Genomic DNA, 72,089 nt, shown 5'->3' with positions numbered 1-72,089 from the left:
ATTCAGAACTGAATGCCTAATTCATTTTTCATCCTACCACCCCCTCCCCCCTACACACACACCTAGCTTCCACCAACCTAGTGAAGCCATTCATTGTACCTGTGTTCTCCATTTCAATGTCTTAATTCATCTGACAAGTTGATTCTTCCTAAAAACTGAAGATTGTCTTTCTTTTTTTTTCTCATCTGAGGACATTTTTCCATATTTTGTTCAGATAGAGTGGGAGGGAGAGAGAGAGAAACATCGACGTGAAAGGGACACATTGAGTGGTTGTCACCCACACAACCCAACCGGGGCAGGGACAAACTGCATCCTAGGTATGTGCCCTTAGCAGGAACCGAACCCGGGTCTCTCTGGACCTCAGGCTGACGCTCTAACTGCTGAGCCAAACCGGCCTGGGTCTGAAGATTATCTTTGACAGTGCTATCTGTCCTTTTTCACTCAACTTGGATCTTTAAAATATCATCTGATTGTCCACATCTAACATCTAAGATACATTTACATACATTCACTGTTATCCATAACACCATTATCCTAGTACAGTTGCCATTGTCTTGCACGTGCCTCTAACATGCCTCCCCCATCCCACTTTCAGATCCAAAACCCACCTTCTACTTATTCTCCATAGAGTGATTTTTCCATGCACATATTATTCCAACCTTTCTATAATTTGTGCAATCAATCATTCTCCTAGTAACTAGGCAAACCCACAAAACCTCAATGTTTGTCCCCTGCTTCTGTGCCATTTTTTATTCATGTCTAGTTCACCAATCTTGTCTCTCTCGCTGTTGTTTTCCTCTTCAAGTATCAGTTCTACTTTGTGGACTTTATTTTCCTCAGGTTTTTAAAATAATGAAGTATTCATCACATCAAAGCGAACATTCTTTCCTTTCTATGGACAGTCCTACCCCCTTATTCTATACTTGGCTACCTCCTGTAGCATTCAAATAGATCTAATCTGACTCTGAAATCCCTATTAGGTATTTCTGTGATACTCACTTAAATTTATCCTTAGTTTATTAATTAATCTATTTAACATCCATCTGTCTATCCATCTATCCATTCATCCATGTTGGTGGCTTTGATCTTTGTAGTCATTTGTTTAGATACTTCATTAATTTAAACATCATGACAGGGTGTTTTGTCTGTATTTGTTTTGTTTATCATATATTCCCAAAATATTTCCATGAAGCAGGATAGTCAGTAAATATTAACTATTTTTGTTAGGTGAGTGAAAAATTGAATAAAAGATTGATGAATGAACAAATGAGAAAATGTATTATATACACGTAAACAAATTGTCAAATTTCCTAATTTTTTACACATGTACACTTTCTAATAATTATATTCATTAAGTTTTCAAAAACTGAATCAATAGCAAAGATTTAATATATTCATCAACATAATATTTGATGTCAAAATACAATAGAAAATAACATTATTGAAGTTCAAACAACAATAAAAATGGTGTATAAAAGCATAAGATTATCTTTAATAAATTTTTGGTTTACCTTAAATTTGTGAACATGATAGTCTCATGTATTGCTAATGAAAACTATCATATTCAGCCAATTTTGCATTATTTTCTGAAAAATTATTATTACCTGGAGGAAATAATTGGGAGTTTTCCAAATAACTGGAAGTGAAACTTTCAGCTTTCTTCTTCATATAACTACTGGGTAAACATTTTGCAATAGAACAGAGTCAGAGAAAAATGTACACATGAGTATTTATGTACAATCATAGAGTTTTTAAGTATTTAAAAAATATATTAAAAACATCATACATTTGGAGTTAGCAAAATTTATTGTCACTGCAAGTGGCAGTGATCCTTCACACTTACAGTATGATTTTATTATCCTTTTAAAATGTAAATTTATCCACATTTTATTTCTTTTTTAAAAAAAGAAAACCAGTCTTGTATTGGGCCTTTGCATATTAAATAGTAAAGAATCGCTCTCTCTTTTTTTTTCCTTTCTTGATTTTTGGAGAGAGAGGGAGAGGGAGAGAGAAATAGAAACATCGATGAGAGCGAACATCAATTGGCCACCTCCTGCATGCCCCCCCACATTGGGGTTTAGGCCCACAACCAGGGCATATGTCCTGACCGGGAATCTAACTAGCAACCTCTTGGTGCATGAGTTGACACTCAACTACTGAGCCACACCAGCCGGGCAGTTTATCCACATTTTAATACATGCTTATTGATTTAATCATCATTGATAACAAACAAGTTATAAGTACCCACTAACCTATTCAAAAGTATTTTCAGTGTTCACTGAGCCAGCAGGAGACTTTGAAGATGTTTTGCCTCTCTGCTTGGAGCAGCACTTCTGAAGAGTTGATAGCAGAGAAGTATTAAATATGCCTTATTAAACATCAATGCAAATAGGACCACTTGAGTAACCTCTTTATGACATAGATTTCTTTAAAAAAGTGAAAAAAATTATCATTTAATAATAAAGTATGATTTATTCTCATTTCATGTTATCATAAACATGTGTATTAATTCAAATTCAAAAAAGACCTAAGGAAAAAATAAAGGGATTAGAGGTATGAATCGATAGTTACAAAATAGCCATGAGGTTGTAAAGCAAAGCGCAGGGGACATAACCAACAATGTTGTAATATCTGTGTGCCAGGTGGGTGCCTGAAATATCAGGGGGAACACTCTGTCCAGTATCTGATTGTCTAACTGCTATGTTTACACCTGAAACTAACACAAAATAAGGTTGAATGTAAAGTGTAATTTTAAATTTTTTTAAAGATAATAAAATTCTAAAAGTTAATTTACGAAAACTACATAACCAAGTTGCTCTCCCACTCGATAGGGTCTGTTTCCTAAACGAAGGGTTGCTTCAGGCTGATGTCCATCCTACTGACAGCATTGACCAAGGAGAGGAGATGAATGTGTTCCATCACACTACTAAACTATCAACTGATTGAAAGAGATTTTGCTTTTTCCTCTACAATCTTAGCAGTTTGGGAGGTCCTAGTGATAGAAGGATGAATCCTCTTCTGAGAGAAGTCACATTTCTGATCCATTAGAAACTGAGACTATCATCTGGATATTTTAGAATCTTTTTCCACTAAGTATACGGCAGAGAAGGTTGTGTATTATCTCTACTTAGAAAAAATGGCTCATTGCTTCACAATAGGGACAATGAAGATTTTTTTCTAATTAATATGACTCACTGTGGTGTTTTTAAATTCTTCCTGCCCAATAATTCTAATAGTAACTCAATTAAAATGACACCCTCACTCCCCCACCCCCAGGGATTCAAATGATGTTGGAGTGAAGGTTTGGGTTGCTCCACTAGGCAGACTTTATCCAGCTGAAGTTAAGCAAAATATGGAGGAGGAAGAAAGTAATTACAATACTAAGTTTTATAACGAAATATAAAAAAAAGACTATAGCGACCTAACTCGTTTGGCTCAGTGGATTGAGCATCTTGCCATGGACTGAGATGGCCCAATTTGATCCCCAGTCAGGGCACATGCCTGGGTTGTGGGCTCGACCCCCAGCAGGGGGCGTGCAGGAGACAGTCAATTGATGTTTCTCCCTCACATCACCTCCCTAAAAATACAAAATCAATAAAAACATAAAAAAAGAATGCTAGCAAAATGCTTTATGCTAATAAATTATGTAATTTTATCAATCCCCTCCCACTACCTTATATGAAAAACCTGAAAAGAATATTTTAGGTTTTAGGTAAAAGTATGATAAAATTAACATCACCTATGATTATACACTAGAGGGTGAGAAACTGTACTGGGAACACAATACTTCCTCTGAACAAATAAAAGGAGGAGATGCTGATTATAGAAAGGGTGAGGGTGTGAGCTCATTCGCTTGCCTATCCAGATCCTCTCCCCACTTAGGTATATTGCTCAGTGCCCGGGATCTTGGCCTGTTTAGTATATTTAATTTGGTTCCGTTGCTTTCTTGCTCCTGAATGGTTTAAGTTAACAGTAACACAGAAAGTCAAGCAGGAGATCAGAGGGAGGGAGGAATGGGAGGTTGTGTTACTGTTTTTTCCAATTCCCTTTCTTTGGATTCACAGTGGTCCAACAGAGTCCCTTGCCAAAAGGCCGTAATAACTTTCCCCAGCTTTCTTTCTTTCTTGGTTTCATCAACCACACCCTCTCCTTGTCCTGTCAGGTCTCATCATGGCGTTAGCTCTTCCTCCATGCAGTATCTCCCCACACGGTTACTGTCCCCAGTGGCTTCCCTATAACCTGTCTGTAAACTTTGTTTTCTTTGTAAACTTGGTGCACTCTGTGTGTTTGTTCAAGGCTAATCTTGCAGGATTGTGTTGGTCTCTTTAGAAAATGAAAAAATGGATTATTGTTATTAAATGGACAAAATTAGAGTTATTAGATTTTATTTTGTCTATTTTTGTTGCCAGCAGTTAACGAAGGGTGAACAAATCTGTAGGAGCTCAATATATATCAAATATATATATTTTACCGTTGTATAGTTTCATCCTCTTGTAAAATTTTAGAGTGTGACAAACGCATCTATGAGTTTCATCCTATAATACATGAATCAGTACTAAAAATATAGTTTATTCAAATGAGCAAATTATTTTTGTATTTATTATAATGCTAATGAATTTAAACTGATTATTTTATCATAAGTTGCATGCAGAAAGTGTTTATGATTTGTCAGTATTTCCAATGTAGACATCATTGTTATTAAATTACTATAGGTCCCCAGATTTAGTTGTATCTGTGCTTTCATTTTTGCTTTCAACCGTACACTGTATTATTAATATACCAGACCTAATTGCATGTGTCATTTTATTAAAGATCACTAAAGAAAATCCTTAAAGGAAATAAAAACACAATAGAAGTACATACAATTTGTAGGATCAACAAACATTTTTTAAATAAAGCCCATCCAATATCAGAACATTTAGTTATAAATATTGTCTATATTTAAGAAGCCTTAATAATCTATTAAATACTTATTTGCTGAGTTGAGTCAATTTCTAAAGAGAAACAGAGAGACAGAAAGATGCTGATACATGCTAAAATAATATTTTAAAGCATAGATTTTTTTTTGCCTTCAGTTAAAGCAGAACTCATTTTGTTGAATAGTAACTGCCCAATCATAAATTCTCTTTTAATCTTAAATTTATTTCAACATTATTCTTTACAAGTTTAACATTTAATTTTAAACAATTGATTACTAGTGTGTACTCATTATAGCATTTTATATACTTATATTCTAAATTCAATACATATAAAGCATGCATTTTTAAGACAATATCTTTAATTTCTCATAAATATGTTATTATTTATATACATATATTTTTTATGTTTGTTATTTTTGTTTATGCCAAATTTCACGACATCCTTCAGTATCTATGATTGAATACATTTTGTAGGCTAGAAATACTTAAACAGTCTAAAAATCCACTCTTTTCCTCTGAGACATACATGGGAGAAACAATCTACTCGAGGTCCTAGTAACTAGAACTATCACAAACTTATTTTTCATTTTTCTCTATTATTTCCCCAATGGGTAGTGTATGAAATGGGCTGATCTCACCTGAGAAATAAACAAATCTGGCTTGATATAATAAAGACATCTGGCGAAAATATAAATTATTTTATTATTAGGTAAGGATACAAAATATACATAAAACATTGTATTATTTTATTTGAAAATCACTTTTTATTGGCATATATTGTGTATTCTTTATTACCTCAAAGGCATTTACTTAAAAACAAATTCCAAGAATGCCATTTTGGCATATGCAACTGTGAAAACTAATTTTCAGAACAACAGTCTAGCAAAAGCCCCCTCAGAAATATCTCTGAATAAAAGCAAACTGATGAATATATACTTTCCATGCCATTCAAAATCAAATGAGTTTGTCTCCGAAAATGGAAGAAACTTGGCTGTAGTTACTTTTTCTGTTTATATTATCCTACATAGGTACATTTTTGTTTGTTTGTCTTTTCTCTTTCCTGGCTGTCAGATTCTTAAATTATAGAACTGGTTTTCTTATTTTTTCATTATGCACATTATGTGAAAGTGAAATTAGGTAACTTTTTTATTTTTCATATTTTGGTTTTCAGCCATTTCATTCAACTTTTTAAAAATATAACTTTATTGATTTTTAGAGAGAGAAGAAGGGAGAGGGAGAGGTAGAAACATCAGTGTGAGGGAGAAACAGATCAGCTGCCTTCTGCGCACCCCCTATTGGGGATTGAGCCCACAACCCCGGCATGTGTCCTGACCGGGAATCGAACCAGCAACTTCTTGACTTCTTGGTCCATGGGACAATGCTCAACCACTGAGCCATGCTGGCTGGGCTCATTCAACTTTTAATTCATGCTACAGTGTTGCTGTACATGGCTAATTATTGATAGGAAAAGAGCAAAGCGCTGCAGACATGTTGCGCATGGTCAGCTAGGGAGCAGAGGCCTGTCTGCTTCTCCGGGAAGCTCTAGCTTCCCCACCCCGGGGAACTTTAGCATTGTCCTTCCAGGGGAATTGGCTGCTCTCCTTCCCGCAGGTGCTGGATTGTCTGGGGAGATCAGGACTGTGACAATGGTGCAGGGGGAGGTCTTTAACCATAAAAGACAGTCAGTCTAACCTAGGAAAAAGATTGTTGGCTAGGGGGTGGAATCCAGTGCAAGCCCCGAAATCTTGGGAAGTTAACTGGTTATTTTGAAAAAGCTCCCAGTTAAAATCCTTGGAGAACTAAGCTAGTTTGCTCACTCTCTCCCCCCATCCTTTCACACTCACCTCATTTGTTCAAGTTCTCTCTTACCCTGGAGAATGTGACCCTGTCTGGCTGGCAGCTTTGGCCTTGTTGAGACATGGTTGGACTTTTTCCATGGTGGTGGGAATGGGGATGGGACATCAGAAGCCCGGGTGCAGCTATCACAAATAAATCATCTCGCCATATCGCAGTCATGAATCCTTGGAATTCTTTCCACTCACCCCTGTGAAAGAGTCTCATTTTCACCCACAACAAAATAGGTCATATTTTTTAATTTTTATATGGATGCTTGCTAGCTTACAATGTACCCTTGAAATTTCAACAGTGTCTGGCACACAGTAGACAGCCAATGCATTTAAGGCATGAATAGTTATGCGTAAAGCTAATTTTCATATCTCTTACGTTACAAACTTACTTTTGTTTCTATCAAAAACTTTGAAGTTCTAATGTCAACACTCTGCTCTTTTAGAAACATATATCAAGCTCTCATAAAATTTTTTATTATATACCAGAAGGTCATTTTTAATGATTTGGTTTCCCAGTGAAATTGTTTTGAATTCCTTAAAAATTTAAACATTCTATTTTTCAGATGACGAAGATTCTTAAAAACAAAGATTATGTCATGTTTTATAGATAAATTATCAATCTGCAACTTATTTACTTTGGGATTTAATTTTACTGTACAATAACATTAGCAAGATTTTACCATATCCAGAAAAAAAATCTCTTAAATTCCATTATTATGGATATATGTTTTTTAAATTAATTAATTTATTTATCTATTTATTTTTGTTCTTGTTTGCTTTTTTCTCCAAGTACAGAATGCAATACTAAGTTACTCATTTCAAACCCCTTTATTTATGGCCCCCATAACTCATCCAAGATTGAATGTAATTTTGAAGTCAACAGAAAATACACAGGGACTGAACATAGATGTATGAACAAAACTATACAGGTGTATAGCAAATGTGACCTTATTCTTTAAGAATAAACTCTGAGAACAAATATAATAGAAATGCGATATTGTCTTTTTATTAGAATTAAACCTCCAAGTGACCTACAATCATAGGTTTAGAAATAGAAATCTCGAAACAAAAGACGACGTTATGAACAAAATAAGCAAAATTTTGTACCATTTTTGTCTTAAAAAGCACGTTGCACATTCAAAGAAAAATAACAACGACCTCAAATAGACTTTGGACACATGTACAAATGAGCACCAACCATCTCAGTTTTCACGCTAATTGCAACGCACACCAGCATCACTGCGGAGTCTGAAGAGCAGAGTTACAATTCTCCCTTTCTTAAATGCTTTTTTTCAGTTGCTTGTTAAAAAAACAAAACAAAACAAAACAAAACAAAAAAAAACTCCTTCCTCTATGCCAGTCACATGTACATCTTTACAGCCATAACTCTGCCTCGGGCACTTGGTGGTGTCAGAGGCTACCATCTGGAAGGTGGTTGTGTATAGTAAATGAGCTTTAACAGAACCAATTGTATTTGTTTCCTCCACAGGGAAGAATGACTAACTGCAAAGAGTCTTAGACCAGCCCTGCCTTTTGCAGAAGGAGAGTCTGCCCTACCTCTTTGCTATATACACACTTGCCACCAGCTGTTTTATGCACTCCGGCTCCCCAGCTGAGACAATTAAGGGAACGGGATTTGGCATTCCGTATAAGTATGAGATAAGACTCTGGAGCTGTTTCCAGGTTGGCAGAGCATGGGGTAAAAATCAAGGCTTTGCTCCCAAATAAAGACTTTTCAATCTTCTAGGCCATGATCGAGAATTGAAAAGGCAGATGCTAAGAGGATAATGTGGGGAAATATGGAATCCCGGCCATCAGCAAAATATTGTAAATTAAATTAAGTACAGAAGAGTAGCTGCATGCTGTAAAACAGGAAAGCAGAGAAAATGCTAACTATCTGGGTAGAGGTAGCAGATTGGGATAGTTTGCTCTGTAGTATGCTTCTCCTGCACACTGCACCTAGTAAACTTTATCAGTTGTAGGTACATTTCACTCCAGCTTCTATCATCTACTGGGCTGCTGAGGCTGAAGTCCTGTAAAGAAACCTGACACCTGCAATAATGACAACGTTAAACATTTTTAATAATAAAGAAAAAGAGCCCAGCTGGTGTGGCTCAGTGGTTGGGCATTGACTCATGCACCAAGAGGTTGCCAATTTGATTCCTGGTCAGGGCACATGCCCAGGCTGTGGGCCAAATCCCCAGTGGGGCACAAGCAGGAGGCAGCCAATCAGCGTTCTCTCTCATTGAAGTTTCTATCTCTCTCTCCCTCTCGGTTCCTCTCTCTCAAGGATTAATAAAAGAAAAAATATACTTTAAAAAATAAATAAATAAAAATAAAAAATGAAAGAAAAGAAAAGAACACGGGGAACTGGGATTTGGGAAATGATACATGGGGTTTAGATGTGCTGTTTAGCAGCACTATGGTTTAAATTAAAGAAAAAATAAATTAAACAAAATATGTTTGGTGATATTTTAGCTTCAACAATGCTATCCAGTGAACCTTCTCAACTTTATAATTTGTTTTCTACACAGAAAGTCTAAAACTAGAAACATCAAAATGCTAATAGTTATGTTCATATGTATTGAAACTCCTGCTTTTTTCTTCACTTTACTTTAAAACTTTTATGTGCTATTTTTATCAACATGATATTTTTTAATAGAAAAAATTTTAAACAGGATATTTTTCTTTCTCATACCATATAAAAACAGTGACTGAACCTATGTTAAGTAGGCTTATACATTTGCTTATAAGAAAAATAATTTTACGTGTAGAGGATTCCAAAAGCTATATTTTCCATTCTAGCATCTAGTTCAAATTCTAGACTGATATTAATAAGTATTTGCTTGATGCCTCAATAAGATAAACATTTCAAAATGAGAAAGTCTAAACAGAAACCTTGCCCAGTCTCTTAATTTTGCAAAAGGCAACATTAGCATCAAATTGTACAAGGAAACACTAGCATAAAGTGTTCAAGCTTAATATAATCATGTTTTTCTTTATAGTTCTCTTTTCCCAGCCACAGTTTCCAAAATTTACTTTATCAGAAAACCCCGTTTACACTAACTCCGAATGTATGTGGACTCTGCCCGTATCTTTACCTATGTCTTACCACCAACCTGATGAAATCCATTGGCAACTTTCCCTGGGGTTTCTATAACAAAAAACGAAGAGAAAGAGGAAAGAGGAGGAGAAGAAGAAAAGGACAGATGGAAAGAAGAAAGGCAGGGAGGGATGAAGGGAGAAAGGGAGGAAGGAAGGAAGGAAGGAAGGAAGGAAGGAAGGAAGGAAGGAAGGAAGGAAGGAAGGGAGGGAGGGAGGGAGGGAGGGAGGGAGGGAGGGAGGGAGGGAGGGAGGGAGGGAGGGAGGAAGGAAGGGAAGGTGGAGGGAAGGAAGGAAGGAAAGGACGACGGAGGGAGGAAGGAAGGGAGGAAGGGAGGAAGGAAGGGAGGGAGGAAGGAAGAGAGGGAGGAAGGAAGGAAGGGAAGGTGGAGGGAAGAAAGGAAGGAAGGGACGACGGAGGGAGGAAGGAAGGAAGGAAGGAAGGAAGGAAGGAAGGAAGGAAGGAAGGAAGGAAGGAAGGAAGGAAGGAAGGAAGGAAGGGAGGGAGGGAGGAAGGGAGGAAGGGAGGAAGGAAGGGAAGGTGGAGGGAAGAAAGGAAGGAAGGGACGACGGAGGGAGGAAGGAAGGGAGGAAGGGAGGAAGGAAGGGAGGGAGGAAGGAAGGAAGGAAGGAAGGATGAAACTCATCTTCCTAGCTATGGAAAGTCTTGTGTGGTCTGGTTTCAGTCACTATTTCATCTTACCTACATGTTAAACCTACACTATACTTTTAGTTTTTCAAACATAATAAGCACTTAGCCACTTAAACATTTTTGAAAAAGACATTCTGATTTTCTGGAATATTTTTTCTTCTCCCCCCTCTGTGCTTTATTTCTTAACTTACAAATTTCTTCTTAAATACTATCCTTTTATCCATCCAAGTAAGAAAAAAAGGGCACTATCACCTCACTTGCTTAAATTCCCTAAACAGCACTTAGCACCATTTCACATGTCACACACACACACACACACACACACACACACACACACAGTTGTATCTCCGAATTAGCACAGGCGATCTTTAAGTCAAAAACATTAACTGCATTGAGTATCAATGAATTTTGGTCATTTAATTGGTGAATGGCAAATAATGTTTATTTGATAAATATGTGTTGGATAAGTAAATGAGTGAATACATTTGGAAATTAATTATTTTAATACCTATATCATTTTGATAACCAGATTAATGTCATTATATTTTATTCTAAGTTTCAAATCAAGTCAATCATACCTGCAATAATTTTTTTTTCATTTTTTATTTCATTTTTAGTTTTTCCAACTGGAAACGTTTTCATTTTAACAAAATATCATACTACTTTTAATATCGATGGACTATTCTTTAAAACATTTTATTGCATTTATATAAATAAGGTAACAAATTATATGCTTATAAATATAGTATATAAAACATTTTAACATTTTTGACTATTCATATTATTAGCATTTTAAACCATTAATTTTAAAATTCCAATCATTTTTATATTTTTCTTTGTTAACATTCAATGGATGTTCTTATACATTACATTACATTCCACTGGTGCATATCTTGTATTTATCAGAATTCTATGCTTTCTCCTAAACAGATTTGCTGGGCTGGAAACAGGCGTGAAATAGACATTAACATGCAGCTATTGCAAAATAAAATGAAGAGTGGCAACCTCAAGCAGAATAGATACATTTAAATAGTGACACAGAAATGCAAAAGAGTGGGAAATATCAGAATAATGTAGTGTACTACACTCAGGAAATGATCAAAATATTTTCTTCTAGAAGATATTTATTTGGTAAACATTAAATGTTATTTTCATATGATTAACGGTGCTTAGCATCTAATAGTTAGCATATTAAGTTTTGTTTCCCTAATCTCTACATACCTTAGCTGTTTCTATCAGAGCAATGTTAATAACCTGTATTTCATTATATAAAGATAATGGGCATCTAGTAAATCATTTTTACAAAGTGCTCTCAATCTTTGTTGATTAAAAATACATTAGTTCTAAAGCTTATCAGCAACTGAAGAGCAATTAAGTGGAATGTTCTAACTGTTTTAAATGAAGCATTTCTGGTAATTAGCACAAAGAAAATAATTTCTTAAGACATGATGAAAGTACTGAAACACCAATCTGTTAATGCTGTGAAAAAGCAAGTGTGCTTATAGTAATTTTTTAAATATCACATTAATACTTTTAGTCACTTTTGACTTATCTTCATAGACCTTAACAGCTATACTATCTAAAAGTGTTATTGTCCAGTTGTTATAAAGATAGATTTTATTGCTGTGAATTGCTCAAAAAGTAAGCTAGATGGTGCTAAAGAACACACTTCTATTTATTATGTGATCATATTTACAACATATTGGTTGTTGGTAAGAATTAATGAAAAGGTTGAGGCCCCTTACATTGACCTGCAATTTGGTATTGCACTTTGAATTAAACACAAAAGTTTACAAGGGAGTCAGACTCAATAATGTGGTGATATTAAAAAGTAGTAGATATTCATTCAGAAGCTTGTATTGAAGTCTAACATACCACAATCACAAAATAACTGCCCCTATATATAGCAAGGGTATGCCAAATATCTACAACAGCCATGTTACTATTCTTTTGATACATCTGTGTTAAATAGATATTTTTATTTTATTTTAGAAACTGTTTTTTCTTGCATTTAAAATTGTATTCTGGCCAGGCCAGCGTGGCTCAGTGGTTGAGCATCAACCCATGCACCGAGAGGTCGCCAGTTCGATTCCTGGTCAGGGCACATACCCAGGTTGTGGGCCTCATCCACAGTGTGTGTGTGTGTGTGTGGGGGGGGGGGGGGGGCTGCAGGAGGCAGTCATTCAATGTTCTCTCTCATCAATCTCTCTCTCTCTCTCTGTAACATTAATAAAGAAAAAGAAATGTAAAAAAAAAATTGTGTTCTGTGTTTAAATTGATAAACTATAACAGGGATATGCCAAATATTTACTTAGATAGTATCCATAACACATTTTAATATTGGTACTAACCCCACCTGTACTGATTTCTAAAGAAAAACTTATATTTCAATTAAAAATAAGTCATTTTTTTCTCAAACTGAAGGAGTTGGTTTAGATTAAGTCAGCCTATCTGAGGCTGCCTCAGAAGCACCACTTACTGATGTGAATGATTTGCTCCAGTCTGAGCAAAGTCCTAGGGCATCTCGCTGCTTGGGCTTCAACATTAACTTTCTGGGGCTTGGAGCCTTTATGCCCCAAAACAGTTGTATGATAGCACAACATTTTTAAATTTTAGCCATTTTGATAGGCACCTAGTGATATCTCATTGTGGTCTTAATTTTCATGTCCATAATGGTTAATGATACTAAATATATTTTCAATGGACATCATTTTTTAACTTGAGACATTAGCATGGTGCCTTCCACACTGTATATGTTGCATACATATCTATGAAAATGAATAACAAATATCAATCTACGAATCGGTATATTATCTTACACTCACAAGATCATCCGTGGTTACCTTATATACAAACTTGAAGATGTCCTTGTCTCAGGAAAAAAACAAAATCTTTTTAATGGATGCCATAAAAGTAAGAGTTGATCACCAGCATCAGGAGTTATAAGACTTTTTGCCTGTCCGGCTGGTGTGGCTCAGTGCTTGGGCATCAACCCATGCACCAAGAGGTCGCTGGTTTGATTCCCAGTCAGGGCACATGCCCAGGTTGTGGGACAAATCCCCAGTGGGAGGCATGCAGGAGGCAGCCAATCGATGTCCTCTCTCATCGATGTTTCTATCTCTCTCTCCCTCTCACTTCCTCTCTCTCTCTCAAATCAATAAAGAAAAAAAATTAAAAATAAAAATCTTTGTGCCATTTTTCAAGTTAATGATAGGTTTTTATGTGTATTTTGTAAGGACATAGGCTGTGCTAATGAAGAAAATTACATGAGTATTGCTAAGAGTCATGTAAAATAGAGTCAGGAGGCTTCTATTTTATTTTTATAAAGGGAAAATTTTTTAAATATGTTTTTATTGATTTTTTTAGAGAGAGAGAGAAACATCGATGGCTGCTTCCTGCATGTCCCCTACTGGGGATTGAGCCTACAACCTGGGCAGGTGCCCTGACTGGGAATCAAACCACAATCTCTCAGTCAATGGGAAGACACTCAATCCACTGAGCCACACCACCCTGGCGAGTCAGGAGGCTCTTAGGAAGAGAGGCCCACTCAGGCTCTGCACATATTGTCCCTCAGTTCCCAGAGCTGCTATTAAGTTGCTAACCTCAGCTCAAAACACCCTGCAGCCAGAAATATCCTGAAACAACAGCTATATGAACTTCCTTCCTTGTAGTTTTTGTCCACTTTATTCGCATATTGGAATTAACCAATGGCTCTTAGCCTAACCAGCCATGCCTCATGCGCATGAAAGGATTACCTTTTGTGGTTTGGGCCTCTATAAACCCTGCCTTTCTTTGTTCTTTCCAAACTGCAGTTGGCATTGCTTCCTGAATCTACATATCTGATTCTCAGATGGCAATTCTTTTGCTCAATAAAGGGTTTTTCTTTATTACTGCCTAAACTTTTTTAATGTTTTGTTTTGTTAGCAGTTGATAGTGTATACCATATTCTCAACGGGAGTAGCAGCTGTGTGTGGGAAGGAGGGACTGATACAGGGAACCAGGAGCTACAATATTTCTCTAGGAGGAGCCCACATGTTACCAAAGCAAATGTGGACTCTACTCATGATTTTTGTGGTGAAAGATATTTAAAACTAAATTAAAACTCTGGTTACTTAGAGTAACAGTTGCTTAAAAATTGCGGAGAACATTTTTGACAACTGGTACACAATGATAGCGTACAGCAATTAAAAATTAAGAGAAAAAGAATAGTCCTGGTCGGTTTGGCTCAGCGGTTAGAGCATCTGCCTGCTGTCCAGAGAGACCGGGGTTCCGTTCCCGCTAAGAGCAAGTACCTCCGTTGCAGTTTGTCCCTGGCCCTGGTTGGTTGTGCAGGTGGCAGGCACTAGATGTGTCCCTTTCAGTAGTCAATCGCTCGCTCTCTCTCTCTCTCTCTCTCTCTCTCTCTCTCACTCTCTCTCTCTCTTTCTCTTCCTCTCTCTCCTTCCCTTTCCCTCCCACTCTATCTGAACAAAAAATGGAAAAATGTCCTCCGGTAAGGATAAAAAAAAAAAAGAGAGAGAGAAAGAATACATTCAAGGACACACAGAGTTTGGAGCTTTGTTGAAATTTTAACATGATAAAACAAACTCTTATGTAACATGTAGTATGGTTATTAAATACCCTCCACGCCCCAAATACCACGCTTGAACCTGTGTTTTTGCTTAGTTTGATTTTGTTTCATTTAATACAGTTGTAGGAAGTTTTCAGAAATAGACATGTGCGGTTGCTTTCTCCAGTTTCCTGCTCAGTCCTACATGAAGGAACAGATGAATCAACTGACAGCATTTCTTATTCTGTTTGAAAGGTAACCAAAGTTTTTGCAGAAGCCAAAATGTGAATGAAACACACACAGGCACATATAAAGTGAATTGTAAAGTGCAAGAAATTGAGAGCAGATGGATCAGTTCTGCTAGCAAGACCATGACAAAATTGTCTCCTCTGAGTTGAGGCTGTTGTTTGCTCATTCGAAGCATGCGTCGCAGACTATCCCAGAAGTTTAAAATCAAATATACAGATTAAGCTGGGTGAAATGTTAATCATGTAAAGCAAAATGGAAGGATTTAAGTTTCACACAGCAGTATGCACCATATGCATGTTAAATATTAGAATACAAAATCCATCTCGCTAATTGAAAAATAGATATTGAATACATTTTACATTAAGAAACATATAATTAGCATGATGCCCCTAAATGCTTGATTTACTTAATGAGAAGCTGTTTAGCAAGATGAACTCTTACAATGGAGTGAATATTATTAGAGATCAGTTCCATGTCGTAACTTTCCTTTATATCCTCCACCTATGAAGACATCTTTAAGAAGCACTAACAACAGTGACAGAATTGATCTGCTTTAATCTTTCTAAAGTTTAAGAATATTATTCTTAATTCTGAAAAAAAATCTACACTCCTCATATAAAATTTTAATAATATAATTCCTTCTAAGATACCGAATGCTGTGACTAGAAACATAACCATGTTCTAAAGTGCCATCAAACAGATCCAAATAACCTTAAGCAATGAAAATCTAATTTGGTAATGGCAATCATAAATCAGAAAACTACAGACCATATTCATTACTTGCTATGTAGTTTAGGACCAAGTAGTGAAAAGCAGAAATGATAGAGCTCCCTACATATTGTTTAAATAGGCTGAGACTAGCAAGTGTTCTTAGTGTAACAGAAAAGTTAATTCAGGAATCCTCCTCCAACTTCAGGGCATTTTCTTACTAGAGAATGGAAGAGAATTTGGTAACATTATAAATAAGAGCTCACCTAATTGCATTTCATTCCAACTGCATTCAATACCTTTTCCTCATGTACCAGCTTTGAAATTCCTTAGCAATTGTTAACATATTGAAACATGTGAGATTTTGATTTAGCTTTGTTCACTGTCTCTATGCCTGCAATTTATTTATGTATTAGAGGGACTCCATATCATTGCACATGAAAACTAGTACATGTTTAATTGGCCACTAGACTTACAAACACACAGGGTATTGTTCACGAAGTGAACACTTTTGTTTGATTTGCACACTTACCTTCCTGAAACAATTATCTTAAACATATTGTTTTAAATTGGCCTTAAAAATCAACTGCAACAAGAACATGCAAAGACATTTCAACACATGGAGGCTAAATAGCATGTTATTAAACAATGAATGGGTCACCGAGGAGATCAAGGAAGAAATCAAAAACTTCCTGGAAACCAATGAAAATGAACACACAACAACACAAAATCTATGGGATGCAGCGAAAGCAGTTCTGAGAGGGAAGTTCATAGCACTACAGGCCTACCTCAAAAAACAAGAAAAATTTCTAATTGACTGTCTAACCTCACAACTTAAAGAATTAGAAAGCAAACAAAAAGAAAACCCCAGAGCAAGTAGAAGGAAGGAAATAGTAAAGATCAGAGCAGAAATAAATGACATAGAGACCAAAAAAACAATTCAAAGGATCAATGAAACAAAGAGCTGGTTTTTCGAAAAGATAAACAAGATTGATGGACCCTTAGCTAGACTCACCAAGAAACAAAGAGAGAGAACCCAAATACACAAAATCAGAAATGAAAGAGGAGAAGTAACAACCAACACCACGGAAATACAAAAGATCGTTAACAACTACTATGAACAACTATATGGCAACAAATTCGACAATCTCAGCGAAATGGACAAATTTCTAGAAACACACAGTCTCCCAAAACTATTCCCGGAAGAGATAGAAAACTTGAACAGACCAATAACAACTAAGGAAATTGAAGAGGTAATCAAGACTCTCCCAGCAAACAAAAGCCCAGGCCCAGATGGTTTCACGGGGGAGTTTTACCGAACATTCAAAAAAGAACTAACACCCATTCTCCTCAAACTATTTCAAAAAATTCAAGAAGAAGGAAGACTTCCAAACACGTTCTATGAGGCCAGCATAATTCTAATTCCAAAACCAGAAAAAGACACTACGAAGAAAGAAAACTACAGGCCAATATCCCTGATGAACATAGATGCCAAAATCCTGAACAAAATACTAGCAAATCGGATCCAGAAATACATCAAAAAAATTATTCACCATGACCAAGTGGGATTCATTCTAGGGATGCAAGGCTGGTACAATATTCGCAAATCAATAAACGTGATACACCACATAAACAAAATGAAGAATAAAAACCACATGATCATATCAATAGATGCTGAAAAAGCATTCGACAAAATCCAGCATCCATTTCTGATAAAAACGCTCAGCAATGTAGGAATAGAGGGATCATATCTCGACATAATAAAGGCCATATATGAAAGACCTACAGCCAACATCATACTCAATGGACAGAAACTAAAAACATTTCCATTAAGAACAGGAACAAGACAGGGATGTCCACTTTCGCCACTCTTGTTTAACATTGTACTGGAAGTCTTAGCCACAGCAATCAGACATGAAGAAAAAATAAAAGGGATCCAAATTGGAAAGGAGGAAGTGAAACTGTCATTATTTGCAGATGACATGATATTGTACATAGAAAACCCTAAAGACTCCATCAAAATCTATTAGACTTAATAAATGAATTTGGCAAAGTAGCAGGATACAAAATTAACGTCAAGAAATCGACGGCATTCTTGTACATCAATGATGAACTCACAGAAAGAGAAACTGAAAAAACAATCCCATTTACCATCGCTCCAAAAAAATTACGATACCTAGGAATAAACTTAACCAAAGAAGTAAAGGACCTATTTGCAGAAAACTACAGGTCATTGAAAAAAGAAATAGAGGAAGATATAAAAAAGTGGAAGAACATACCCTGTTCATGGATTGGAAGAATTAACATAATTAAAATGTCCATACTACCCAAAGCAATCTATAGATTCAATGCAATCCCCATCAAAATACCAACGACATATTTCATAGAACTAGAACAAATACTTCAAAAGTTCATATGGAACCAAAAAAGACCCCGAATAGCCACAGCAATCTTGAAAAAGAAGAACAAAGTTGGAGGGATCACATTACCAGATATCAGGTTATACTACAAAGCGACTGTAACCAAAACAGCCTGGTACTGGCACAAGAACAGGCATATAGACCAGTGGAACAGAACTGAAAACCCAGAAATGGACCCAAGGCAATACGCTCAATTAATATTTGACAAAGGTGGCAAGAGCATACAGTGGAGTAAAGACAGCCTCTTTAATAAATGGTGTTGGGAAAATTGGACAGCTACATGCAAAAAAATGAAACTCGACCATCAACTTACACCATACACAAAAATAAACTCAAAATGGATAAAAGACTTAAATGTGACCCGTGAATCCATAAAAATTCTAGAAGAAAATGTAGGCAACAAAATTTCGGACATCATACGGAGCAGAATTTTCACTGATACATCACCTAAGGCAACAGAAATAAAGGAGAAAATGAACACATGGGACTACATCAAACTAAAAAGCTTCTGCACAGCAAAAGAAACGATCATCAAAATGGAAAGGCAACCCACTGTATGGGAGAACATCATTGCCAATGATGTATCAGATAAGGGGTTAATTTCCAATATATACAGAGAGCTCACACAACTCCACAAAAGGAAGACAAAGAACCCAATTAAAAAATGGGCAGAGGAGCTGAATAGACACCTCTCCAAACAGGACATACAAATGGCCAAGAGACATATGAAGAAATGCTCAACATCACTAATCATCAGAGAGATGCAAATTAAAACAACAATGAGGTATCACCTCACACTTGTCAGAATGGCCGCCATCAACAAATCATCAAACAACAAGTGTTGGCGAGGGTGTGGAGAAAAGGGAACTCTAATACACTGCTGGTGGGAATGCAGACTGGTGCAGCCGCTATGGAAAACAATATGGTGCTACCTCAAAAAATTAAAAATTGAACTTCCATTTGACCCAGTGATCCCACTGCTGGGAATATACCCTAAGAAGCCTGAAACACCAATCAGGAAGAATATATGTACCCCCATGTTCATAGCAGCACTATTTACAATAGCTAAGATCTGGAAACAGCCCAAGTGTCCACCAGTAGACGAATGGATCAAAAAGCTGTGGTACATATACACAATGGAGTACTATGCAGCGGTAAGAAAGAAAGATCTCTTATCCTTTGAGACGACATGGAGGGACCTGGAAAGTATTATCCTAAGTGAAAGAAGCCAAGCAGAAAAAGACAAATACCACATGATCTCACTTATATACGGAATATAATGAACATAACAGTCTGAGGAATACAGTAGACCCAGACACATGGAAGTAGGGCACAGACTGACATCCCTCAGAAGAGGGGATGGGGGGTGGGGGGGTGGGAAGAGATAAACCACAGAACTTATATGCATGTATGCATGACCAATGGACATGGACAACTAAGCCGGGGACAGGGTGGAGGGGGTGGGGTGGGGGGTGCCAATGGGGTAAAAAGGTAAAATATCTGTAACAAAAAAATAAATAAAAATTCATAAAAAAAAATAAAATAAAATAAAATAAATTGGCCTTAAAACACACAGTATGCAGAATTGTAATATGACCACATGATTTCTTACCCGTGGTGTACATGTCCTGTACATTTCCCTCCTATGGAGTATAGCTGGGACCTGTGAGTGAGAGATTTTGTTTTGTCCAAAATGTCAACGGAGACATTTGGTCCACATCGACCCAATTACATAACCCCATGTGCCATTATCAGCAAGGCTACTGAGGCAAGAAGGGTTATTATTAGCACTACAGCCACAATGCAATAATTGGACCAATAAAACATGATAGCATTTTGCCCTGGCAGATTTGGCTGAGAGGTTAGAGTATCAGCTTACAGACCAGAGAATCTGGGGTTTGGTTCCCGCTAAGGGCACATACACTGGTTGCAGTTTGTCCCTGGTCCCAGTTGGGGTCGTGTGAGTGGCAGCCAGTCGATGTGTCTCTCTCACATCGATGTTTCTCTCTCTCTCTTTCTCTCTTCCTCACGCTCTATCTGAAAATCAATGCAAAAAAAAAAAAAAAAAAAAGAAAAGAAAAACATGATAGCGTTTTTGTATATATTAATGTTATAAGCCAGAGGTATAATAAACATATGGGATGTGTTGTCCCAGGAATTTTTTTTTTCCAACAGTCCTCACCTGAGGATATTTTCCCATTGATTTCCAGATAGAATGGAAGAGAGGGAAGGGAGGGTAGAGAGACACACATCAATCAGTTGTCTCCTGAGCAGCCCAGGGATTAAACATGCAACCCCTAGATCTGATAAGGGCAGATGCTCTAACATCTGAGCCAAACCAGCCACGGTTCCAGGGATGTTTTCTAAGTGTGGATGTTTGGGACAGAACAAAATATCACAAACCTTTGACAAAGACAAATATGCTCATGGACATTTTAGACAGGACAAGATTTCAAAGACATTTTGGCATAGGCCAGATGTCTTCATGGACATTTTGGAGAGGACCAAACATCCTACAGGACTTATAAATACAATGGGATAACCCCCCTTTGCTTAAATTACAGTACATGGCAAAGGTAAGTGGATTTGTAGATGTAATTAAGATCTCCGATCTCTCTTTTTTTTTGTGACCATATTGACCAAAGATGGCGGCGGACAGGACCGGAGGGAGGGTGAGTGTGTGAGAGAGTGTGAGTAACGTGAAGGTGGACGACCAAACCCAAGAATGCAGAGACGCAGAGCAGAAGGTTCCTGTGCTGTGGACAGGAGCAGCCGGCTACCCCGGTGAGCGGCTCTTTGGGGCGCTTCTCCCTGCGCTGCGGGGAGGTCCCACCATTTTGGAAGGTCCTGGGTCTTCCCTGGGAGGAGGCAGTGGGAGTGGCTAGGGCCCAGCAACCTGACCCCACCAGTACACCTGGCACCATCGAACCAGTGGACACTCTGTGTCAACACAGACCAGTGCACAGTAGTGGAGCTCCCAAGGTGCCGGTTGCGCAAGCCACAGACAGCTGGAGCCCAGCACCATCCCGCAGAGTAGCAGCCCAATCAGAGTCGAGATATACCCCCAGCAACAGAGGCTGGGGAGCAGACATCCACCCCCAGGCAACAGAACCACAGACCAGCAGCTGAGACCCATCCCCAAAAACTACAGCAAAAGCTGAGCAGGAGTTGAGCCCCACAGGGCAGCAGCACTCCCCAGACACCAGCAGCGGAACCTGGGGCTCCACAGAAGCCTGTGCGGTCCAGCAGTTCACAAGAGTAGTGGGAAGCCAGAGCCCGAGAAAGACTGGTGCGATCCAGCTGCCTGCCCATGGGAGCTGCAGGGTGTGGGGGCACCAGAGAGGCCAGTCAACCCAGCAGGTACTGTGCCATCCAGGTACCTGTGGGAACTGTGGGGTGCTGAAGCACCAGAGAGGCATGTGCAACCCAACAGCCCATAACATAAGCATAGAACCGGGTCCCCAAAGGGACTGAGCAATCCAGTTACCCACGGGACCTGCAGGGTGCAGAATCACCGGAGAGGCGTGTGTGACCCAGCTGCACACAAGATAGGCAAAGAAAATGCGAAAATGGAGGCAGAGTGAATGAAAGCTACGCAGACAATCTCCCACGACCAAATGGGAATTACAACTAAAATAAAGACGAATCCTTGGAAAAAAAGCAACAGAAAAGCAGTAGGACAGGATCATATAACCAGGGACACTGGTAGGATCTGCAGAGGCATGAGAGGGTGGTGGCTGGGAGCCCACGAACAGCAGCAGTCTTAGCTGTGAGCAGCGCCCTTGGGGAATAAAGACCAAGCCTGCTTGACAGCACAGAGGGCCAGGACAGAGCTCTAAAATAGCCACAGCCACTCACCTTGGGGCTACTGCAGAGGGAGGGCAGAATGCGGGGTGCTGAAGCACCAGAGAGGCCTGCAAGACCCAGCAGGGACTGTGCCATCCAGTTACCCTGTAGGCACACCGAGGCTTTGGAGGGCACTCAGAGTTTTTGCTGAGTTGCGGCCACCAAGGATGGTGGCCAGTGTGCTCCTTCCCAGATCTGTGGGGAAAAGCAGCAGCCCCTACCTCAGAGATTCAGCCTTTCCCAGGTGAGGCAATGAAATGCAAATTGAGGCTCATTAACAACTAGCATCTATCCCACCCTCTGGAAATCCTTTTTGCAGAACATCAGGTCTACTTTCCAAGGCACTGAATAACAACTGAGACTACTAGCCCCCAGGAAAAAGCTAGAGGATAACTGAACCTTTCCTGGGCTTGCAAATCTACCCAGGAAAGTAAGACTTGACAGTGGTGTTTAAAGCGGTCCCACCCAGGCTCATCCAAACCCAGTAGAGGGAGCCACAAACAGCAGAACAGCAACACCAATAGAGAAAATTTAGCAGGCTCCAAAACCAACTGAGATAGCCAAAATGGTGAAACAAAGAAACAAATCCCAAATGAAAGAACAAGAGAATTCTACCAAAAATGAGATCAATGAAATGCAGTTAAGCAAATTATCAGAGGTAGAGTTCAGAGCCATGATCTTGAGGAAGCTCAACAGCATGAGTAAGGACATAAGCACCATGAGTAAAGATATAGAAACATTGAAAACCAACCAAGTGGAAATGAAGAATAATATAGCAGAAATAAGAACACATTAGAAGGACTGAGAACCTGATTAGTGAATTAGAAAACAGGGTAGAAAAAAATCAACCAACCAGAAAACCAAAAGGAAAAAACAAATAAAAAACACAAAGATAGCTTAAGAGAACTATGGGACAACTGAAAATGTAATAATATTCGCATCATAGGAGTCCTTGAAGAAGAAGAAAATGGGCAAGGGTTAGAGAATATATTTAAAGAAATAGTGACAGAAAACTTTCTAATTTGGTGAAGGAAGAAGGCATTCAAGTTCAAGAAGCACAGAGAGCCCCAAGTAAGAAGAACCCAAACAGGCCCACACCGTGACACATAGTAATTAAAATGCCAAAAATTAAAGACAAAGAGAGAATTTTAAAGGCAGAAAGGGATAAGCAACAGGTTACCTACAAAGGAAAACCCATAAGGCTCTCAGCTGACTTCTCAACACTATAGGCCAGAAGAGAGTGGCATGAAGTAATAAAGGTTTTGAAAAACAAGGATATGAATCCAAGACTACTCTATCCAGCAAGGCTCTCATAAAAAATAGAAGGTCAAATAAAGAGCTCCCAAACAAACAAACAAAAAAGACTCAGGGAATATATTAGCACCAAACCAGCACTGCAAGATATGTTAAATGATCTGCTGTAATTAGTAGAAGAAATAGGAAGAAAAATATAACCACACTAAACAAAAATGGAAATAAATAAGTACATATCAATTATCATCTTAAATCTGAATGGTTTGAATGTTCCTATAAAAAGACAGAGTAGCTGACTGAATAAGAAAGCATGACTCACATATATGTTCTTTGCAAGAGACCCACCTCACAATAAAAGACTCACATAGGTTGAAAGTGAAGGGATGTAAAAAATCTTTCAAGCAAACGAAAAGCAAAAAAAAGTAGGGTAGCAAAACTCATATTTAATAAAGTAGATTTCAAAATGAAGGCCATAACCAGAGACAAAGAAGGCCACTACATAATATTGAAAGGATCTGTCCAACAGGAAGATATAACCTTGGTAAACATATATGCACTCAATATAGGAGCACCAACATATATTAAAAATCTTTTGGAGGACTTCAAAGGAGAAATCAACAGCAATACAATCACAGCAGGGGACTTTAATACCTTGCAGTCTTCTAGACCAAAAATTAACAAGGAAACAGAGACTCTAAATGAAGCGCTAGATCAAATGGATATCAAAGACATCTACAGAGAATTAAACCCCAAAACTACAAAATTCACATTCTTCTCAAGTGCACATGGGACATTCTCACAGACAGACCACATGTTAGGGCACAAACTAACTCTCTACAAGTCCAAGAAGATTGAAGTCATATCAAGCATCTTCTCAGATCACAATGGCATGAAACCAGAAATCAATTGCAATAAGAACATGCAAAGACATTTGAAAACATGGAGGCTAAATAGCATGTTATTGAATAATGAATGGGTTACCATGGAAATCAAGGAAAAAATTAAAAACTTCCTGGAAACCAATGAAAATAAACACACAACAACACAAACTTTGGGATGCAGCGAAAGCAGTTCTGAAAGGGAAGTTCATAGCACTACAGGCCAACCTCAAGAAACAATAAAAATTACTAATATACCATCTAACCTCACAACTTAAAGAACTAGAAAGCAAACAGAAAGAAAACCCCAGAGCAAGTAGAAGGAAGGAAATAGTAAAGATCCGAGCATAATGATATGTAGACCAAATAAACAAAAAACAATTCAAAGGATCAATGAAACAAAGAGCTGGTTCTTTGAAATGATAAACAAGATTGATGGACCCTTAGCTAGACTCACCAAGAAACAAAGAGAGAGAACCGAAATACACAAAATCAGAAATGAAAGAGGAGAAGTAACACCCGACACCACAGAAATACCAAAGATCGTTAATAAATATTATGAACAACTATATGGCAACAAATTCGACAATCTAAGTGAAATGGATAAATTTCTAGAAACACCATCTCCTAAAACTGGATTGGGAAGAGATAGAAAACTTGAACAGACCAATAACAATAACAACAAAAAATTGAAGATGTAATCAAGACTCTTCCAGCAAACAAAAGCCCGGGCCTGGATGGCTTTATGGGGGAATTTTACCAAACATTCAAAGAAGAAACTAACACCCATTCTCCTCAAACTATTTCAAAAAATTCAAGTAGAAGGAAGACTTCCAAACTCGTTTTATGAGGGCAGCATAATTCTAATTTTAAAACCAGAAAAAGACGCTACAAAGAAAGGAAAGTTCAGGCCAATATCCCTGATGAACATAGATGCCAAGATCCTGAACAAAAGTCTAGCAAATTGAATCCAGCAATACATCAAAAAAATTATTCACCATGACCAAGGGGATTCATCCCAGGGATGCAAGACTGGTATAATATTCGTAAATCAATAAATGTCATACACCACAGAAACAAAATGAAAGAAAAAAATCATATGATCATATCAATAGACGCTGAAAAAGCATTCGACAAGATCCAGCACCCATTTCTGATAAACATGCTCAGCTATCTGGGAATAGAGGGATCATATCTCAACATAAAAAAGGCCATATATGAAAGACCTACAGCCAACATCATACTCAATGGGCAAAAACTAAAAGAATTTCCCTTAAGTATAGGAACAAGACAAGGATGCCCACTTTCTCCACTCTTATTTAACATAGTACTGGAAATCTTAGCCACAGCAATCAGATAGGAAGAAAAAATAAAAGGGATCCAAATTGGAAAGGAGGAAGTAAAACTGTCATTATTTGCAGATGACATGATACTATACATAGAAAACCCCAAAAATTTACTAGACGTAATAAATGATTGGTCAAAGTAGCAGGATACAAAATTAACGTCAAGAAATTAATGACATTCTTATAAACCAATGATGGATTTACAGAAAGGGAAACTAAAAAAAAAAAAAAAAAAAAAAAAAAATCCCATTTACTATCACGGCAAAAAATATTAAGATACCTAGGAATAATCTTAACCAAAGAAGTAAAGGACCTATATGCAGAAAACTACAGGTCATTGAAAAAAGAAATAGAGGAAGACATAAAAGAGTGGAAGCACATACCTTGTTCATGGATTGGAAGAATTAACATCATTAAAATGTCCATACTACCCAAAACAATCTATAGATTCAAAGCAATTCCCATCAAAATACCAATGACATACTTCACAGAACTAGAACAAATACTTCATAAGTTCATATGGAACCAAAAAAGATCTTGAATAGCCACAGCAATCTTGAAAAAGAAGAACAAAATTGGAGGGATCACAATACCGGATTTCAGGTTATACTACAAAGCCACTGTACTCAAAACAGCCTGGTACTGGCATAAGAACGGCATAAACACCAGTGGAACAGAACAAAGAGCACAGAAATGGATGCAAGGCAATATGCTCAATTAATATTTGACAAAGGTGGCAAGAGCATACAGTGGAGTAAGGACAGCCTCTTTAATAAATAGTGTTGGGAAAATTGGACAGCTTCAGCAAAAAAAAAAAAAAAAAATGAAGCTAGATTATCAACTTACACCATACACAAGAGTAAATTTAAAATGGATAAAAGACTTAAATGTGACTCATGGATCCATAAAAATCCTAGAAGAAACTGTAGGCAAAATTTCAGACATCATATGCTCAAAATTTTCACTGATACATCACCTAAGTCAATAGAAACAAAGGAGAAAACGATCACATGGGACTACATCAAACTAAAAAGCTTCTTTCTGTCCAGCAAAGAAACAACCACCAAAATGGAAAGACAACCCACTGTATGGGAGAGCATAATTGCCAATGATACATCAGATAAGGGGTTAATTTCAAAATTTAAAAAGTGCTCATACAACTCAACAAAAGGAAGACAAAGAACCCAATTAAAAATGGGCAGAGGAACTAAATAGACACCTCTCCAAACAGGACATACAAATGGCTAAGAGACATATGAAGAAATGCTCCACATCACTAATCATCAGAGAGATGCAAATTAAAACAACAATGAAGTATCACCTCACACCTGTCAAAATGGCCGCCATCAACAAAGCATCAAACAACAAGTGTTGGCGAGGGTGTGGAGAAAAGGGGACTCTAGTACACTGCTGGTGGGAATGCAGACTGGTGCAAACACTATGGAAAACAATATGGTGCTACCTCAAAAAATTAAAAATTGAACTTCCATTTGACCCAGTGATCCCACTTCTAGTAATATACCCTAAGAAGCCTGAAACACCAATCAGGAAGAATATATGTACCCCTATGTTCGTAGCAGCACTGTTTACTATAGCTAAAATCTGGAAACAGCACAAATGTCCATCAGTAGAAGAATGGATAAAAAAGCTGTGGTACATGAATTATGGAGTATTATGTAGCAGTAAGAGAGGTGGATCTCGTATCCTTTGAGACGACATGGAGGGAACTGGAAAGTATTATCGTAAGTGAAACAAGCCAAACAGAGAAAGACAAGTATCATATGATCTCACTTATTTGTGGAATATAATGAACATAACAGTCTGAGGAATGGGGTAGTCCCAGAGATGTGGAAGTGGGGTACAGACGGACAATCCCCAGAAGAGGCTATGTTTGGGGAGAGATAAATCACAGAACTTATATGCATGGATATGGACAACAAAGCTGGGGACAGGGAGGGGAGAAAGGGGGTGGGGTATCTGTGGGGGGGGGGAGAAACATCTGTAACAAAAATACATAAATAAATTTAAAAAAAAACACTAAAAGAATCTCTGACCAGTTGATGTTGAGTTAAGCAACAGAAAGATAATTCCTGTTTGTGGTTGTGGGATAATCAGGTGAGCTCTTTCAAAGAGGCACTACATGTAAAAGACAAGAAGCAGTAGTAAGACACTTCTCTTCATCTGGAAACAGGAAACTGCCATGTTGTGTAGACGGCCATGTAGCAGGGTATAGCAGGTGATCTCCAGAAGCTGAGGGCCTGGGTTCCACAACTTCAAAGGATTTGCAATAACCCGTAAACTGGAACGAGCACTCTGACCCTCAGAGGAGATGCAGCCATTGCTGCCCCCTTGACTTGGGAGGACCCAAGTCTGCCTCACTGAATCCGTTTCTTGTTATAAGCCATAGCATTTATGTCCTTTCATTACATAGCAAAGGTAACAACTTTTTCTTTAAAAACAAAGAGATAGTAATAGAACAAATCACTCATTACTGAGGCACTTCAATGGGAATAGATTAAAATATATAGACTCAAAGATATTTTGAGAACTCTGAATAAAATAGAAATAGGGATTTACAGGTAATTTTTTCTGGAATTTAAAGTGCACTCGCATTGACACTTTTATATAAAATAAGAGTCAGAAATCTGGAACATGAGTAAACATAATTTTTCAGTTTGGTTGTCTGCAGAGATTTACTCTGAATTTCTTCTAGAGCACGTGAAAATCCTTAAATATAAACCCCGGCTTTATCTTTTGAGTAGATGCACAACACACGAAATGCACAGAAGCAAATTCTACTCTTAGAAACAGAAAACAGGAAAGCATTCAGCCACTTGTGCATTTGTGAATCACCTTTAACCAAATCCTTAGATATTTGACTGAATAAAGGCAAAGAGGAATTTCAAAACCCAGTAGGAAGAAACTTCCCATATCGAAACAGTGAGCTGCTGCTTGGTGAAGTTGTGCTTTGCTAATCAGTGCAAGAGTGATTCTTACTGTAAAGTTTCACTTTCCACATCAGTCCTCTTTACTTACCTCAGAGATTAATATATTCCAGCCTCATTGAAGAAACGTTAGACAATAATATTTGATTTTATGAGATTAAAATAGCATGAGAATATTCTAATTTTTAATTTAGAAAAACAAAACATTTCTATTGTTGGTGGTTATTGTTTATTCTCAGATCTGGAATTGAGCCTATTTGTGAGGGCTAGAAGTAAAAGCCAAAAGGAAGAGAAAAATTTTATATTTATGTATATGTATGTATGTGTATGTGTGTGTGTGTGTATATATAGATATATACACACACACATATATGTGTGTGTGTGTGTGTATATATGCCCTCTTATTGTACTTACTTTACTGACAGTAAAAAAAAAAAAAAAAAAAGTAGAGTATCTGAGGAAAAAAAAAAATCAAAAACAAACTGAAAACAGGCCAGTTAGCAAAAGCAGGAAGAAACTGGAGGAAATCCCACCTTTGAATGAAAAGAACACTCGATGATAGGATGCCCAGATGGCAGTACCATTACAGCAGCAGCTGAAGGGGCAGACATACTGGGCTGAGAAATGAGTTCAGCACCATTGCATCGGCATGAAGATGAAGCATTCCCTTCCCCACTTAGAACATGTGAAGGTCTCGCTCTTAGAAGTCCAAGAAAAAATTGAGGAAGACAGCATCATCTGGCCCTGGGCTAAGGGCAACTCCATGAAGTTGCTCCTTTCCTAGATCCTGCCCCACTGGCCTTCTTACCTTGTTTCCTAATGAGCTATAGGCAGAACCCTTCACCTAATTTATTCCTCATTTTTAAATCTCAGCAAGCCATTCATTTACATGGGGACTTTCTCTCTGTAAGCTCCAACAAGGACCAGTTCATCTGTTTCATAGTTGTAAGTGCCTCTCATAAATAAACCTACAATTCGTAATTTAAATTTATTTGGGTGACAGTTTGGTGAATGCCTGTGTCCCCTACTATTCTATAAGTTCTATGAGATGATCTTGCATATAGTGTAAATGTTAAATTACTATTTCTCATATTTCTGTGTCATTGTAAATTTTTCCAATAAGTACAGATGTAATATGACTACACTTGTAAGAAAAATTGAAAATATTTTAAATCACCACTGAAGTTGGGAATATACACAAAATTTCTGGACCATAATAAGGAGTAGGTCAAAGGAAGTGGTTATGAATTTAGAATAGAATCCTTCTGCTTTGTTATGAAACTGTCTCTGTTGGAGCTCAGCTGCCTTGGTGATAACATGCAGAAGGGCAGGTGGGTGAGTTTATGGGAGACAGGGTTTCTCCAACAGATGCACTGTAACAGTAGAAAGGCCTGGGATTTATGTTGTTCTCACTCTTAAGGTTTTCTTAAAATAATCATATTGCAATATTACCTCAATTTTCTACATTTTTCTATTCATACAAAAGCGTACTCATAAACAACATTTATTTTTTCAAACAACTACTCTGTAAAGCAACATATAAATAAATAAATATTTAGCCTTCTTGTCCTATAGGTGTAGTTTATAAATTTATTTATTTATTTATTTATTTATTTATTTATTGCCATGGATGTGTATTCATGCTTGGAGGAGCAAATTTTTAAAATCAGAGATTTTCCATAGGTACAATGTTGAGAGTACTGACTCTCCAATCCAAATTTTATTTACTTCTATACAGTTAGTATTGAAGAATATAAGGATAGTTCACGAAAGCAAAAGCATAGTTTATTATACATACTAATAACCCATAGAACACGACCTCGTCAAGCATTGCAAGCCCGGCTCATTTACACAGAGCCGCCTCCTAACCTTTGGTAGAAGCCTCCACCAATTGCCAGAGTGCATTCCAAGCCTCACAGCGTCAACATCTTTGTTTCATGTTTCCAACTGTCCTGACATTTTCTCATCAGCTGTAGAGAACTGAAGAAAACCTACTGTATTTGTCAGTTCCACAAATCAGTAGAGAATTCTTTGGGTCTGCTCTATGGTTCTCGTCAACCTAGAATCACAGGAGAAGTGAACGTACTTCATAGTTACTGTGTCAGAGCTCACTAGATAATGCCGATAGTTTGAATAACTGGTGTAAATTTTCAAAGTATCATAATGCTAAATTGCATGGACAAATGTCTGAAAGAAATCTATTATTTTGATCATTGACTTTTCATAAGAAAGTATGTATTTTAAACTTAACAGTTCCTTTTTTTTATTTTTTAATGCTCAGCAAGGACATTTTTCCATCTATTATCAGATAGAATGGGAGGAAAGAAGAGAGAGAGAGGGAGAGAAAGAAACATTGATGTGAGAGAGACACACCGACTGGTTGCCTCCCGCATGACCCGACCAGGTATGTGCCCTTGACCAGAATCGAACACACCACTCATTGGTCCAAGGTCTGTCACTCTAACCACTGAGTACAAACCACGACAAGCATTCTTTTTCTTTTTTTTTTTTAAGCATGTCTTTATTGATTTTTTAGGGAGAGGGAGTATAGGAACATTGATCAGAGAGAAACACTGATTAGCTGCCTTCTGCACAACCCCCATCAGGGATGGAGCCTGCAACCTGGGCATGTGCCCTGACCGGGAATCGAACTGGGACCTCTCAGTTCACGGGACAATGTTCAATCCACTGAGCCACGCCAGCCAGGCAAACCTAGCATTCTTTAATATGTCTTAGAATAGGTTAGAAAATGTTAAGGAATGCAAAGTTTATGAGCACTCTCAAATTTATTTTTAACATGAGTAATCAATTGCAAATTTTAGAAATCCCTAACCAAGATCTTCAAAGCAAAACAAAAAGCACCTTCTATTTAGTTTATTGCCTGGCCTTCACCTACACAAAAACACAGCAATTCAAAATATTTCCATTTATTAAAAAAATACTTAACCTGATCACCATAATTAACAGATGCTGGTGATGAGAACATATGGTTCTTTCATAGTACCTAAAATTAAACTTTAAAATGCTAACGTTAGTCTCAATTTTTTTCTATAAGCATCCATTTTTAGCTTTTATATCTCAGTATTACATTATTTTTCATTATCAACTTATAAAAAATACCTTTTCAATGTCTTCATCAGTCTTACACTAAACAATCACAGGGAAAAACAATAGACTTGAAGTTAATGAGAAACAATTAGAAATTATCCCTTTTAATCCTGGCTGCTTACCTAACTTTAATGTCATTACATTAAATTAATGTAATAAAAGTTAGTCATTCTATATTATGGCTGTGTTGTAAAAGATGATATAGAGACTTACACAAATAAATTAAAATTGTGTGCCATTTGATGTTACCTGTGGTTTATCAGGGCTACGCAAGTAGAGAAAGGTCTTTGGTAACCACTTTAGTTAGTTGTTACCAAAGTGAAAAATAAAATCCAACATGATTCTAAGCAACTTGGTTCATAATCTGATCTTTTGTGAGTTGAAAAGAAAACTCCTTTTGTATCATTTAAATTACTTAATTCAATGTACTGTATATACATTTTTAAATGTACTACAATGAGGTATCACCTTACTCCTGTCAGAATGACTACCATCAACAAATCAACAAACGACAAGTGCTGGTGAGGATGTGGAGAAAAAGGGACCCTAGTGCACTGCTGGTGGGAATGCAGACTGTGGAGAACAGTATGGAGTTCCCTCAAAATTTTTAAAATGGGACTGCCTTTTGACCCAGTGATCCCACTTCTGGGTATCTATCCTAAGAATCCCAAAACACCAATCAGAAAGAAAATATATGCCCCTCTTATTCACAGCAGCATTATTTACAATAGCCAAGATCTGAAAACACCCCAAGTGCCTATCAGCAGATGAATGAATAACAAAGCTGTGGTATATTTACGTGATGGAATACTACATGGCTGTATGAAAGAAGAAACTCTTACCCTTTGTGACAGCATGTATTATGTTAAACAAAATAAGCCAGTTGCAGAAAGACAAATACCATATGATCTCAATAATATGAGGAATCTAATGAACAAAATAAACTGACACACAAAGTAGTACCAGAGGCATGGATACATGGAACAGACTGACAAATGTCAGAGTGGAGAGGGGTGGAGGGGACTAGATAAAGGAAGATGAAGAGATCAGCTAAAGAACATATGGGCATTACCCATGGACACAGACAAGAGTGTGGTGAGGGGGCTGGGTGGAGGTACACAAAGGCAGGGGAAGTGGGAAACACCTGCAATAGTGTCAACAGTAAATAAAATTGGCCTGGCTGGTGTGGCTCAGTGGTTGAGTGTCGACCCATGGACCAAGAGGTCGCCAGTTCGATTCCTGGCCAGGACACATGCCCAGGTTGTGGGCCAAATCCTCAGTGGGGGGCATGCAGGAGGCGGCCAATCCATGTTCTCTCTCATTGATGTTTCTATTTCTCTCTCCCACTCCCTCCCTCTCTCTCTAAAATCAATAAAGAAAAAAAAAAGTTTAAAAAAATTGAATAAAAAAATGACGGGATATAAATGGCTACTCTCTCTTAGAAAAAAAAGTATAGGTTTTTTTTTAATTAAATTTATTGGGGTGACATTTGTTAATACAATTATATAGGTTTCATATATAAAATTTTTATAATATGTCACCTGTATATTGCACTGTGTGCCCACCGCCCAAATTCAAATCTTCAATAATTATATTCAGGTATTTTGTTTTATTTGTATTTAAAATAATTAAAGATATTGGTTTTGCTGCTGAGAAAAATATAAAATAACTGGAGATTTAGATAATTGCCTGCCTTTTAATTTGCTTTATTGAGTGATGTATAAATGAAATCATAAATTAGAAAGTGATTTAAAGATTTCATTGTGCCTGTTACTGTCTCTTCAGATAACATAGTAAAATATGCTTTCGACATAACTATGGTTCTGAATTACAGACAATAAATAAAGCTTTAATAAATTATTTTATGTGTAATATTATGAACTTAGATATGCAAGTACATAAACTTTATGTTTATATACTTTATGTTTATATATTTATAAATAATATTTTGATTTGCAGATAATACTCTTAGCAAAGTATATTATTCTGAATTATTAAAATGTTTTCCATTTGTAATATACAAATGAAGATTTGTTGTACAACATTCAGGTACTGGATGTAGTGTAGGATTGGAAAAGAAGGAAAGAAGGAAAAAAGGAAGGAAGGAAGGAAGGAAGGAAGGAAGGAAGGAAGGAAGGAAGGAAGGAAGGAAGGAAGGGGGAGGAAAAAATGTTTTTAATTTTTAAAGATTTTATACTAGTACTGCTAAGAAATAATTTATCATTATATTTTATATTAATTTTAATGCATACTATAAACTATTAATATTCTTATAATAGACTTATATGTTTGCTATATATTAATAAATATATTTTAATTATTTCATTTTTATTATTAAAAGAATCCTGTCTTAATTTCTAACACAAAGCTTCCTTTGTGATCTCTTCTTATTAAATTATATAGTAAATTTCCTATTCTATCTATAGTAAACATCATTTTAAATTAGCAATAATGTTAATTTAACACATCATCCTACGATAGTATTCTTGTTATTGATCTTTCACTCCATCAGTCATTCATCAACTATTAAAGTGTCTAGATGTAGCAGAGCCAAAGTTTCACTGGTGACCAAAGACATCATCTTCTATGGTACAGTATGTCATCCACATGTGTCATTCTTCTAATCACAGAACACTCATGTAACATCAAATAAGGAATTGAAATAAACACTTACTGAATATATCATATGTCAGTTATAAACTAGACATCATAAGGAGTTTCAAAATATAAACAATAAATGAGAAACAGAAAGAAATAGAAACATTTCATATAAAGGGGCATGCTTATAAACACAATCACTCACATACACAAATGATGCTATGTGACCCAAATCATGGAGAGATGAATAGATATGCCATATAATTTTTCCACTTTAGTTCTGTTTTTTAAAATAGGTCATTTTTAGAGAATTAGATTCATAGTGAAATTGTGGAAAAGGTACAGATTCTCACATGTGCCCTGCCCCCACACACATTGCCTCCCCAGTGTTAACATCGCTTATGAGAGCAGTACATTTGTTATAATTTGTGAATCAATATTGAAGCATAATTATCACCCAGTGTCCATAGTTTGCATTAGGGTTTACTCGATATACATTCTATGGGTTTGAACAAGTGTGTAATGACATGTCTCCACCATCATAGTATTATATAATGAAACACATAGTTTCACTGACCTAAAATTACTCTGCACTCCACTGATATATTCCTCTCTCCTAACCCCTAGACACCACTGACATTCTAATTGCCTCCATAGTTTTGCCTTTTCAAAAATGTCATATAGTTGGAATCATAGAGTATGTGGATTTTTCCAATTTGCTTCTTTTACTTAGCAATATGCATTAAACATTTCTCCATTCTTGTCATGACTTCATAGATGATTTATTTTTAGTATCTGGATGTACCACAGTTTACTTATCCATTCATGTATGAAAAACATCTTGGATGCTTCCAAGTTTTGACACTTATAAGTAAAGCTGTTATGAAGAGCCATGTAAAGGTTTTTGTGTAGACTTATTTTCAACTCCTTTGTGTAAAACCTAGGATTGCAATTGCTGGACTGCATGGTAAGAGATTGTTTAATTGCATAAGAAACTGCCAAACTGTCTATCAAAGTGGTATTTTGCTTTCCCACTAGCAATGAATAAGAGATCCTGTTTCTCCATATCCTCACCAGCATGTTGTTGGTTTTGCTTTTTTTCCCCAAGTGATCAGAATATTGGCTATTCTAATAGATATGTAGTAGTATGTTATTTTTGGTTTAATTTTCATTTTCCTGATAACATGATATGGAGGATCTTTTCATATTCTTATTTGCTATCTGTATATCTTATTTGGTTAGGTGTCTGTTAAAGTCTTTTTAATTGTTATTTATTTACTTATTGTGAAGTTTTAAGAACTTTTGCATATTTTGGAGAGGTGTTATTTATTAGGTATATATTTGTGCAAATATGTTCTCCCAGTGTGACTTATCTTTTTATTCCCTTAACAGTATCTTCCATAGAACTAAAAAACATAATTTTAATTAAGTGAGGTTTATCAATTATTTCTTTCATAAATCATGCTTTTGGTATTATAGCGAAAATTTCATCACCAACTCCAGGTTATCTAGATTTACTCCTATGTTATCTCCTAGGATCTTTGCATTTTTCTGTTTGCATCTAATTCTGTGATACATTTTGAGTTGACTTTTACAAAGGGTATAAGGGCTTTGTCTAGATATTTTTGCATGTGAATGCCTTGTTTCAGCACCATTTTCTGAAAATACTATCTTTCCTCTTTGTATTACTTTTGCTCCTTTGTTAAAGATCAATTGACTATATGTATATGCATCTATTTCTTGGCTGTCCATTGATCTATTAGATTCATTTTTAGCAATGCCACATTGTCTTGATTACTAGAGCTTTATAATAAGTCCTAAAGTTGTTTAGTATCAGTTCTCCAGTTTTGTTCTTCTCCTTTATTATTGCGTTAGCTAATTGGAGTCTTTTGTCTCTCCATAGAAACTTTAGATTAAGTTGATATTCACAAAATAACGTGTTATAATGTTGAATGAGATTGTATTGAATCCATAGACAAAGCTGCAAAATTTGACATCTTGACAATGTAGAGTCTTCTTATTCATCAATAAATGGGGAATATCTCTCCATTTATTTAGTTTTTAATTTCATCAGATTTTTACAGTTTTTCTCATATAGATCTTGTATATGATTTTTATGAAATATACCTATGTATTTTATTTTTGGAGTGCTAATATAAGTGGTACTATTGTGTTTTCAATGTTAAATTCCACTAATTCATTACTAATATATAGGCAAGTGATTGCCTTTTATATATTGATTTATCCTCCAAATGTGCTACAATTGTTTATGTTTCAGGAATTTTAAAATCAATTCTCTTTCATTTTCTACACAGAAAATCATTTCATGCACCAACACAGACAGTTTTATTTCTTCTGTTTCATTCAGTATATATTTTATTTACTTTAGTTCTAGTCTTATTGCATCAGCAACCACTTCCAGTATAATGGTGAGAAGCAGTGTTCTTGTTTTGTTCCTGATCTTAGTGGGAATGCTTTAACTTTCTCACTACCAAGTGGGATAGTAGCTGCACATTTTTTGTAGCTATTCCTTAGTTGAGGGAATTTTCCTACTTTACAAATAATTTTATCATTAAGTGTTGGATTTTGTCAAATACCTTTTCTGCATTTATTGATATGATCATATGATTTTTATTCTTACACTGTTAATGTGATGGATTACACTGATTTTTTTAAATATCAAACCAGCCTTGCATACCTGGAATAAATTAAAAATATTGAAGTAAATAATTATTTTATACAATATTTACTTTAATTTGTTAATATTTCATTGAGGATTTTTACATCAAAGTTCATGAAAGATATCGATCTGTAGTTTTTTCGGTTTGTTGTTTGTTTGTTTTCTTATGATATATCTGTCCAGTTTTAGAATAAAGTAATGCTAGCCTATTAGGGTGATTCAGGTATATTCCCTTTGCTTTTATCTTTTATAAAACATTGCAAAGAATTGGTATAATTTATTTCTTAAATGAACCCCTCTGGGCCAAGTGCTTTTTTTCAGAAGGTTATACATTTTCTACTTAAATTCTTTAATGGGTATAGCTATGTTTAGATTTTCTATTTCTTCTTGAGTTTGGGCAGACTGTGTCTTGTAAGGAATTGATTCATTTCACCCGGATAATCAAATTTTTGGACATACAATACTATACATTCATAGTATTCTTTTATTTATTTTTTAATGGCCATGAAATGAGTCATGTCCCCTTTCATCTTTTATTTTAGTAATTTAAATCTGCTCTTTTTTTCATAGTTAGCTTGGCTAGAGACTTATTGATTTTTTTTTTTTTTCAAAGAACCAATTTTTGGTTTTGCTGATTTTCTGTATTGATTTTTTATTTTTGTATTTATTGATTTCTACCATGATTTGTATTATTCATTTTCTTCTGAATACTTTGTTTATATTTATATTTTTTCTTCTTCTATGTATATGAAGTAAAAACTTCATTATTTGATTTTCAAACCTTCTTTTCAAATATGTGCTTTCAATGCTATAAATTTCCCTGTAACCACTGTTTTCACTGAATCCCACAAATTTTGATAACATGTGTTTTCACTTAGTTTAAAACATTTTATAACTTGTCTTTATACTTTTCTTTTAGATGTGTTATTTAAAATGTGTTATTTATTCCTTAAGGATATGGGGGTATTCTCATTTTCGTTTGGCTATTAATATCTAGTTTGATGTCTATTCTTGCTATGGTATGTTATATGGCCCAGAATGTGATCCATCTTGGTGAATGTTCCATGTGAGCTTGAGAAAAATGTGTAATCTGCGGCTGATGGGTGAAGTGGTTTATAGGTGGCTATATATCCAGTAGATTAATTAATTAAAACATTAACAGTATTTTTTCTCACTGAGTGCCTAGATTCTAATCAATTAATCTCTTCCAAAAGATAAAAATAAAATAATGGTAAATTATATTAAGGAACTGATTATTAATTTCAGTTAAACAACTGTTACATTCTACAGAAACATGTTAACAATCTATCTCTACATATTCTCTAAGAAAAAAATGATTTTGCTGGAAAGCTGAAAACCTTTCATGTATTTCTCCAACTTTCAATAAGAATATATTACGTTTTAACTACAATTACATATTTAATTTTTATGTTTATCAAAGTTGAGGTAGAAAGATGATTTTCTGGATTAGCAGATATCCTAAATATTTAAACATTATGTTCTATAATCCATTACACATTATAAAAAATAAAATTTGTTAATATCACTATTGATCACATCAGAAAACTCTCTTAAGTACTGAAAAGCTTGAAAGCTCTCATTTTCTTATTGAAAGCTAATACTGAGGCTGTTTTTATAAAGTGATAGTTTCATCTTGTTCATCTTTAAGAAAATGTCTGTCAAATACCCAGGACTGAACAATCATAGATTTTCTGTCAATTTGTTTTTCAAATAAAAATGTCTGACCATTGGAAGAAAAAAATGTTTGAACTTACAACTCAAACAATGTCTTATGTACTTTTCCTAGAAAAATAGTTATCCTAATTTGTTATGAAGCAAAAGCAAATTTCCCCACAGAATATTTTAAAATAAAAATATACTCAACATTTGATATTAAGGAAATTAATATTGAATGTGTATTCATTATAATAATTAAAATAATAGCAATATTTGTTTCTGCTTTAAAAGAACATTAAGTGCTTATATATGTAATGTGTGTGTGTGTGTGTGTGTGTGTGTGTGTGTGTGTGTATATATATATATATATATATATATATATATATATATATAATAGACTCTCTAAATCACCAAAAATGTGTCTGCTACTGCTTTTGCATATCCAGGGAAATATCAGCACAATAAAAAAGCAACTAATTCTTAGTATCATAAAAAGTTTTGACTTTATGACCACCTAGTAGAGAGTCTCAGGGTCTCTGAGGTGTAAATTTTAAGATCTACAATAAAAGTATACCTCTGAATTTTTTTTAGCTTAGAAATTATTCTCATTTCTTCTGGAGAAAAATCATTTATAACATATTTATCTTTTATATGTTAACATAAACTGTAGATTTGTGATCCCAGGCAATAGTAAAATTTAGGTCCAGCAAGTGCTTGTCCATACACAGAAGATAATCTCAGGCTATTGTGAACAACTCAGGTGATTACATTTATAAATGTAGATAGACTTCACAAAATCTTAAGAAGGTATAAATGATCATATCTGAAGTAAAAACTAAAAAATGGAAATATTCCTATAAGCATTAAAAAATGGAATCAATAATGTAAAATGCATTTTTAAAGGTAGTGCCAACCACACTTCAATGATGAGATCTTTTAAATATATAGTAAAGAATCAATTTCAATTTTGCACAAACTCTGAAAAAAAAGAGAGTAGAGATAAAAAAAATATTTAAATAAAAAAGCATACATTAAATTTAATAAAAGTGTCTACTTCCAAAACTAACATATATTAATATTTAATCAACAGAAAATCCTGAATATCAATTATTAAAACTTGCCTCTCAACTTACTGAGGTGATTGTATCTAAAATGGACTTAATAAAGAGTACTTAAATAGAAAAATCTTTGACACATTCTTACCACATACATTCACACACAAATGTATCCAATCAACAATATGGTAGACACATTCAAATACCAAGGCCAACATTTTTATGTGCTTTGCAATACTTTGTATCATGTAGAAAAAGAAGTGTGTTAGAAAAAGAAGTGTGTCTCAGATCTTCCTTAAACGAAGAACGTCTTGTCCTGATCACTGAAAGTATTGTCAGCAGACATTTTTTAGCCATTAGCTCCTCCAGGAGTTGCCTCTATTGGAGAGCTCCATGCAAGGCCACACCGCATCTTTTCAAGGTGTTCCCCTGCCCAGTGACTGAGGGGCCACTTTACCTCCTCCAGTTTATGTGAGGTCAGCAGAAGCCAGCCCTGGGGCTGTTTCTATCTCTGTCTGTCTTCTTCCTCTTCTCCCTTCTGCCGGAGTCGCTTTTAATAAATATTTGCATATTAAACTCTGGTCATACAATGTGCTCCCTGAGAATGCAACCCTCATAACAATGCTTGAATAAGTGTGCTAAGACATACATAAATATGCCCGGCTGGTGTGGCTCAGTGGCTCCTTTCCTCTCTCTCTAAAAATCAATAAAGAAAAACAATTTTTTAAAATATTCTCAGATATTTCCAGAAATGAAAAATATGCAAATATAATAAATGTCAGCTGCAAAAATATATTTTTAGCACTCACTTAATCCTTTGGGTTACTACACCCCTTTAAACTACATGCACCATTTTTCAGAGCTTGCTCATTTAGTTTTACCTCACTGTTTTTTCCAGGTTGCCGCACCTGACAATAAATCATGACTTTTGTTGTTGTGGTGGTGGTGGTGTTAAGAAAAAAATGTAGCTATTAATGTCAATATAAAATATGCAGATATGTAATTAGAAAGAGATTCTAATGATCTTATTGTTAATAACAATAAAGGTAGTGAGTTGATAACATAATGTATCCTAACACAATTATTTTAATAATTGGTATACAGCTATAGTTAGTTATGGATCACAAATATGACTTTACAGGTAAGTCCCACTTTTGATGCACGATATAATTTTTTTGTCAAATATGTCTTTTATAGAATAAAAAATGTAAATACACACATCTGGGGTTACAAAAATAAAAATATCACTATCTGCTGATTATTATTTTAATTGGTAAAATACCATTTTTTGATATAATATTTACTATCAAGAGAAAAATAAGGGACAGATGCAATTTAGCATACATAAAACTTATTCATTGCTAGCAGATGTGTACTTCAACTCAAACATCTGTTTGATCTTTTTTTGTTGGTGCTTATTCATGTGTGTGAGTATATAATTTGTATTAATTTATGAAATAATCTTAACAAATGTTAAATATTTTAAAGGACTTGAAACTTTAGAGAAATTGTGTGATATTTTTAATGAATTCTGTGTAATGGAGAAGCTTGTCTTGTAAAAATTATCATGTTGCTTATATGTCTTTGAGATTTTAGGGATATATTGTAAGTATCAATAGCATTTGTATGGAGTCATAATTTCAGTTTAATAAGAAATTTTAATGCTTTTTAGTAGTTATTTTCTGTGAACTCTTCCTCAAAATGATAACAAGTTACAATAATTTTGTACTTCCTTTGGATCCTGAATAATAGAGTTTTTCTTTTAGTAATTTTGTTAAAGTCAATATAAATTATTTTTTAAGATTAGCTATTTTTTAGAATGAAAATACGCCATATCCCATGTTTAATAAACCAAACTTTTCTGTAAATTCAACATCAATGAATGAAAGATAATACTTCAATTGATATTTCTTTAAAATTCTATGATTTTGAAATGTCCAAACACAATCATTAGACTCATCAAAGCATTATTCCCACTGACATTATTGAAGTTCTCTGATTTATTGGCTGATACCTCTGCACCCTCCTTTCCTCATCCACAACAGGTATCTTCAATATATGAATTCCTTGATGGTTACAAGGTACAGGTTACAAATGAACAATTTTTGATCCATGTGTAATTTTTTCCAAGACCAATGTTGCTTTATTAGGTATTGCAAAACTTCTAGCATATTACTGTGGCTATTTAATGAATAACTGATTTCCCCTTTAAATGATAATTGCCCTTATATGGTTCTCCACTCCTTCCTGAGCAAACAAGAAATTTACTCTTGTGTTCACGTAGAACAAATGACCCTGGTCTGAATCTTTTCCCCATATTTGAGGGTCTCCTAACGAATCACTTCAACAGTGGTGACTTGCCTTACAATACTTCCCTGACTCCTCATCACTCCTCACTGATTCATTCTCAGCCATTCCCCTTCCATTGACAGACCCTTGAAGGGAGCAGCTGGAACCACATGGTTTGGAGGCCATGGCACTGTCAGTGTCCAGCTGGAGAGAGAACGTCATCTGGGTTCCTGGAGTACTTTATTTCCCTGGCCTTCAAACTTCCCTAGAGCATTTTGCCTTATCTATTTTCTCATTTAACTTCCTTTCTGCTAAATTCCTGTTTACTGAAGGAGATAATTAGCTCTGGGTGATTATGATAATTTTGTCTTCACTCTCCAGTTATCCTCCCAATAGACACACAGAAAAATGCTTAGCAAAGTGGTTTCCCCATGCCTCTTGGAGACACGCAAGCTTTATGAGTAGATTCTGTTATTAGGATGTTTAGTTTTGTGCATCTATCCCCAAAATGTTTGCTTAGCCTAAACACCTGCTTTATTTCAAATTAGGAGTAAAAGAAATTTCAGAATTTCTGTCTGATTATTATTTTACTTTTACCTCATTTTCACAGAACTTTTATGAGTTTTATGAAAGGGCAGGATTAAGAAGTAAGAGGTTTCTCTTTGCTTTTCCTTGCTTATCAAATCCACTTAAGAAAGTAGGCAATAATATGCATTTTTGTCTGTTGCTAGGATTATTGTGATATAGTGATATAAATATAGATGAAGATAGATAACTATACATATAGATAAATAAATAGATATAGAAATAAAGATTTAAATCAGTTACATTTTATTTTTTTTTTTTACTTTTATTTTCTAATTTTTAGCAATGATGAGGAGGGCTTATTTTGTGTGGCTTTACTCTGTCAACACAAGCCATAATTTGGTAGGGGATTGGGGTTTAAACAACGTTTATTGAACTGGACTCAAATCTCTTATTTTCTTATACTATGTGAATTGTGCTTTTAATTATCTGTATCTATACACAGGGACTTGATTAAATACAGTAAGAATTATGATGTAATGGTTGCACATTAATAAAAATAGCAAAGCCAGGATTTTGACATGAGTGCTTCAAAAAGTCATGGGGAGTAAACAGTGTTTTGATGCTGTCTTTTGAAGATTAAAAGGTTTAATGTGTATTCAAATTGGTTTTTTAGAATAATGAATTCACTTGCAACGTGTATCTCCCTCGTCAAGTGTTTCCTGAAGTAGTCTAACTTCCTTGGGATGAAGATAGTGCAATGCATGGGAGCTCTGTAGCTGTGGATGTTTCTGATTGTCATGGTGCATTGACTTAGAAATAGGAAACCATATGATGCTTACTCCCTGCATTTTAGTAACTAAATTAATGTATTTCCATAGCATACCCTGTTTAATTGAGCTCAATGAGAATAATAGAATCATAAAATAAAATGTAAAATCAGAAGGGATGTTAGTAGTCTTGGTTCCAATGCAGGAAAATGCTCTGCCAAGTTCTTGATAGGCGATTGTCCAGTGTTGGCAAAACAGAATGATTCTGCCAACAAAACAGCCTTTTTGTATCAATATTGAAGACAGATGAAAAACAATTTAATACAAAATAAACATGATCAGATATGCATGCATGTAAGTTGACACAAAAATGACTACAAGTCTGAAAGGGGTATCACACACATTTAAATAGTAAAGTGGAAAAAAGAAAACTTAAAACTCTTAGGTTTTTGAAACACAGATAGATACAACAAGCAACTGTCTCTTACGTACATCATGACAAAGTTAGCTTGAGGGTTATGTATACATGAGTCACAAAGTCTGCAACCTTACATTGTAAAATAAAGCCTTTGGTTCTCTTACCTGCCTCTTCTGCTTTCAAGAGACATCCCACAGAGAGATGAGTAGGGATACAGCTGCTCCTCACCTCCGACAGAAATGTTATCATATTACTCTTACAAATATTTTGTTTCAATGCTTCGTTGCTTCTTCATTCATTCATATTTGACATCCTCTCGGCTATTCCCTAAAAGATTCTGTACAAACATCTATTTATCATTTTAAATCTTTCATTGTAATTTATTCATTTTTGTTTGTCTCCTTAAACTAACATCTAACCTCTAATGTGCCACATAGCAAACACTTAAAATATATTTGTTATTTATTTGATCTACGTAAAATTTTATCAATATTCCTATTAAAATGTGTTCAGACAGAAAAGGATGCCCAGTGCTAAGTGTGGACCTTACTTTGTACAATTCACACACTTTGTTAAAATTTCCCAGCCTTTGGAAGCATTGATTTTCCTACTGCTGGAGCATCATGAGTGATTGTGTTCTGTTGTAGCCGATTGCGCTTACCTCAGTTTTTCCAACTTCTCTTTGGTTGCATTAGCATAGACTAATACATTTTTCATTAGAAACTGCATCTAATGCTCATTTCATACTTATTTTTGCCCTATTAATGGTTTTTATGTTTTGAGACTCAAGCAATCTAAGGACGGGGTAATTGTATAAATGGAAGATCATCAATGTGATGCACAAATCACTTTTGATCCAATATTATAAATGTTTAATTTCCATGATTTTTGAAGTGACCTCTCCACGAACACTGCTTAATTGCACTTGCAAGGGCAGCACCATATATCAGCTGGAGTAGAAGTACTACCTTTTAAATCAGAATCTGCCTCCACATAATGGAGCTGCAAATATCTTCAAACCCTTTTTTAGTTTGGAACTATGGAGGCTTTTTACTTCAGCTTTGATTGAAATTAGTATTTATAGCATGGGGTGCTCAGCTATTCCACTGAATTTTTACAACAGAAATAGACTAAAATGTATTGAGACATGGCTTTCAATTGGAGTAACGGAGGATTGTGAGAACAATTGAAAAGAAAATTGGACACAGAGCCAAAACAAGCTTAAAAGTCTTAATGCCTTAGAGAAAATAAACCATTTAGAAAATCTTCATTTATAAATGAGCCATAGTGCCATTCAATTTTTTTTATATTCATGTGTGTATTTTTTAAACATTGAAATACCACAGAAGTATAAACTATTAATAAAATCTTCTGAATGTCAACTAAAATTGAAATTAAATTTATATAGGGAGGTACCCTGCTAAAAAGTAAAATATTGTTATATGAAACAAAATTGTACAAGTTATTAATTTAGAAAAGTTCAAGTTATAAATAAATAGATGCAAATGCATGAAACAGAGAACATTAATATTAAAATTTTTATCCTGGTTTTTCTTTAAAAACTATACAAAGTAGTCTTATTTTAAATATATAAACCACATTAACTTTCACTAAAGCATTATATAATGAATTAAATTTTTAATAAATAATTTTTTCAGATGAGATTTTAAAGGGGATAAATTTTTATTTTTTTGAGTTATTAAAATTTCAGCAGTACATTTTGTAACAAGTGGACCAATAATCTGACTGTAATTTTCAGTTTTGAAGTCATTATTATAGCTGCTTCAAATGTATGGATTGGTTAAAATAGTCTTTTTCACATTCTTCTTTATCACAATCTGTCTACTATTACTATTCTTTACATAAGTTTTTATTGTAAAGCAAAATAAATTTGCCCAGAAGGTGTGGCTCAGTGGTTGAGCGTTAACCCATGCACCAAGAGGTCGTAGGTTTGATTTCAGGGCACATGCCCAGGTTGTGGGCCTGATCCCCAGTGGGGGCATGCAGGAGGCAGCCAATTGATGTCCTCGCTCATCGATATTTTTATCTCTCTCTCCTTCTCCTTTCTTCTCTCTCTAAAATCAATAAAGAAAAATATTTAAAAATTAATTAATTTATTTATTTTATATATGTCTTAAGCATTTTGTTTGATATTATATTCAGCAAAATGAAAGTTATTCATAACTATGAGTGTATGATGTTTTGGTGGAAACTTTAAAAAGAAAAAGCTTGGAATAATCCCGATAGAATTGTAGAGAATGGATAAAAGAATCTTACATAGTATTCACATACATACGCAGCAAATACCTAGAGGGAAAAATCCAGAAATAGATTCAGTAGCAGAAATACACAGATTTTTAGATTTTATACAGACATTTTAGTGTAACATCTTGTAAACAACATCTCTTAACACATCTTTTCCCCTACAATGTGTTTTTATTTAGCATTATTCTTAAATCCTTTTAACCTTCCAATTTATCCAGTAAACCTGTTATTCATGAGACACAACAAATTTGAAACTAAGCGAGCAATGAAAATAGACAGTTATTTTATTTTATTTATAAACAGGATAGATTCCATTTTTATCAATACACTAAATAATAAAGATATATTTACCAAGAAACTATAATGTGGGAATGTGTACAGTTTAGATTGTATAAGAAGTTAATGCAAGATCCATTACAATTCTACTTTTCTAGACTGTAAAATTGCTATAGGTAAATATAGTATATTTTGAATCAAGTATTAAGTGGGTTTCTTTGGCTATAAAAATATAAAAATTTAGACAAAAGAAAAAAATATTTGAAATTGGATTAGCTGGAAATGGTTTTTTTAACTTCAAAATTTCGAACTCAAAAGAAGAGTGAAATATGGTTATATGAGGATAGCATTTTAGATTTAGGCTTTGGCATAATCAAAGACACAGATGCTGTGTTTTATCAAAATGAAATTTATAGAACACTAAATATCATATACACACATATTTATATATATGTACATGTTCTACTATACATTCACTATATGTCTTATATATATTCACAATTATATATATTAATATAAAATAAATCATTTATTTTGTTTCATATATATGATTATGAATATATAGGTAACAAACCACTTGTTCTGAGGTGATATCTTAGAAGTAAAATATGTATTGAATATAATACTTAAGTTTTAATGAAAGTTTTTTCTGATATTTCTTTTTAAAAATGATCAAGTGAGCAGCAGTACCCTAGTATTAACAGAGAATTATACTAATGGATGAGGTGTTTGATTAAGAGATGGCAGTAAAAACATTTTAATGATGAAGCATGAATTATCAGTGAACTTTAAAGAGAGCTGAGGGGTGCCTGTCCGGTGAGGCTCAGTGGTTGAGCGTCAACCATGCACCAAGAGGTTGCTGGTTGGATTCCTGGTCAGAGTACATGCCCAGGTTGTGAATCAAATCCCTAGTGGGGGGCATGCAGGAGGCGGCCATTCAGTGTTCTCTCTCATTGATGTTTCTATCTTTCCCTCTCCCTTCCTCTCTTTCTAAAATCAATAAAGAAAAAAAACTAATAAAGGCTGAGGGATTACATGTAGGTAATCAGAGATCAATTATAGATAATCAGAGATCAATGTATTTTTCCTAGTGTTGTGGGAAAATTAAAAAAAAAAACCTTTAAGAATATAAAATTAGAAGTGTCATTTGATCTAAAAGTACATATTACAATTTGATCCCAAAAGCAAGAGAAATAAAAACCAATATAAATTAATAGGACTATATTAAACTAAAAAGCTTCTGCACAGCAAAACAAAAATGCAACTAACCAAATGAAAGACAATATGAAAACAACAGCTCTGAAAAATTGTTAATATCCAAAATATATAAAGAACTCATACAACTCAACACCAAATAAACAAACAATCCAATTAAAAAACGAGCAGAGGTCCTGAACAGACACTTCTCCTCAGAAGACATATAGATGGTCAACAGATATATGAAAATATGCTCAACTTCACTAGTTATTAGGGAAATGCTAATTAAAGCTACAATGAAATACTACCTCACACCAGTTAGAATGTTTATTGTCAACAAGACAGGAAATAACAGTTGTTGGAGAGGTTGGAGAGAAAAAGGAACCCTCATTCACTGACAGTAGGAATGTAAACTGGTACAGCTACTATGGAAAACAGTATGGAGGTAACTCATGATTAAGAACAAAGTTACCATATGACCCAGCAACCCCTTTACGGGTAACTATACCTAAAATTTTGAAAGCATTTATTTGCAGAGATATATGCATCGCTATGTTCATTGCAGCATTATCCATGGTGGCCAAGACATGAAAACAACCTATACATCCTTTGATAGATGATTGCAAAATGTGGTACATATATACAATGGATTACTACTCAGTCAGAAGAACAGATCAAATACTGGCATTTGTGACAACATGGATAAAACTTGAGAATATCATGCTAAGAGAAATAAACCAGACAGAAAAAGTTAAGAACCATATGATTGGGACACATGATAAAATATACAGATTATGTTTCATAGAAATATGCACTTGAAACCTATATAAACTTATTAACCAAGTTCATCCCAATAAATTTAATCATAATAAAAAAAGAAACATCATTTGAAGAAAGAGTTGGTGAATAATCCACATCCCATCCATCTCCCTTACCAGTATTTTACAACCATGGGTCATAATGCACCCTCCACAATTGCCCTTGGGGCCAAGTACTAGACAATTAAGGACAGCCCTAGGCCCCGGACATGGGCAAATTAATCAAATGTGTCATGTGACCGTGAGCCTGTTAAACATAGCGAACCCCACTTCACCTCCTGCCATACATAAAATTCCTCCTATAGTCCTAGCTTGCTGTTACACTGTAGCCAGGTACAGCTCCCTGTGTGGCCTTACCTGGTGGCCTTATCTCACTTATAAATAATAATGTTATTGTTAAATCGATGTAAGTGTCAGTGCGTTGTGTAACATTATCAAAAGAGTCTTTAAATCTTATAAAGCACCATGTTAGCAATGTTTGGAATTTTTCAATGTGGACATACCACATGTTTTTGCTTTTAGTTATCACATTGTTTTAAAAACAATTCCTGGATACTTTATTATTTTATATTTTTTATATTTCATACCCAAATAATATTTCTTTTAAGTTTATATTTTGATAATTTACAGCTAATGTATAGAAATAACATTGATGTTTAAAGGTTTACATTGTATCTAGCAATATACCTAATTCATTGATTAATTCTGCCCATCTGTTCATAAATGCATAGCTTCTATTTTTTATGTAAATACAATAATACAATTTGCAGATTATAATGGTTTATTTCTTTTTCTTCAAATGATGCACACTTTTTTTCTTCTTCTATTTTGGTACTACTTAGGATCGCCAGTTCAATATTTAGTAGATCTGCTGAGAGTGCACTTGGATAGAAGCACTTAATTTTAACATTTAAGTAATATATTTTTGAAAGTTTTTATAAATATTGTGTTTGTGTTTAAGTAAGATCTCTTCTATTTACAGTTTGTCAATTTTTTTTTCAATTTTTATCATAAATGAGTGTTATTTTATTCCAAATATTTTTTTGCGTCTAATACAATGGTCATGTGTTTTTATTCTCTTTTGCTTTGTTAATGTGGTTAATTTATATGGAGATTGTTGCAGAGAAAACCACAGGCCTCAAATGGCATAACTCTTGCTAAAGCCCATGATACCAAACCTAGATTGAGTACCAGACTTAACCTACATTTTCAATCCGTCCCAGAAATGTAATCTTAATCAATCTTAATCAACCAGTCTGGAATTTTCTGGTTACCACCAATGAGCTAATCTGTCAACTCATCACAGTATCTATGCTTCACAGTATCTACTAGATAGGATGCTTCCCCACTCAAATCACAAATCACTTAATAAAGCCAATTAGGTCTTCAGATTTATTTGCTCAATTTTATTTTTAACAAAATGTAAAGGTACTAAAATAAGAAGAGCCTGTATTATCAAAGAAGACAAAAGTAGAGAAGGCTCCCCAAAATGAACATTCACTATCCATAAAAAAAATGAATGCCATTATTAAAATTTCAAAAACTCTGTTCACCAAAAATACAAAAAAAATTATAAATCAATAACTTAAAAATTGATAAAATATATTTTTAAGACTCTATGGGAAAATTACTCTAATGGAGAATATATAAAGAACATTTCAATAAGAGAATGTAAATATTCAGGGGCAATGCCGGCAAGAGCTTTGAACTGGCATATTAGAAAATAAGTTACTGACATAGTCATAGATGACAAAATGATCTACTTTATTTTCATTAGGGAAATGAATATTATGACCAGCCTGAAATATAACTACTGTGTTGATTGGTTCCTCTGGGAAGCAGATGTCAGGAGGAAGGTTGAGGTATATGATTTGTTGAAGATAATGCATGTTAAAGATCAAGGGTAAAGAATGCAAGTAAAATCCTTGAAGTTGTAATGCAGGTCTGTGAAAGAAGAGGGCGGGGTATGAAGGATTGGGAGGGAGAAGGTCAGACTGCAGAGGAGCCCAGAATGTTAAGCCTGCTTAATAAGGAACTCCAGCGCAAGTGTTCCCCATAGAGAAATACTGCACTTTGGAGAAGTGCAAGACTTTGTAGCAAAACTCTACTCAAGTTATTGACTGGAACTTGCTAGAAAAGTGGTCTCAGCTCAAAATCTAATGGAGATAATGAGGACAACTCTTGGTGGCTATAATCTACTATACTTTTTGTGTCAGGTTCTCTCTTGAAGGATAACGGAGAGGCCACCATTCCAAGTCAGCTTCAACCATAAACCCATCACAATGACTGCAACTAAACTTATAAAACCACTAAAAACCACAAAAAGTAGGAAAGCTAATCATATTTCTATCCTTATTCTTGGGTATATATACCTAGGCATCAATTCCCAAAAGAATTGAGAACATTTGCCAGCCAAAAGATTAATACAGAATATTTATAGCAGCTTCAGTCATAAATGCCAAGCATAGTAAACAATCAGATGTTCATTAGCAAGAAAGTTTGACATATTCATAAAATTAATTATTGCCCTGCAAGAACAAATCATATACTTATACTTTGCACAATAACATGCATGAATCTTACAATCAATATTTTGAATGAAAATGATAGGTGCCAAAGGGACTTAGTGTATGATTGTGTTTATGTGAAAGTCAAGAGCAGGCAAGCAGTCCAGCGTTCAGAGCTGGTGACTCCATTGCTGTGCTGTACCTCTTCCTTGGAATATGGCTGGTTGTTCAGTAAGAGCGATCTTTTGTCTATGATTTTTTTTTTTTCTTAACATATCACATCCTGTATTTTAGATGTGCTTTGAACTCTGTCTCGAAGAAATTCCCAAGTCTCACCATTCTACCACTTCTTGCTTGGTTAAATTATTCTAATCCTAAAAAGCAAAACACACACACAAAAAACAAGAAACAAAAAAATCTTTTACTTCATTTGGCAAAATTTATAAACTAAGAAGAATAATGTGCTCCCTCTAAGTGCCCTTACATACATTATCTCAGTCATCACACACACACACACACACACACAGACACACACACACACCAGTTATTATTATCATTGTCAGTTTACATATAGAAATACTAAATCATAGGCTAGTAATTTGTGAAACAATATGTATTGTTAAAAGGGTGAATCCTTGCCCTGGCCGGTTTGGCTCAGCGGTTAGAGCGCCGGCCTGCGGTCCGGAGAGACCCGGGTTCGGTTCCCGCTAAGGGCACGTGCTTCGGTTGCAGTTTGTCCCCGGCCCTGGTTGGTCGTGTGGGTGGCAGCCACTCGATGTGTCCCTTTCACATCAATGTTTCTCACTCTCTCTCCCTTCCCCTCTCTCCCTCCCACTCTATCTGTACAAAAAATGGAAAAATATCCTCGGGTGAGGTTAAAAATAAATAAATAAATAAATAAATAAATAAATAAATAAATAAATAAATAAATAAAAGGGTGAATCCTTTGTGTTATTATTTCTTTTAACATTTCCTTGCAATTCTGTTTCTCTCACATTCACTCTCTCCCTCTAATTCTACGGCTACATTATAAGCTGTTAGGTGTTAGATATTTTTTAAAAATGTTTCATTATGCTGATACTTGCTGTCTTTAATGCTTCATATGTATTAGGTCTGTGTTAGCTATCTAAATTTAAATAAATGTATTCAATTAATAAAAGTCATTTCTTTATCTTAATGGATAGTAATACATGAAATTGTTTAAGTATTGCCAAGAATTCACACTAAATTCATGAATACCTGATTTATATGTTTTTCTTATGACCTTATATGAGATTACTCAACCTAGTGTCTTTGGTCTTTCTTTAGTAGTAGATTACCCATATATTTCTGTCAGAGATACTTGGTAGAAGAAAAAAGCACTTATGAAGTGATATCCAGGGACCAAAGATACATGGTTAATGTGAAAGATAATTATAATTACATTCCATTATAGCATTGATTAGAGTGCTTCTGTGAATTAAAAGTACCATCATTCATAGGGGCTTATCATTATGGAAATATATTAGATGACTCTCTAGCACGATGTCTTACTGAAGTGATTTTAAAGAAAAGGTCAAATTTGCTAGTACGTAAAATGACATATATCTCAAGGAAACAATTAAGATTTTTATATACACACCCACATACACATTTATTCAATCATTGCTTTATATATCTATTTAAATATTATATTTAAAATATTAGCTAAGACATAATTAATCACTTTTTTAAAATTCTTAATTCTCTAGACATAATATTGAGTAATTTCCTCAGAAACTTTACTTTATACACATGGTACTATAATTCCAAATCAAAGTAAACTTAAGGTCATTTTACTTATAGTGGAATCATTATTTACCAGTATTTTGTTTACAAGTACCACTTTCAATTAAAGGCCACCTGCAACCCAAATTTTTTTAAAAATGATTTTTTTTATATGCTTGGTGAAAATTTCTAAGATAGATTTAATTTTGGAAATCTTACAAAGAGATTCATTAACTTTAAAACACTGAAGAAAGCAGATGTAAAAATCTACTAAGTGTTAAATTGACATTGGTGGGTGTGCATGTATGTATGTTTCATTAATAAATGACATATTAAGCATAAAAAAATCAATAACAGCCTTAATTAAATGACTTCGCAGATGGATGCTGAGAGTCTAAACCATTGAAACATAAAATGTTACTTCAATTCTTCCAAGCATTCCACAAACAGACAGGCATTGCTGAAGCAATGCTCATTTTGTCAAATTTATCCTATTACTTACAATTTTATCACACTGTTATGAGTAATGAAATCCACCTTTGTGAAGAGTATCAGTTTAACACTTGAATAATCCATGTTTTTCTCTGGAAGTACTATAGCAGCATGTTTGGAGAATTATTTCTCTCATATAAATTAATTGCAAGTTTATATATTTTAATGACTAGAAGTTGTTTATCTTTGGTAGGACTGACTGCACCTAATCTTAAGTATATCTGATTCTCAATTGATGTGGTGAGAATATGATTGAACTAAAAAAAAGACTAAGCTATACAATTAATTATATTAATGTTTCCACCTATAAATAGGAACAATCATGAGAGCTAAGTTTATGTTTTATGATTTCCATTATTAGAAACTTGGGACCAATATTTAAGTTATCTAATTTCCTATTTTTTGTAAAGTTGCTAATACGGTGCCAGTACCAAATTAGAAACATATGGCTGTTTCATTTTTTTATCCTCACCCAAGGATATGTTTTTATTGATTTTTAGAGAGAGAGGAAAGGGGAGGGGGAGAGAGAGAAACGGTAATGTAAGAGAAATATCCATCACCATCAAACCAGCAACTTAGGTATGTGCTCTGACCTGGAAAGGAACCCACAACTTTTGATGTACAGGAGCAACCAACTGAGCCACTCAGCCAGGGCTAAGTGGTTCATTTTTTAATACATTAAAGAATAAATTAAGACTATTATACTAGGACCTTGTTTTTTTTGTTTTTTTATTGCAACAGGCTTATCTAAACTTAATCAAATCATATTATCAAATAAGCATTACTGCTTTGCAATGCATGCATTGACTTAATTCAATAAAACTGAACTGAATTGATACTTATTGATACTTATTAATAACTTATGTGTAATTATATTACAAAGCATATGAAAATACAGAAAAAAATTCCCCATGCCTTGTATTTATTATTAAAATCTGTGTTGGTATCATTTTTAATAAAGAAAATGAATTGGATGTCTTGGATATAACTATGTACTAGATATAGTTATTAAATTTTAGTTAATCACTATGAACACAAGCTTCCAGAATGCCTTTTGAAGAAAAGATAATGTATAGAATGGCCCCATTCTCAATTATAAAATAAAGAAATGGGTATCTTGTATCAGGTACCTTTCTAGGAAGAGTAAGGACATCTAAGAGAATCCATGCTTTTTTAACTAGGGCTTATTCATTCACAGGTAAACATGGAGAAATTCATCTATGAGCAAACATAATGAAGAACCTGAAGATCTGGAACACCCTTGAACGAGAAAGATACTTCCAAATTAAATTGTTTCAAGGTATTTACATAGAGGTTGACAAAAAATTTGAGCAATAGATATCACTCCCTAACTTAAAGTATTTTGAACAAAGCAAATGTTTGTACATCGTTAATATAAAAAATCAAGTTCAGGAGCAAACATTATCCAGTACCACATGTTGGATGCACTAACATGAATGTCTCTCAAATGTTCAGAAAATAGTAGATAGCTTGTCTTGATTGGTTCTTGCTTGGTTAAATTATTCTAATCCTGAACAGATTATTCTAATAACTCTTAAGGATCTGTTCAGAATCTAGTATTTATTATCATTTACTTTTGCTTGGTTGCGTGTTTTGCATCATGCAATATCTAAGTTTTCTTAAGTTTAATTTATAAATATTAATGGCTGTTTAGAAAAAGTCATTGCATTAACTAGGGCTCTGGATTCCTTCTAGAACCAAACCATGGAGATAGAAGAGGAGAAAAAAGTAAAGAGTATGCTCCAAGAAACAACAAGACAACAACAATAAATTGATGATAAATTTCAATTAAAACAACAGCAACAAAAACAATAATAATAAATGGATATTAAGCGTTTGGGAGAATGAAAGTGAATAATTCTGGATTACACAAGGTGGGAAGTGGGATTGGGGAACTTTAGTTAACAACGGGTGTGGCCAGGAAAATAAAAAATGTGTAGAACATTTATGAAGGAGATAATCCAAAGATAAATTATTAGAAGAGTCATAATAAAGAGAAACAAAGAAACTGGCCAATGGTTCTGACTAAAATCTATGGAGCCAAAGATGAAACAAGGAATAGATACTAATTATATTAACCTGATAAAAGTTATTTATCAAAAATACCACAATGCTATTTAATGTTTAGAACAAAATAAGGATGTTCATCATCACTACTGCATTCAGAAATATATACTATATATTCATAAACATAATAAATTTACTGGTTATGTTTACTAAAATAAGAAAACATTGTAAGTAGTATAACTTTGGAAATGAGAGGTCAAAATTTTATTCTTTGAAGATATAATGCTTTAAAAAGAAAACTCTAGAGAATCAATACAATAGTAACAACATTAAAATGTACATAAATATTACAAGTAAATCATTGTAGAGAATATTTTTAAATTCCACTACTATATGTAAAGAATATTTTAACACCAGAGGAGACATATATTATTCTAGGATGATTAACCATTATAAATGTGTCAAATTGTTCTAAATCAATCAGCAAAGATAATTAATTTAATATCAGAATTCCAGCAAAAGTTTTGGATAAGCTAGACAAGCTCATTCTAAAATTTATTTCAAGTAAAAAAGGAGAATAAAGAGTTGATACAATTTGAACAAGAATAACATATGACAAGACTTACCTTGTCATATATGGAGATATTTTAACAGTCATTTAGTATGGCTTAGAATCAGTTGAATAAATAAAATATGTAGTCAAGAATTATAAACATATTTGGGAACTTCATATGTAATCAACATCGCATTACAAAATCATAGTATCACGGCATCCCTTTACAACAATTTTAAGATTAGCAAAAAAATAAAATATAGGATAAGATTAAAATTTGAGGATGGTGTATAGAAACTATCTCAGAAGTATTAGTGCATAATATTTGAAAGAGTAATGCAATCCCATTTGTAAAATTTTGGATCCAAATATCCCACATACCAGCAACTCCATTCTCAGGTATTTACCTGAGAGAAATTAGCAGAGATTTGAAAAATGACTCATCACATCATTGTTTGTGAGTATAGAGTTGAATATAATGTAGGTTTTCATCAGTAAGTGATGAGCACACCACATATCCATGTGTGATGGTTATCTATTCAGCAGATAGAAGGACTGAGTTAGGGCTATGTAGAGTAGCATTAACTGATCTCAAAAATAAAATGTTGGGAGCACAATTTATAGCACAGTAAAACATATGCAAATGAAATAACACATGCAAACAAAACAAACCTAATTTTTAAGGATAGACCACCAGGTGTCTCTGTATAGTTTAATTGTATATATACAGTGTATCTTGATTTCTGTGTGCATATATGCATGTAGATATTTGTATACATAAATATATACTTTACAATATGTATGTAGGTATATAGCATTACGAAAATACAATTGCCCATGTATTCTCTATGTGTTCAGTGAAAAATGGAATTGATTGCAATGTCTTTGACAGTGATATTTATCACTCCAACTCATGACTGAGCAATGCATCTCCAAGTTACTGATTCACTATTTACTCATGAGCACCCATATGTAAAAAGAAGAGTTTTTCCAAAGGTGAATTTGCCTTCCATTTGAGTCAGAACAACTGGAATATTTAATAATTGCTTATTGGAGGACTCTGTTTCAGACCTATTGAATTACAATCTCTAAAATGAAGCCCAAGAACCACTAGAGTTTTAAAGCATCCTTGGTGACTGGTAAGCATCCAAGTTTGGACAACAGGTGTTTACAAATGTTTACACTAAAGATTTCAAACTGTGATTAAAAAAAGAAACATTCTTTTCATTATGACAATATTATATGCCATTTGTTTGATCATCAGTGTTTTATTTTGTATTGAAATGTATTATATCTTAAATAAAATATTAGGAAAATTAGGCAGTAATATTTTAACATGTATTTAACTTCACTCATATCTAGAATATATATGGCATTTGAATTTTAATTATATAGATATTTTGTATTATCTAAAAATGAAACATTCTTTTTTGAGGATGGCTAATGTTTAAGGGAAGAAACACTAGCAATTTTACTAAGTGAAGTTGAAATAGCCTTGAGGGGCGACAGAGTGGTCCTGAAGTTAGGTAATTTTGCTCTTTGTGTCAAATTTCCAAGAATGAGTAATTGACAATTATTTTTCTTCTTGTCTTCAGACCACCTTCATGCTTAAACACACACACACACACACACACACACACACCTATTTCAGAGAAGAAGAGAGCTCAAGGTCAAGCAGTAATTTGTCTCTAGAAAATACATACATGTGTTTTTAAAGATGATTTAATGTGGCTGTCGATGGGAAAAAATTGTGACTAGAAATGGAAACTAATGCCATAAAGAGATGAAGTATTAAGTCAAATTTTGAGAAAAGGGTAGCTGAGTGAGAAGTGAGAAATATATAAATTTAAGAAAATACGTCCTTTTGCAATTATTTTGAATTTTTGATAATAGAGAAGTTTGATGAGAGGCATACAACTGCATTGAAAATACAAAAATAGATTAAAAAGAGAAGAATGGGTATAACTTATTGTGTTTTATAACTAAATAAGTTATGAAATATGAAGAATTTAAAATATGAGTTTTGTTTCCTAAATAATTCACAGTTTGTTAAACACCTTAATATTACTATCCTAGTAAAAACAATATATATGATTTTAGGTAGGCCCTTTAAAAAGTTTCCTTGGGCCCACCGGTGTGGCTCAGTGGTTTGAGCATCATCCCATGGATTGAGAGGTCCCTTTTTGATTACCCTTCAGGGCACATGCCTAGGTTGTGGGCTTGATCCCCAGTGGAGGGTGAGCAGGAGGCAACCAATCTATGTATCTCTCTCACATGATGTGTTTTGTTTTTTCTCTCTCTCTCCCTTCTTCTTTCTCTAAAACAAAAATCAATAAAAACATATTTTAAAAAAATTTTATTGGAAACAAGTGGAAAAACTATAATGTGCTTTGATAAATAATTAATTGTACTACTACGTATTACAATAGTATTACAATATATTAGGCTCCAGCCAATGTGTGATCTTTAGAACCTAGAAAAGGGAAGGAATCCTGCCATCAAGTTCCTCACAGACTAATGTGGAAGACGTACTAAAGAATAAGCCACATGTAATAATAATCGCATTAATAAATACTTGTAATAAAACAAATAATTACCCCTTGGGCGGTTACAGCTTGTGCATTAAAATCTCAAATGGCAGTTTACTCTGGGTGTGAAGATTTGGATGATGCAAGGAAAGGAGTCCTAGAAAAGGCAGTGTTTGATTCATATCATGAAAACAAAGTAGAGTTTTGTTACAAGACCAAAGAAGTAAGTATATTTTGAACAATGAAGAGCATATATAAACAAAAAGAAGTAAGAGACACCTTGGAAAATTTGAGGAACTGCATAAAAGCAATTACAGATATAAGTAAGGTATTCATGTCCATAAAACATGTCTTGTTCTTCTATCTCCAACACATTGTAGTGTTGCCAAATACATCATTGGTAATGAGAAATAAGCAACCCGGAGAAAATAAGCAACCCAGGAGAATATAGTGTGCAGATACATTGAAACAGTAGACACCATGAAGAAGCCCAGGCTAAAAGTCTGCAAAACTATAGAGTAGCCTTACAAAGGGAATAGAAAATTAATGTCTCCTCTGCAAAAGAAAATCGGTAAGTCCCATCTACTGACCGCATGAGGCATGTGAGACGCAATCACTGCCACAGAGCGTCCTTGCATCCTGATTAAGCTCTGGGTTCTAACTATGACCCCACTGTCCCAAGAGCCCTACACATGCTGCTCTTCTTTGCAGTCACTTATTTGTGTTTATGTGCATTATCAACACCAACTCTTGTTTGGGGGATAACCTGAGTAAACCTGTCTCTCACTGCCATAAAACCTAACTAAGAAAGTAGATATGATACAGAGAACAAGAGGAAGGCTTTCCAGCCAGCCAAATATAAATTGACATCTCATCTCTTGCAAATACTAGATATTTGTTTTTGGTAATATAATATTTTGGACTCTCAGTTGTCTACTTCCTAGGATAGGAATGATAATATATTTTTCATATCAGTGATTATATTTTATGCTTGATATCTGGCATAAAACAAGCTGGTAATAACTGTTATTCAAGAGCATTCAATTAACAATATTTATTTATTAAAGAAATAAATAAGCTGAGGAAGAAAATATATTTGTTTTCAAGCCCCAGAGTAAAATCACTAATCCTATCTTTCTTATTCCAAGTATTTGTGAATGTCTTAGTGGAGATTTAGGTGGCATGCTTGTCAGATTTGCCAGTCATATAAAGTTAGTCACACCAGATAATTCTGGGTAGTGATTAAGTTTTCAGAATGATCTAGGAACAACATACCAATGACCAATTAAAGTCATGTGTTTGGAATTTTTTTTTTTAAGTGTAGGAAAGTTTCCAGTAGGGATAAATTTTAAATGTGACTACTCTTTAAACCAGTTAATTGCTAGAAAACTATCTTACAAAAATAACACAGTCATGTAAGATCATTTGTAAATAAAAATTTATTACAGTATCATTTGCAATGCTGAAAAACTGAAGACAACCTAAAAACCTATCAACTAGGAAAGTTTTAAGTGCATTATGATGCATTTAAATTATGTAATGGCAGATAGCTATTAAAGGAGTAAGGATGACCTTTTTGCAGGAATGACCTTTAAATAGAGTAGTATTTAAAAGCAAGTTTTCTGGAGGCAGGTTGTCCGGAACAGAATTTCAACCAGGCATCATGGCTGGTTTCTTAAGCAATCTCTGCTTGTTTTCTCCTCTATAAAATGGGAATAACAGGCCTACTTCATCAGGTTGCTGTGATGTTTTTAGCACAGTACTGGAATATAGTAAGTTATATATGACCATTCTCTTTTATTAATAGTGTTAGTATGAAAAAATGTTAACAATAGATTAAATAAAAATGCTGAACAATATCTATAGTTTGACTCTCTGTTTAAAAAATAAAAGTGTGATTGTGCCTGTATATAGAAATAAGTAAATATAGAATTAGATAAGGGTAGAGAATGAGAATTAAATGTAAATAAAATATAGGACCAGACATCGAATTACAATGAGAGAGAGAGAGAGAGAGAGAGAGAGAGAGAGAGAGAGAGAGAATTAGTAGTCAGAAGCCATTTAGTTTTGATATTAGAGTCCCGTGGAAAGCTCTTAGCCTAGAATGACACTGAAGGGTGACTGTTTATTTCCATGTTTGAAAGGATGATAAAGTGAAAGATTTTGTGACAATTAAGCAACCAGGAAAATACAAGGGAAAAAGAAACATTGGATGAGTGCTATAGTTTTCACAGGGAAACTAATACCTACAAGCAAAAATGTCATGTTCTATTTTTACAGAATGCATCTGTTAAAATGTTCTGCAAAGAACATAGGGTTCATGCAATGATATTACTCATAAATATAATGTTATCTACTTTAAAGAAAGCTTCACAGGAAATCTAGTTTTTCTTCTTAGTGTTCCCTTTTTCTTCACTTCCTATTAGCAGCATTTTCTAGAATTGAAATAAACGTGGCAAAACATATCAATTTTTATACAGAATCATTAAGGTACTCTATTTCATTTTGCAATGAAGTGAAACATGGTTAATGTGTTCTGGTTCTTTCTATTAACATGTTGGTGTGTGTAGGTGATCCTCCAACTCAATAGGAAAGGTGACTGTCAAAATGCTGAAGAAAAACAGTTCAATGATTATTACAGGTCACTTAGAGGATAATTAGCATGAATACCACTCACAGATTAGAGACCTCTGGCAGCTACCTAGGCCTGATCAAAACTCATTTTGTCTGTTTGACACTGGAGCAGTAAAAAGTCTCCTGAAAGTTGGGCCCACAGAGAGGAAACACATTTATCCTTGGTCAATACACATTACTGGACTCAGTGGGGCTTGAGAAATGCCAGTGACACCCTCCCTAATCAGCTTTTTCTGTGCTTACCCAGATGCTTATTGTGCAGCTGACGACGTGCCCTTTGGCATTTTGGGCAGAAGAACTATTTATTCTGCTGTGTAAATCAGATAAGTCAAATATGGTATAGCACAAGGGCAGATTGTGGCTCATGGTCTACTTCCATAGGAGTTATTGGAAAGAAAAAGGCTTTGTTTTTGTTTGTAGAAGTAAATTTGACATTACCTTAACCTCAAAGGAGCGGTGTGCATTCCATTATGATGCCGCAATACAACTTAGGTGATGGGGGCCAATGAAAGGATGTTCATGCTGTCGAGGGGGTTGAACACTAAAACTCACAGAGAAAAATAGTATGTTTACACACATTGTGAAAATAGTCATGCTTCTTAATTATAATTGTGTTCTATGGAAAATAGCAGAGTAAACCCTAGTTTTTGCAGACCTCAATTTAAAGGACAAAATTTATGTTCAGTATGCCACCGGTGAAAATTATCACCACGTTATTTTTAAATTCTTTTCACCAACATTTCTTTTATAATTAAATTAACAGGTTAATTTTTATTATTCATTCACTATTATTTAACACATTTCAACCAATAGGCCATATGTTGGAAAAAGCACTATAGTTAATTCACTGACATAAAAAATATTACACATGTACAATTATAGTGCACATATTTAATTCCACTGCTCCTGCTCCTAAACAGTGTTTGGGAATGATTAGCACAGGATCACGCTGCATCTTGTGAGGTCATTGATTCTGTTGTCAGGTGGCTTGACTTTCTGCACCAGTTTTAACTATCGTCAGCCTATGTTCTGATGTACACTAAGCCATTTCCCAGCTGTGTGCATTTGTTTACTCGTGGTGACTGGTGAATGCACGCATTTGCTAGACCTATTCAGTACACATTTATTCAAAAGAATTTTTTTGTTAATCTTCACCTGAGGATATGTTTTCCATTGATTGTTAGAAATAGTGGAAGAGAGGGCAGGAGAGAGAAAGAGAAAGAGAGAGAGAAACATTGATGTAAGAGAGATACATTCATTGGTTGCCTCTGGCACTCCAACTAGGGCCAGGAATCTAACCTACAACCCAGGTACATGCCCTTCACTGGGGATTGAAACTGAGACCCTTTGGTGAGAGGACTAACACTCAAACCACTGAGCAACACTGACCAGGGCACCTAATAAGTATACATTTTAAATTAGAGTAATGTATAGAAAACTTTTCACTGAAATCAACCTTTTCATACATACTTAATTTTAATTACACAAACGTGTCTACATCTACTTTGTCAATTTTTTAACATATGCATTTGGAAAACCTACCTTATTATATAATGAAAGTTCAACTTTAACAGAAACCCCTTCACTCGAATTAGTCCAGTATATTGAGGTTTACTGTATTCTATTTATTTAACTTTCTTAATTAATTTATGTTTGTGTCTAAATACACTGGTTACGCATACATGCATATAAATTCTGTGGTCTATTTATAAAATACGAATTGACTGGTTAAGTCATTTAATATTTTGACACTTTGAAGGCCTTTAATTGGTTAATGTGAAATATTGCCCACACTCAATGTTGAAGACCACTACTGCATAAAATAGAGTTCCGAGTAGAGAAATGACTATATATTGTATTTCACCCCTTTTCAGAGTATCAATGGGTGATTTTCTATCTAGCTATTCAGCCAATCTTCTAGAACAATGGATGTTTTTATGTAAAAATCATCTTTAAAATTTCTAATATGTATGCTTAATAAAATGAAGTTTTGTCAATTCTTCAGTGTAAATAATTCCACTATATTATTACAGGTAAAGTAAAGATTTCTCCTAAATATTTTATTCTTTAATATAGGTAAGATAATTAATACCTTATAAGAAATAGTTGCTCTTACAGGCTAAAAACTCATTAACACGTCCAAAAACATATGCTGATACATTTTTTTACTGACTAAAAGACACAATTGAAGTCATAAAATCCTCATTACTAGAAATTCAGAAGGGGAAACTATATATATATATATATATATATATATATATATATATATTTTTTTTTTTGGTCCAGGAAACTTAGATAAATTTTATGCTTGTATTTTTTTATTTGTAAATTTCACATAATCTGCTGTAGTTTCAGATACAGCAAAGGGAAATTCAGTTTCTCAGAGTGCTACAATGAAGTAGACTCCAACTCCTACAGAGCTCTCGATTTATTTAGTAATTACATTTATTCATTTTTAAAAATCCTTATTTTCTCATTAGTGAACACTTAGAAGTTCTTGTACAAGACAAATTGCAGGTCTGGCTCTGGACACACAAAGATGACCAGCAAGGACTCGCTCAGCAATTTTTTGTTTAGATCCATAGTCCCTAAGCATAGGAAATGACCATTCATTCAACCTGTACATTGTAATTCATTCAACTGTGTGTTATTCATTTTTTTTTTATATTTTGAAAATAAAAAATAGTGATCCTTACTAATTTATCAGTGCCAGTTCCTGTGCTAACCATTTAATAAATATAAAATATTTTAAGTTTGAAACTATATGAGGTAGATACAATTTTGTCCTAACTATATTTGGAAAAAAAAAATTAGCTTTGAAAATTTTAGTTCATTTAACCAGGATTATATAGTTAATGGATAACAAGGAAACCATGCACATCTGTTACTTAAGGAATCCTGTAGAATGAATGGTAAAATATAACAATTCAAATCTGGTCACAAGATCCCTAGACCCTGGTTCATAGACATGTTCTGTAGAGGGAAAAAAATGCATTTATGGTCAAATGACTGACAAAAATATTCCCTCGTCATAATACAATTTAAGTTATATCACATAAAAGCCATAGAAATATTGAACTGAAAATGCCTTCTCAACTCTTTTAAATTCACCATCAACCCATTTTTTACTTCAAACATATATTATTCTCTGCGACTTAAAATACACAGAAAACAATTAGATAAGCATTGATGTACAGCAAGCGTTATGGTTGTGAACTCTCATTATGGAAAATGAGAACCGAAGAACAAAGAAACCCACGTGTGTTCTTTATCATAACTCTAAAAATAAGAAACCCATAAATTCACTGGGCAAACAATGAATATTTATCCTGATCTTTCTGGATCAAAACATCTGGGGGCATTTTGTGACAGGCTAAAAAAAAACACAACGACTTTGATCATCATGATTTGCTGTGTTCCATTTGACTGTCCTGTGGCATAACCTTCCACTCTCCTCTGACACCAGGATTTGTCTTGTAAAGGTGAGCATTTAATTACTAGAAGCAATAGAGAAAAGTGTACCCCTGGCTAATTAGCAACCTATCACCACTCTCAAAATCAAAGTTAAATTACTTGTACCTCTAATAGAGAACAATGGATTTGTCACCTTTGTGTAAAAGATACTGAACATTTTTGTGCTATTTTATTTTTATTGTTGTAACCCAGGTTATTGATCTGGTAGGTGGTGCTCCGGAATTCTATATGGCCATCTGTTACTTAAACATTGTGCTATGTAGTAAGCAAGGATCGAACATGAGATTCTTTCTTACAGGAGTCTTTCAAGATTGAAGAGTCTTGTGAAATAATGGCAAAGAAAGTGAACTATTATCCCTATTTCAGAAGGTAAGATTTAATCATTTATCAAGTCCAAAATGATAATGTCTCACTAAGAAATCCATCCTAAGTAACTCACCAGTTTTTTTTTGCTCAATCATCCAGAGTTGGGTAGGATTAGAACAATTCTTTATTCCTGGAAGGGAGAATTTTCTGAGTCTACTTCCCATTACTTTTTTGCTGAAGAGGCCTAATAGCAGCACTTTTCTTTCTGAATTTGTGTAGATTGTCATGTGCTTCTATCTCTCCCGCACACACACACCCTCTCTCTCAGAGGCTAAAATGTATGGTTTTGCAATTTCCTGCTTCTGTGCAATCATTTGCTTCTCCTTAATCTGCACTAAAACAAATGGCAAGCAGTACCTAAGAAATTATTCTGTAGTGTTTTAAACATCCTTGCTCCAAAATTTAAGAGAGGGCTATAATGAGGTTCCCACTGTCATGCAAGATAGGTGAATCTGTAATTTCGTGACACATTTAGGAATTATTTTCCATTTCAGTGGACTAAAAGAAGTGTTTCTCATTTCTGGAAACCAAGGGACTATTTGCTGGCTTCTTACAAAATGTGTTATGAGTAAATTTAGCTCAATGAGCTGAAGGAAAAAAAGTGGAAGTAAGTCATACTGATAGACAAAATGGAAGAGTCATTTTTTCTAGTGCATTAGGAAGTACTCCTTTTACTCATTACCTATATTTTCTCTCACTATATTCAGAAAAACCTAAATAATGAATGTGTTAGAGGCTTTTAGTAAAGACCTGATTTTTGAAAGGTGAAAAGAAGTCAGAAGAAAAAGGTGTAGTTTTTATTCATTGGGAGAATGGGAGAAGTTCATCAGAAAGTTAACCAGATTTATTAATCCTTCTACATTATTTGGAACTTTTAAAAATATTTTGTGAAAATTCTATTGCAGGTCTGTCTTAGTCTGTTCATGTTACTATAACAACCCACCACAGACTGAGTGGCTTATGAGCAACAAAAATGTATTTCTAACAGTTCTGGAGGCTGGACGTCTGAGATCAGGTGGAATTCTGTGGAGATCCCTCTCCTGGGTTGCAGACTGAGAACTTCTCACTATGTGCTCATATGGCAGCAGGAGCAAGTGAGCTTTCTGAGATCTCTTTTATAAGAGCACTAATTCCACCCACAAGAGCTTTGTCTTATGATCCCCCAATGGCTGCACCCCCAAATGCAATTACACCAGGGGTTAGGTTTAACCATATAAATTTGGGAGGAGGAACAAACATTCAGTCTACAGTAATGTGTTTCAAGGGATAACTCCTCATGAAAGAAAATACTATTGTATCAAGTTATCAAGTTGCTTTCCTACATCAACTGTTAGTATGAATCTTTATTTACATCATGGAAAACTTTTAAATATATAATGTTGTTCATCAATTAATCAGCATATTATCAAAATATTATACACCAAATGATAGAAACTTCCAAGTAGGGTTTCTTTAAGCCATTAACACACAAAATTTTTAAAATGGAATATTTATCAATAACAAATACATGAAGTGTAGACTTAGGAGAAAGAGGTAAAATACAGCCACTAAATAGAATTTTAATGTGTAGCTAATTCATAAGGTGGAAAAGTTACTATTTTAGATTTCACTTTATTAATTTCTACAATAGGTGTGGAACAAAAGCAGAGAACATTCATAAAACAAACAGAATAAAATATAAAAGTGTATTTTCTATATTTCAAAGCAGTTTCTTTGGATGTGGTATTTAATATTTATGGAAAGCATCAAAATATGATCACCTTTTCTAAATTGTACGACCTAGATGTTTCTTTTGCCCAGTTTTATATAGCTATGATTCCGTCTCTATACTAAGTGAGAATTTGGATAGAAGTTGTACTGTGTATCACACAAAAATGTGACTTCTTATAGCAGTCGGTGACATATTTATTCTATTCATTATTCTTTCATTGCATTCTACAATTATCTTTTCACATCCCCTTTGTATCTGAATTCCTAAAACTCAAAACAAGATTTTATGTTTTCACAAAATGTTTCTTAACCTGAAAATGATTACTTAACTATCTAGCATTAGAAAGAATTAAAATCGGGCAAAATACCCAAGGACTTAAAGCCAACATATATTTTGATCTAAAACATTTTTTTCCTTTGTCTCCTAGGGAGAAGTGTCTAAGAGATTAATGATTTACTTGTGTAAAATGGTATTTTTCTCCACTTTCATTGTCGACAAAGACTGGATAGCAAAATAATTGTATTGCTTTTAAATTAGAAGTTCCTATGGGAAAAATATTTGCTCCACAAATGATTTGGGGCCTTAAAGAAATAATATTTGTACAAATAATTTCGAAAAGCTTCTTGACTAACATGTTAATTACAGAGGGTAAATCACTTTGATGTTGAAGTTAACACGTTAGTTTAACGTTTTTTTTCTACAAAGTATCCAGTGATGCCTCAACCTCGTATTTTATTTTGAGTTCCATTTTAAATTTTATAAACCAAACTAGTGTACCATATACTACCTCTACTTACAGTTCTTGTGTGACTTAAGAAAAACAAATGGCTCATTCTGGTCTTTGAGTTTCATCATTTGTAAAATTGCGGTTTTATTTAATAATTAATAACTTCCTCCATTTTGCTTACACGATGATTCTATGGGGTTATATGAACCTGGATTTATTTAAATTAATGTAAGGCTGCTAGTAAATTGAATAGGCAATGTTGAGATAGAATCAAATTTTTAATATTAATAGTCTCTAAAAAACTTCAAATTAAAGTAATATATATTACAGTTCTTTTTTCTTTTAGAAGGCATTACTCTAGTTATGAAAAGTATCAGGATTTAGAAACCCATAATTCAAGTTGTCAAAGAAAACACATTTTTTATGTATTCACTTTTAGAATATCGTTTTTATATATTTTTGAGAATTGTAGTTGAAGATATTAAACAATGGTCAACACAATAAAGACTCAAAGGTGAATGTGAGTCTAAAAAGAAAATGTACCAATTGCTAAAATTTGGGGTTCTGCAGTTTGAATTATTCAAAGATATTTCCTACTCATCTTTAAAGTCATTGGAATAGGACTACTTTTTTTTCACTTCTTTTCCTAATTTTTATTCCTTGACTTCCTCTTTAGAAATATCCATGAAAAACTGTGTAACATAAGGTCTCAATAAACAAAATTATTTCACAAAAGACTTGTGGATAAAAATGTTTAGTATTCATACTTTGTTAAATACAGTATAAGCAAGAGAATTACTCAAGAGTTACTGAAAACATTACTAGGTACATTGCATGTTCCAAACTGTGTCTGTGTAATCTTAATATGATAAAATAAAATTTAAAAATAGGAATACACTTGGACAGAAATGAAAATAATTCTGTTTCGCCCGGCCAGAGTGGCTCACTGGCTGAGTGTCAGCCCATGCACCAAGAGGTCTCCAGTTTGATTCCGGGTCAAGACACATGCCCAGGTTGTGGGCCAAATCCCCAGTGGGGGGCATGCAGGAGGCAGCCAATCAATATTCTCTCTCATCAATGTTTCTATCTCTCCCTCTCCCTTCCTCTCTCTCTAAAATCAATACAAAATTTTTTTTTAAATAAAATAAAATAATTCTGTTTCACCTCGCTGGTGTGGATCAATGGTTGAACTTCAACCCATACACCAAGAGGTCACCGTTTCAATTCCTGGTCAGGGCACATGCCCAGGTTGTGGGCTAAATCCTCAGTGTGGGACATGCAGGAGGTGGCCAATCCATGTTCTCTCTCATCGATGTTTTTATCTCTCTCTCCCTGTCCCTTCGTCTCTCTCTTAAATCAATAAAGAAAAAAAGAAAAAAAATACTTCTGTTTCTGTTCAGATGATTCTGAATTGGTAAGCAATTTAATAATTTATTGGGGACTGGGGTGGAGAATTTAGGAAAAAAAAAAAAACAGAATAAAATTTATGGACAGACGACTTCCGGTCAAGATGGCAGCGTAGGTAAACGCGGTATCGCGTCCTCCCACAACCACATCAAAGTTACAACTAAACTACAGAACAACCATCATTCAAAACCGCCTGAAATCAAGCTGAATGGAAGTCATACAACTACGGAACTAAGAAAAAAAAAAGCAGCTACATCCAGACCGGCAGGACAGACGGCTGCACGGCGGAAGCAGAGGCGCGTGGAGGCGAGGCGGGCTGGTCCCACACCCAAGCGTGGCAGATAAAAATCAGGAGGCTCCTGCGGCTGGGAAGGTCCTTCCTGAGGACTGAGGGGTCCCCGTCCCACACCAGGGGCCCCGTTCAGGGTTCCAGTGCTAGGAAGAGAAGTCCCCATAACTTCTGGCTGGAAAAAACAGCGGAAACTGAGGCTCAGGGAAGCTGAAGCGGCTGGAGCCCCAGGCAGCTCCCTAAGGGCCCGCGCACGGACTTATCGGACTCTCTCCCTCTAAGCTCGGAGGGGAGGCAGCTCGAGGGGCACCAGAGACATACAGGGAAGAACTGAGCTGTTTGGCACTGGAGCGAGCGCTGGAGAGGGGGCTTCCTCGGGGACACACGTGCTGTCAGAGGCCTTTGTTCCTTTGGTGAGCCCTTCCCGGGGGCGGCAGACAGAAGCCATATCTGGGACTCCAGCAACCTGGCTCACACTGGTAGCCCCGCCCTGCTGACTCCCTGAGGCCCCGCCCCGCCCCACACAACTTTCAAGCCCACCCAAGCTGTTGCCACTTGCTTAACCATAGGATTGGCCTGTCTTGGATCCTGCTTCAGGATTTTCCTAAATTCTTTCAAACGAGCAGCACCGGGTCTCAGTGGGCCCCATACCTCTCATTAAGTAATACACAGAAACAAACACAGGGAGGCAGCCAAAATGAGGATACAAAGAAATAGGTCCCAAATGAAAGAACAGAACAAAACCCCAAGAAAAGAACTAAGCGAAAGGGAGATAAGCAACCTAACAGATGCTGAGTTCAAAATACTGCTTATAAGGATGCTCAGTGAACTTAGTGAGAACCTCAGTGAACTTAGGGAGGGCCTCAAGAGCATAAAAAAGGACCAGTCAGAAATCATGGATACACAGTTAGAATTAAAGGAGGCATTAACTGAAATAAAGAATAATTTACACAGCTTCAATAATAGAGTATGTAAATCCAAGGAGCAAACCATCGATTTGGAATATAAGGAAGCAAAAAATGCCCAATCAGAACAGCAAAAAGAAAAAAGAATCCAAAAAAATGAGGATAGTGTAAGGAGCCTCTGGGACAACTTCAAGTGTGCCAACATTTGCATCTTTGGGGTGCCCGAAGGAGAAGAGAGAACAAGAAATCGAAAACCTGTTTGAAACAATAATGGCAGAAAACTTTCCTAACTTGGTGAAGGAAACAGACATACAAGTGCAGGAAGCACAGAGAGTCCCAAACAAGATGAATCCCAAGAGGCACACACCAAGACAAATCATCATCAAAATGAAAAAGGTTCAAGACAAAGAGAGAATCTTAAAAGCAGCAAGAGAAAGGCAGCTAGTTACCTACAAGGGAGTACCCATTAGGCTGTCAGCTGATTTCTCAAAAGAAACTTTGCAGGCCAGAAGGGAGTGGCCAGAAATATTCAGAGTGATGAAAAGCAAGAACCTACAACCAAAATTACTCTATCCTGCAAAGCTGTCATTTAGAATTGATGGCCATATAAAAACTTTCCCAGACAAGAAAAAGTTAAAGGAGTTCATCACTACCAAACCGTTATTATATGAAATGATGAAGGGTCTTTTTGAAGAAAAAGATAAAATGTATGAACAAACAAAATGGCAATGAATACATATCTATCAACAATGGAATCTACAAACAAAATGAACAGGAAGAACAGAAACATTCTCATAGATACAGAGAACATTTTTTGGTTGCCAGTTGGGAAGGGGGTTGGGGGAATGGGTGAAAAAGGTGAAGGGATTAAGAATCACAAACTCATTGCTAGACTGACAAACCTCAAAGGGAAAGGGGTTGGGGGGGGGGTGGGAAGAAATAAACCAAAGAACTTATATGCATAACCAATGGACACAGACAATAGTGTGGGAAAAGGTGGGAGGGGGGCGGGAGTGGGGAGGAGGGGGTCAATGGGGGAAAAATGTGGAACATCTGTAATACATTTTACATCCAACAATAAAGATTTGGAAAAAAAAAAATTTATGGACAGGGACAACAGTGTGGTGATTGTGGAGGGAAGGGTGGGTGGAAGGAGGTGGAGGAGAGTAAAGGGGTGATAAATGGTGATGGAAGGAGACTTGAATTGGGGTGGTGAACATACAATACCATGTACAGATGATGTGTTGTAAAAGTGTGCGCCTGAAACCTGTATAATTTTGTTAACCAGTGTCATGTCATAAAATTTCAAAAGAAGGAAGCAATAATTAAAATTGAAATAAATACAAATTCAGAACTATATACATAGTGACAATATAAGCTATAATCTGTACATAAAACAATGACATGAAAATTGTGGGCAAGTTAAAGATGCTTGCATTTATAAAGGCAGAACAAAAATGCCAAAACTCTAAAGAGAAAATTTCATTTATAGTTCTTATTTAATAGTAATATTTCTCATGACATATTACTCCTTTGTCTCTTTTGTTTTGGCTCTGCATTACCAGAAAACAGAGCCAAGTTTTGAGGTTGTTTACTTTTTTCAATTTCAGTTTAAAACAAAAGGAAATGAAGGACAAAAGAATGAAACATGAAAAAAAAAAAATCCCTTCAGGCAAATCTTGAACTCACCTTGCTGTGTTATTAATGCATTAACCTCAAAGGACTCAACAGTTCTTTGAGGTTAACACATTAGCAAATCTAATCTCTTTCTTTATGTGAAGCTGTTATAGAAATACTAGTTATGTGAACTATGGTGTTAAAATTTTAATTTTCTTATATTTGCATAGTAACTTAGTTTATAAAATACTTTAATATGCACCATTTAATTTTTATTTTTATCTGTACAAGCACTGTGAGAGGAAGGCGCAAATGGCATTATGAGCAGATTTCATAGAAAGAAGGATGAAATGAGAGATGGGGAATTTCTTGCTCAACTTTATGGAACAAGTAAGTGAACCCAGGTTCTGTGGATCTAATCACACCACATCTCATGTCTTCCTCTTACAGAACTTTTAAAATACACCATTGCCTCCACGTACTTGTCCCACATATGGATTTGTTTTTTCCATGAAAACATTTTATAAAAGAAAAGCAAATATGTTTCATAGTTTGACATAAGAAACAAAAATATTGGATGTCTTGCTAGAAAGTATTTTTTCCAACACTTTTTAATAGCAATTTAAAATTTTCCTCTTGGTACTTTTGTAGGTTATTCCTGTCACTACGTATTATGTTAGCATCTTGTTGAAACCCACAAATGTCTGTTGCAGC

Source organism: Molossus molossus, unplaced genomic scaffold (assembly GCF_014108415.1).
Source record: "Molossus molossus isolate mMolMol1 unplaced genomic scaffold, mMolMol1.p scaffold_m16_p_9, whole genome shotgun sequence".
Taxonomy (NCBI): Eukaryota; Metazoa; Chordata; class Mammalia; order Chiroptera; family Molossidae; genus Molossus; species Molossus molossus.
Note: the sequence above shows the minus strand (reverse complement) of the source record.